The sequence below is a fragment of the Erpetoichthys calabaricus genome, chromosome 3, assembly GCF_900747795.2.
Source record: "Erpetoichthys calabaricus chromosome 3, fErpCal1.3, whole genome shotgun sequence".
Taxonomy (NCBI): Eukaryota; Metazoa; Chordata; class Cladistia; order Polypteriformes; family Polypteridae; genus Erpetoichthys; species Erpetoichthys calabaricus.
The window spans coordinates 143,914,292-143,986,380 of record NC_041396.2 but is presented as its reverse complement, the minus strand read 5'-3'; the positions used below and the strand labels follow the sequence as shown (position 1 = coordinate 143,986,380).

General features: G+C 39.7%; 1 protein-coding gene across 1 annotated transcript; it reads right to left on the bottom strand.

Moving 5' to 3' along the window:
• Window positions 1-48,795: 48,795 nt before the first annotated feature.
• Window positions 48,796-51,561, bottom strand: LOC114649711 (uncharacterized). The gene is made up of 5 exons (XM_028799159.2): window positions 51,319-51,561; window positions 50,699-50,797; window positions 50,447-50,605; window positions 49,727-49,819; window positions 48,796-49,585 (listed from the first exon to the last, which is right to left on the bottom strand). The coding sequence occupies exons 2-5, from the start codon at window positions 50,759-50,761 to the stop codon at window positions 49,271-49,273; spliced, it is 630 nt and encodes a 209-aa protein (XP_028654992.1). The 5' UTR covers window positions 50,762-50,797; window positions 51,319-51,561; the 3' UTR covers window positions 48,796-49,270.
• Window positions 51,562-72,089: the final 20,528 nt, after the last annotated feature.

Here is a 72,089-nt window from a genome sequence, read left to right as displayed (position 1 = left end):
CCCCTGAAGGTGCTTGCAGGACCCAACAGGGCTGCATCCAACTCCAAGCCCCGTGGAGCCCTGCGGGAGCCCGAGGCACCTCTCCAACCCAGGCTCTTCATTACCAACAGCAATACACTTGTATAATGTCTCACTGGCACTGGGACTGAGAAGTCAGAAGTTTTTTTTTCTTTTTAAAATTTTCTTCCTTTTTAGTCATTCTGGTGTGTTCAGACCATACTATACTATATATATATATATATATAGAGAGAGAGAGAGAGAGAGAGAGAGAGAGAGAGAGAGATAGTGGGATACAGCCTGGACTTGGACAGGTAGACATGATTTTAAAGCACCATACACGTTTATTTAAAATATTTACACAAATAAAGTGAACACGCACACCCCAGTGCCGCAGCACCAATCACCCTAAAGTCCAGGCCTCACAATGCCTCTCTCTCTCTCTTCAGGTCTGCCTTCTCTCCTCTCCTCCCAGCTCCGTCCTCTTCCACCCAACTCCAGCCATTGAATGGAAGGAGGTAAACCCTTTTATCCCCACCCGGTTGTGCTCCATGTGCCTCCCGATGAGCTTCCGCCGGTCCTTCCTGGTGTGGCGGAAGTACCGACTGCGCACCCAGCAGCACTCCGGGTGTCCCTGGTCTTCATCCCCCCAGCACTTCCGGGTGTGGTGAAACCAGGGCCAGGGCTCTTCAGGCATCCAGGCGCCCCCTGGTGGTTGACCACGGGCTCCTACAGGGTTAAGCTCTGTTCCCGTGGTCCCCATACCATCCAGGGCGACTGCCCTCTCGTGGTCTGGAGAAGGCGTAAAAGTAAAAAAGTAAAAAGCCGAATATCCTGCTGAGAAAAAAATAAAGATCTATCTATCTATCTATCTATCTATCTATCTATCTATCTATCTATCTATCTATCTATCTATCTATCTATCTATCTATCTATCTATCTATCTATCTATCTATCTATCTATCTATCTATTTTCAATGATGCCATGGTAGCACAATATTTAACTCCCATCCTCAAAGGTCTGGGGCTAGGGTCAGTTATCAAACTTGTGTAAAGTTTATATATTTTATTCTCTTCCCACACAACAAAATCATTTTTGCCATGGTAACTCTAATTTGGCACAATATGAGAGAAACAGAGAAAGAGAAAGTTCATATATGTGTGTGTGTGCCATGGGATGAAGTGTAAATCTCTGCGTCTGAACTCTGGAAAAGGTGGGCTCAGAAATTGGATAGATGAATTATTTTAGTTTGCACTTTTGTCTTTGTACTGAAGTACAGTTTAAATTTCATAAATAAACATCAATCTGTTCTTTTATCTGCTTATAAGAACTGAGGGTCACCAACAGGTCGGAATCAACTCTGAATGGGGCAGCAGTACCTCATGGGGCACACACACCCAGACAAATTTAGAATTACTCACTTATCCAAGTCGCATGTATTTGGTGTGTCTGAGAAAAACTGAATGACAAATGAAACAGCCATCTGGAAGCAGGAAGCACAAACATGAGTTGGGAGCTGTGAGGAGACAATGCTAATCATTGTGTTACTCATTTTTTATGCTGTGATCAACAAATTAGCCCACAGCATTTACTCTTAAAATATATTGCTTCATAAGGTTCAGCCTAGGGAAATCATTTTAATTGGACTATCTTGTGAAATTTTCAAGTATTTTATATTTATTTTTGTTTTTGACAGTCACTTTAGATAAAGATGTTCTCTAAACAGTATTCAGACACATCCCTGACTATGGATCTTGAGAATTAAGATTAGCCAGGAATCTTGGTTCTAAATATAAACGAATGCCTATAACATACTGTGTGTCAACTATTTAGCTTTAAATTGAGAGGATTACCTTTCCTCTGACAAGAAACCATGACTATGGGTATAGTCAGACATTTTTAGAAAAATATTCCTGTTGTCATGTGTTCCCCGATGCAGACCTGGACAGTGTAATTACAGTAAAATGAATGAAAGGATAGGCAGATGGAGGCAGACAGAGTCAAGGTCACTTGATTGTCTCCACCTACGGACATTCCTTGTTTGGTTTCTCATTAGCAGTAAGTATGTATCATCAGGTAATCAAACAACAAATTGCCAGACATAGAATAATAAGTGATCATGAGTTTTTTCACTGCTGTATTTTTATTTATTTTATTAATAAAAGTATGTATTTGTATCTGAAAAGAAAAAACATGAAATAATTTCCTCAGAAAACAAATTAAATATCGACATCTCAGCTCTCAGTGGTATAGTTTAGAAGTGATATCAGTAATGAAAGAAATTGAGCAAACTGGTTTATTTACCCAGGGGACCTTTTCTACACAGTAAGCAGTATTTTGAGTACCTTCCATGATAGAAAATTATTTTACTTTCACTTCTATTATGAATGAAGACGACAGTAAAATTTTCATGAATATATTAGAGAGATGCAGATAAAATTACGTATTGTATAAGAAATAAATCACTCAGTCCATTCCGCCTGTGATCCTCCTGAATGCATTCAGCTGTATACTAAGCCTAAAATAGTGTGTGTTGACATGTGATCCTTTCTGACCAATCAGAGTGCTTGATCTAACCATACCATTACCGCATGTAAAAATAAAATAGTGCATTCATTTAATGGTTGACTGACTAAAATGCAAATAAAATAGTTTGAAGAGGAATTTATCATAAGTGGGGCTGCTGTGTAATATAAAATATTCAGTCTAGCCACAGAGAATGTTTTCAATCTTACTTGATATATTTTTTTTCTTTTTTAGAATGCACATTTTTAAACTAATCTTTCTGGAACATTTCCAAAAGCCGAAGTATTTTGCACTTCAGCTGAGAAGCTTCATCCACCACGTATATTTTGCCAAATATGGCACTTTCATTTTAACTAGTTCTCAGTTTCCAGTTGAACCTTTAGATTAAATCTTTTTATTTATTAATTTATATGTGACTTTGTTTTCATTATTTTTAATTCAATGTGAATATTTAATTATAAAGTAATAATTTCATTTTATACCTTTTACCTATTTGCACTCCTATATGACCCTGACTGTGATTAGTATGTTTGAAATGGAATGAACAGATAGCTTATACTGTACATTCATTTCAAATGAACACAAGACAAATTGCCACTTTACTCATGAGTGTTCAGTCAAGACATTCCCACTGGTTCATCTGCCTGCTCCTTAATTTAGATCTAAAACATCACTTTCCCCATTTAAAATAGCAACATTTTGTATTACCAAGTTCAGATCTTCCTTACCATTATAATTATGAGTCAGGTGTGTTAAAGGCAATCTGCTCTGTAGTGTTAAACAAGATTAGAAGAGCGAAAGGAGCAAATAATACAGGCCCCACTGCCGCTTTGGGATCTTCTTCCAAAAGTAACTTGAACTTAGTTAAAAAATAACATGAGTTTACTTCAGTATTAATAGTGGCATCATTTTTCTGACATATTTTATTTGACATCAAAAAGAAGTAGAAAATGGTTTGAACAGGCAACTAAGTTCAGCACATACCATGTCATTGGGTTAATTCTCGGTTCATGTCTCTTCTGTTTATGCGTTCTTCCTGTCTTTATTTGTTTTTTCTCCCTATGCTATACAACCATGCTGAGTGGAAACTTTAGAGTACTATGGTGAGGCAGAATCTGACAGACAATTTTCACATTTTGGTCTAGCTCCTGCTCTGCACACATTCCTGTCTTAAAAATAAAAACAGAAAGAAAAGATTTATTTTATTGATTTTACTGAATGCTTCATTTGTTTCTTTTTCTTTTTACTCCTTTTTCCAAACCAGTGCTTTCTGAGCATGTACTGGAATTTTCTTCCAACTAATTTCACAATCAGTGGAACACATGACTTTTGTCAGTTATTCTTACTTTTATTCTTATATTCTAAGAAATTCTGAAAAATCCCAAACTAAATTTTACATGATTACGTTTCCTATAGATAGATAGATAGATAGATAGATAGATAGATAGATAGATAGATAGATAGATAGATAGATAGATAGATAGATAGATAGATAGATAGATAGATAGATAGATCTTTATTTTTTTCTCAACAGGATATTCGGCTTTTTACTTTTTTACTTTTACGCCTTCTCCAGACCATGAGAGGGCAGTCGCCCTGGATGGTATGGGGACCACGGGAACAGAGCTTAACCCTATAGGAGCCTGTGGTCACCACCAGGGGGCGCCTGGATGCCTGAAGAGCCCTGGCCCTGGTTACACCACACCCAGACGTGCTGGGGGGATGAAGACCAGGGACACCTATGATCTGCTCCTCACAAACTGAGGGCACCGTGGCGGATGTTAGCAGATTGCTGGCCAACCACAAGCGTTACCTGGTAGGTAACCACCCATACAATCAGATTGTGACACAGACTACGAATGCCGTGAATGTAATTACCCCGATCTACATGCTGTCAAATAAACTAACCACACGCCGTGGCGCAACGTTAGGGGCATCGCCTCTGGCGCTGACGCCCGAGGTTCGATTCCCGAGAGGGAGTGCAGTGGAGTGTGTACACCTGATGAGCCCAGAATGAGGGCGAAACACGTGTCGTGTACTCTTTGCATTTATTTGACAGTAAACTATTTCAACCATTCTATGATCTGCTCCTCACAAACTGAGGGCACCATAGCGGATGTTAGCAGATTGCTGGCCAACCACAAGCGTTACCTGGTAGGTAACCACCCATACAATCAGATTGTGACACAGACTACGAATGCCGTGAATATATATATATATATATTGTGACAGATTATGGTCTCCGTGACCCCTTGAACCCTCAGACTAGACGTCAGACACCAGGTAAAAGTCCAAATATAATATTTATTTGGACAATACAGTGCACAAAGCACCCTCCTCTCCACAATACTCAATAATAAAGAAACAATCACTAATCAATCCTCCACACTCCCAGACACTTTGCCACCCTTCCTCCCAGCTCAGCTCAGTGTACTGGGCTTCCCAGAGTCCTTTTATACACCCTGACCCGGAGGTGTTCCCGTTCAACAGTCCACAGTTCCTTTTCCCTTCCGGGTCAGGGTAAACAGTCCTTTTCTTCAACCCGGGAGCACGTCGTTTCTTCCTGTCACGTGACCGTGACATACTCCCGGGTTATAGGGCACATGCGAGCCTACGAGCCCCCCTACAGCGACGCCTGGTGGCCCCCAAGGTATCCAGCAGGGCTGTGTATAAAAAACTACATAGTCCATGAGGCCCTGCTGGAACTCGGGGGCATGTCCACGCTGCTGGGAGAGCTCCTCCTGGCGGCCTGGGGGTGAGGGGCCGGAGAAAGAAGCCGGCAATCCACCACAATATATATATATATATATATATATATATATATATATATATATATATATATATATATATATATATATATATATATATATATATATATATATATATATATATATATATATATATATAGGGCGGCACGGTGGCGCAGTGGTAGCGCTGCTGCCTCGCAGTTAGGAGACCCGGGTTCGCTTCCCGGGTCCACCCTGCGTGGAGTTTGCATGTTCTCCCCGTGTCTGCGTGGGTTTCCTCCGGGCGCTCCGGTTTCCTCCCACAGTCCAAAGACATGCAGGTTAGGTGGATTGGTGATTCTAAATTGGCCCTAGTGTGTGCTTGGTGTGTGGGTGTGTTTGTGTGTGTCCTGCGGTGGGTTGGCACCCTGCCCAGGATTGGTTCCCTGCCTTGTGCCCTGTGTTGGCTGGGATTGGCTCCAGCAGACCCCCGTGACCCTGTGTTCGGATTCAGCGGGTTGGTAAATGGATGGATGGATATATATATATATATATATATATATATATATATATATATATATATATATATATATATGTAGTATAGTATGGTCTGAACACACACCAGTATGACTAAAAAAGAAGAGAATTCTAAAAAGAAAAAAAACTTGTGTATTGCTGTTGGTGTTTCCTGACACACTTCTGCTGAATGACTTGTTGGCTGAATGTCCTCAGTGTTAGTGTGTCAGAGAGAGAGAATAAATTCTCTCCTTCACTACTACCTCAATGGCATCCAGAGTGCATCCTATAACCTATATATATAATATATATATATATACAGTATATATATATATATATATATATATATATATATATATATATATATATATATATATATATATATAAGATCATTCCTCCCCCAAACTATGCGACTCTTCAATTCCACCAGAGGGGGTAAACATTGAACATTATTCAAGTTATTGTCTGTTTTTTACCTGCATTTTTTATTACTCTTTAATTTAATATTTTTTGCTGCTGGAGTATGTGAATTTCCCCCTGGGATTAATAAAGTATCTATCTATCTATCTATCTATCTATCTATCTATCTATCTATCTATCTATCTATCTATCTATCTATCTATCTATCTATCTATATATATATATATATATATATATATATCCTATAGTTGCTATTTTAATTTTTAATTAATTCAGTGGGACTCTCTTGAAATGATGTTACAGTTTTCTGTAGAGTTTGCTCCCTTATTTGGGTCCAAATATTGACAACACTGAACATTAAAGGGGAACATTTACTTCAGTGCCATATTCACTTGTCTGCTCATTTGTACAAAATGTTTCTTAATGAATGACATTCAATGCTGTTTGTATCTTCACTCTTAACAATAAAGGTGCAAGAGTGGCTCTTCAGAATGATCCCATAGAGGAACCATTTTTGTTTCCCAAAAGACCCAGCCATCTGAAGGTTCCTGAAAGAACTGCATTTATTGAGATCCATATCCGGCTTCATGCAGTAAATAATCATGAGTAGATGGTAAAAAAATTAGTGAAATACTAATGGCTCATGATTTTCCAAAGACTCTTGCTGCATACAATAAAAAAGCTAAGTCCAGATTTTCTTAATCTGTTAGTGTCCTGTTAGGTAGCTGTACATTAAAGATTTCAGGTTTCTTCTACATGTCAGGAAGTTTTTCAAAGTACAAAGAATCAACTTCATATGTGAAGAACCCTTCACAGAATGAAATGGTGCTTTGTCAAACAAAGCTTCTATGTGAAAGCATACCACCCAGTAAAGAACCATAACAAGCCATTAAAGGACCATTACTTTTAAGAGTGTGTGTCTGCATGGCTCATTGCTAATCATCAACATTTGTATACAATACAGGGACTGAACTTTACAGAGAAGTGTAAATTAAGAAAGAAAATGGATAAAACATAAATCTTTAAAGCTATGACAAAGCATGAAAATATTTAAGAAAAAGAATAATCAGCCAGATAAGTACACAATGAGATCAATTAAAAGTAAACATGACACACTGATTGTGAAATCGGTTTGAATAAAAACCTGCAGCCAGGAATGAACTAGAAGCCCAGAGTTTCAAACAATACAATTCATTAGCACGATTTAGGAGTATTTGTTAATTTTTTGAAGAGTGTGGCCCTTTTGTAATGAGTGTTTCATACAGGGATGAAAATAAGGAAAACACAAGATGGAGTGTTTCTGACAGCCTGGAAGTTGCTGATATTAAGGAAAAACGGGTTTCTTCAGCCTGACTCCACCCACTAATACATCCTGAACAACCTGGGGGTAGACTGATGACTTGGTAGGCTCATCACAAGAAGTGCTCCAATGAATTACACTGAGGTTTTCCAGTATTGCAATCTCAAAACCTAATCGTGTTCACTGTTTTTTTTTTTGCACTGTATAAATTACCTAAACATATATATTGCAGGGTGGCATGGTGGCGCAGTGGTAGTGCTGCTGCCTCACAGTAAGGAAACCTGCGTTCGCTTCCCGGGTGATCCCTGCATGGAGTTTGCATGTTCTCCCCGTGTGTGCATAGGTTTCCTCCAGGTGCTCCAGTTTCCTCCCAGTCCAAAGACATGCAGGTTAGGTGCACTGGTGATCCTAATTTGTCCCTAGTGTGTGCTTGGTGTGTGGGTGTGTGTGTGCGTGTGCCCTGTGGTGGGCTGGCCCCCTGCCCGGGATTTGTTCCTGCCTTGCGCCCTGTGTTGGCCGGGACTGGCTCCAGCAGACCCCCGTGACCCTGTGTTAGGATATAGCGGGTTGGATAATGACTGACTGACTGACTATAGATTGCAAACAACTTGGTTAAATAAGCAGATGGTGCTAAATTAAACACATTAGTGGGCACAAGTGGAAACTGCTAAGTTATCTCTGCCATAACCCTACACAATTCAGATGTAGGCAGATCTGTACATTAAGTGCTAAAAACAGACATTACAAAAGGCACTACACACTAGGCTGAGTGTTCTTCCACTCAGAGTTATCGTAGATAGTTATTGAGTCCAACAGAGGTCCTTTCAAAGGGCAACAAAGGGGGAATAGCAGAGAACAGATTATAAGCAGAGTCAGACAGGATTCACAGATCTTATTCCGTTTTGGCAACTTTGGAGCCATAGCCTAAAGGAAGCAAATATGTCAATTTTCTTCCATCCTCTAAAACTCTTTCCTGTGATTGACTTACTGTAGTTTAGTCCCACTAGGCATGTGTGCCAATAATCACACCCCTGGCAGTCGCCAGATTATCATGACAGCATCAGCACCAAACAAACTCATACATGGTGCCAATACATCTCATAGCACACTCACACACAGTTGGTGCAGCTTAGATGTTTTTGGCATATAGAAAGAATTCTTAATACCTGGATTAAAAAAAAAAGTGAAAACTTTGCATGGGCAGTGACCGGGGCCTCATTTATAAAACTTGAATGAATATGAGCATGCCAAAAACAGGAAAATGCGTATGGCGACCACAGAAGGCATGATGAAGTGAAGCTTGGCTGAGATATTCTTGACTTAATGGCCAGTTCATTGAGAAAGTGACAACAGCTAGCCAATACATACTGTACCTGCAAAAAATTTTTAAAAAGTTCTGCAGTATGTAACATCGGTCCCATGCATCATATTTGTCATTTTTGAGGTGTACTAATGTATAATGTATCTGTCACGACAACACACATAATAATAATGGCTTGGTGATATGATTTATTGTGCATGTGAATTGTCATTTAGTTGGTTTGCCCGCATTTCCTTACTTGATCATGGGTGCTGTCATTTCCCAGTTTCTCCAAAATGTTGCATATGCATGGATCAGACTTGCCATAACTATCCCAATGTTTGCATAGAAAGTTATGTATGCATATTAAGATCCTCTTTTTGTGCGTACACAAGCTTTATAAATGAAGCCCCAGGGCAGGAAGAGAATCCCTGGAGGTTTTTGGCAACTGTAATATTAACTGTGTCTTCTAAAAATTTGTTTCTGTGTGTCTTTGTTAGTGTTATATTATTGTCACTGTCCTGAGAAGACATGCAAGTAAGAATTTCATTGTAGTATGTCATGTGATAATACATTTGAATGTAAAAAAGAAGAAAATATTAAATATAACTGTAACACTTGAAGTCTACTGGAGGAAAGTGTGACTGTAGAATATGAACTATGATAAAGGATCCAAGGATGTTAATCTTTTCAGTTTTGGCAAAAAGAGATTAAGAGGAGATAGGACTATTCAAAATAATCAACAGAGCTAGTAAAAATAAGGTTATATGATTTCTGGATTTTCATTTTTTAGAAAGTTTTTCAGTGAGAATTCTGAGCACACATAGAAAATGGTTAAGGTGAATATATGCTGTGAAAGACAGCCCAGTGGACAAAATCAATGCATGCAGGTAGAGGTGGCACAGAGACAGGGCAAGGCCCAGGAGACAAAGGAACATTACCAGTTTTAATCAGCTAGTGAATATTTAATGTAGATTTTCACAGTGAACTCTATGACAAAGCTCTTTATATAAAGAACAAAACATAGTTACAATAGACTCACACTTTCATAAATTCAGCAGAATTTAAAAGTACATTGGTTAATACTGAACATGCTTAATATAAGTTTAGGGTCTTGATTAGGCAACAATTCTAATCACATTGCCACCATGCCACCCAATTATTTAATGGGCATTTATTAACAAGTAAGTTATATAGTTGTGAAATGTGAAGGTGTCGTTGTTTCATCCACCCATTTTCTGAACCTTCTGTTTCCAGAACCAGCTAACAGGGAGCCAGAGCCAACACCGTAATAACTGGTGTCAGACACAATGCAACTCCATCACTGGACACACTGATACAAAAACCCAAATTTACCTAAACCCGGCCAACTTACATTCAATAAAAAGTATCATGTATATTTATGGGCTGGATGAGAACATTAGAGTCCCAAGATGACTGCTCTTAAATATCAGAACATGAAAATTCCACACAAAAGAATCTTCAGATGGCACTGGATCCATAAAGAGGGGGAAAGTTAGGATGTTTGCAAGCTCAGAAATATTGGAACCTAGTTGTATAAGTTTTTTTTATCAGATGTCCCCCCTCTCTCTCTTAGCCAAAATGGTTCAGCACAAACTTGAACAATAGAGTTTGCTTTGCTTGCATTGAAACGTCAAAGCCAAAGTCTAGGTTCTGGAAAAGGAAAGAACGGCAAGATAAACTTGAAAGAGAGAAGACAGGGTGACATTTGCTCTCCCAGTTTTTCAGTAAGAAAGGTCAGTTTGTTAATATTAGTCCATTCCCCATGCATACCCCAAACAAACCAGTTTACTGGATTCTTCAATATAACCCAACAGCCAAAAGATCAAAAAATTTAATTTGAAGCCAGTTGAAAGAAGCCATGCAAGCATATGCTTATTATTAATTAATGGGAATGGGCTGCATCGTAGTATATAGAAAATTACATGCAGTATTTATCTTTCTGATTTTTTAATGCTAGACATCTTTTTTTTTATAAGAGTATTTGTGAGCTAACGTTGTTCATGCACCTCAGTAAATCAGTTGTGCCCTAGTGTCAGCACAGAAGCAGCTTCAACAACCTTTTCGTCACCCCCAGCTGTTATACTGACAGTTATTTTTACTTACTTAGTTTAACACAGAGCTAACCCTGGCACTGGAGCTAATGACATGAATTTCAGCTTTTAGTATAAAAGTTTCAACTCACTTTATTCAAAGATTAATATTTTATTTTGATGCCAAAAGTATCTATTATAAATTATATTGTACAGGGTTGGTTTGGTTTCAGTGGGGAGCCCAATATGGTATCTTTTCATGCAACACAAAATCTCTAGTGACACCCCTATCTAGTGCCAGCAACTTAACACTGTCAGATGATGAATCTTCAAGGTGGGGAGCCCTGTTGTTTATAACATTTTCTAATTTTATTTTTTAACATCCATCCATCCATCCATTATCCAACCCGCTATATCCTAACACAGGGTCATGGGGGTCTGCTGGAGCCAATCCCAGCCAGCACAGGGTGCAAGGCAGGAACAAATTACGGGCAGGGCGCCAGCCCACCACACGGCACACACACACACACACACACACACACACCAAGCACACACTAGGGACATGCTCTTTTCAACTGTATATGACAAATGTTTTATAACAAAACATAACATTCTCAAATATACTTAATGGAATCCGGGACTGGAACCTATACTGGCAGTACTCAGTCCAATGTAAAAAAGCACCCTAAATAAGGTGTAGGTCCATCACAGTGTCCACTTATGTAAACACACACATACACACATATTCACACGGAGGCCTACATGGAATCACCAGTTAGTCTAACCAGCACATCAATGGGGATGTAGGAAGATAACTGAAACATACAACATTAAACTTATGTAGACAAATGGAAAATCTGCATACTCCACACTCCACACAGGCAGCAATTGTGCTGCCCCTGTTTTTTTTAGCTTCATATTAATTTTACTTTAGAGTAATTAGTCTGTAATTTACTTTTATCTGTCTTCTTAAAGCACTACAGCACCACTAAGTGCTGGTGATGCACTGAACACAAGTAAGGAACCAACCCCGGATGTGAAACCGCCATAGAGCATTCTCACACACTTAATCTGCACTCACTCTTACGTGGGCAAAACAGAATTACCAAATTCATCCATCCATCCATTTTCCAACCTGCTGAATCCGAACACAGGGGTCTGCTGGAGCCAATCCCAGCCAACGAACCAATCCTGGGCAGGGTGCCAACCCACCACAGGACACACACAAACACCAAGCACACACTAGGGCCAATTTAGAATTGCCAGTCCACCTAACCAGCATATCTTTGGACTGTGGGAGGAAACCGGAGCGCCTGGAGGAAACCCACGCAGACACGGGGAGAACATGCAAACTCCACGCAGGGAGGACCCGGGAAGCGAACCCAGGTCCCCAGATCTCCCAACTGCGAGGCAGCAGCGCTACCCACTGCGCCACCGTGCCGCCCCCAATTAATCATCTCTGGCATAATATCCCATAAAGACAGAATGAGTTTAATTTACAATATAACTTGATAATATTGAATATGACTTCATTTTAATATCTGTAGTTTTTCCACATTTTACCAAGGAAATATAATAAATACCATATATTTTCGAATCTAATCCGCATTCAGTTTTTGACAATTACTTAAATGAAAAAAAGTTAGTTTGCGGTTCTAATCTGCACCTTTCCTTCAACCGCCCCTTGCCAGCTGGTGACACAATCTTTCAGCGTTAGTTGTTGAAACATGGGAGGTGCTTGTTCCAATTTGTTGTGTATCAAAGTTATGGAAGAGATATGCCAGAAATCTTAAAGACTCTTGTATACGGCAAAGTTCAAACTTGAAGTTATTCGATGCGCAGAGGAGAAGGGAAACAGCAAAGCCACTGCGATTTTTGGAGTTGATGAAAGCAACATTCAACTGTGGTGGAAACACTTTGGACGGATCCGAAGATGACATTCTGTGGGAGAACGATGGTGAAGATAAAGGTGATAGTGACTGGAAGGAGAGCACGGACAACGATTCAGTTTTGAATGACGACGGTGAATTTAATAAATAATAAAGATTGATGCTTTTTCCCTTTTATTTTATTTTTAATTCCTTACCTTTCAGCCAAAAGACCTACCCCAAGAGGTGTAATAGTTAATATAAATATATTGCTCTTACAGCACGTACAGTTTTCCACCACAAATCTAACCCACATGCGATTCTAATCCGCATCTGTTTTTTAGCCTTCTGAAACTGTAAGGGTACGGATTAGATTAAAAAATACACTGTATTAACAAGGATACACACATTTATGTTTTTATAATTGGAATTTCTTCTGTGAGTGCCTTTAAACTTGACTTTACAAGTATAAATCATTTCATTGTTTACAAATGCCCTCCTTGTAATCTGATATGCAAACAAACACCACACCTCACAAACTGTAAACCCCGAAATGACTCTCTGAATGCACTCTTCTATCTATTGTTCACTGCTATTTACTACCAGTTTACGCTTAATTTTGTCCTGCATTTGAATTTTAAAGACACCTTAAGTGCATTCATAACTGAAAAGGCCTAAAAAGCTAGCAGCTGGCACATTGCATTCATAATACATGCAGTCGACCCTTGATATATGACCGGCCTGACATGTGAACAACTTGGTTTACGACCAAAATTTTTGTTTTGAATTACGACCAACGTCTTGCGTTACGACCCAAATGCGGTCACTTGTATCCGCTTGTGCGATTGTAAACAAACAGCCGAGAGCGTTTGTAAGCGTCAGTCGGAGCCCAGATACATGTGTTTGTGGACGTGATTTCGGTCAGTGCAGTGATTTATATAATTTATTTTGATAATTGCTAAGGAAGGAAGAGAAGGTAACGAAGGTAAAGAAAGCGATCACAATCAAAACGAAGAAGAAAATTGTGTGGAAATATGAGAGTGGCGTTCGTGTGACCGATCTTGCTAATATGTACAGCATGTCGAAATCCACCATCTTGACAATTTTACAAAGAAAAGATTTGTATAAGGAAGCTCCTTCCAAACAATAACCACATTCCATTTCATTCTTCTCCTCCTTCCTTCCGGCAAGCCAAAGATTTCAACTTAAATGGTGAGTACAGTATGAAATTGTTGTTTCTGGTATGCTAGGCACTTTTTATAACTTTTTGGTTAGTACATTAGAAAAATTATTGGTGTTTTTGGTAAATTATGCACATTATACAACCCTTTTTTATTAAAAACTAGGGGGCTTTGCCCCCTGCTCGTTTTGCTCGCCAACCCCCGTATTTGGTTTTCCGGATACACACTTTTAAGATTTTTTTTTCTTTGAATTGTTGCTATTTCATTAGTTTCACTTTTATTTCAGAACTTCTGTAAAAACAATATTTGTAATCTTGCGAGTCCCAATATGCTGAATCTTTTTAATGAGGTCAGGATAGGTTTCTCTGTTTGGAATTTCAGCACAGACAAAACGATCTACATCATCAGCGTTTAATTTTTTTTTTTACAAAGTAACAAAGTAAGTCGAGTTCTGCATTGGACTCCTGTCTGTAAAGTCATGCTATTTTCCTCTCACAGTTCCAAAAGTTCATGGGTTTGCCAAGGTGATACCCCAGCTTTTGTCTAGGTTTTTGTACAAGGGCTAGACAGAACGTCTTTGACTCCTGGGGTAAATTTAGGTTTTTAAATAAGCAGACAGATAAATATATATACATTAACAAAGTAACCAATAAATGCATGTGCGGTAAGCTCCGTTTTTGAAATTCTCAAGATTCTTTATTTGTCACATGCATAGTTATACAGGACAACATGCAGTGAAATGCATCCTGATCCGCTTATCAAAAACTGTGCAAAGTTAGAAGAATATCAGTTAGATTAACAAAATGTCATAGATCGAAAGATAACAGTATAGTAGAACATAATAAATAAGTAAAATTATGTGAATAAAGTAGAATTAAGTGTTAAGGTGCAATAGTGTAGTAATTATTGTGCAAAACCAAAGTTAGACTGGTGCATAGTTAAATGAGGCAGTTTGTTTGTTTGCACTACTGCGATCTTTACTTTTTTATATTTTCTAATTTTCCTACTTTCATATCCTTTAACTTTCTCCACATGTGTATAGCGCCAAGGTTTTATTTTTATTTTTTTTTTGAGCCTTTCTAATTTCACTGGTTTCATAGTCTCTAACCTGCTCTGCATGTGTTTAGCGCCAACGTCTGTAAACATCTCTATGAAGTTCTACTTTGTCATTTTACTCACTGTCATTTATTTAAGAGCCGGATTGGACGTGCTTTTTTTTCAATTCCTCTTGTTCCGGGCTGTTAATTACTTTCCTTATTTTCTGAATTTGCACCTCGATTATTCTTTTTTGCTCTTTTTTCTGTCCAACGCATTTGAGTCTCTTTTCTCACCGCTTTTCTTTCTTCTTTGTTTAATTGTCGACGTTTCATTTCTACCCTATTCATTTCATTTCTACCGTATTGACCTTATACACTTTATATGCACTGAGCCCTGGAGCTGTGTGTGCTGCATGACTGCCTTTACACTACTGATTTGTTTTTTTTTTTGATATTGCTTGTAAGTAGGGTGTGTCTTGCAAGACTCTCGTTCTATGTTCCCGTGAGACGCACCGTGGCAGGTCTCTTTCGTCTCACGGGTCTTTAAATTATCTTCCGAGAAAAATCACGTATCGTAGACTATCAGGACAGGGGACAGGATTTCTTTTTACAATAGAGAGAAAGTTAAGTAAGTGTTGCTGTGGGAAGTTCGGAACACATTAAGGGCATTTCCATTATTTCTTATGGGAAAAATAGTCTTGACTTACAACCAACTTGAGTTACAACCAGCCCTCGCAAACGAATTGAGTTCGTAAGTTAAGGGTCCACTGTATATTAAAAAGTGGAAGGCAACAGACATACCGTTGAAAAGAAAACAAAGAGTCTCGACTGATGCAGTTGTACTCTTACTTGTATAAAGTTCAAAATAAAGACTTGGTAAGGCATTTGGGCAACACTCTCAAGTGGATTTTATTACCTTTGAAACATTGGATGAAAAGATTCTGCCATCAGATTGGATGTCCCAGCACAGATGCTATACAGAATGCTCAGGAGGGTGTGAGTGTATTGTTGGCTGAGGTCTCCTGAACTGTGACTGTGTCTGACTTTGTCTTTGTCTTTCTCACTTACAATTGACTGGGGAACCCAGAGTTTTATTTTCTCCAGGGATACTGCTGAATGGGATTTTTATTTTTCTCTTTTCTGCTGTCAACTGGCCAACAATTAATCAATGTACAGATATTGTTGGGATACAGTTTTTGTTAATCAATTTCAAGTTACTTTGTTTTCTTGCCTTTTTAAATAAATCTGTGTCTTTAAGTGTGCTAATTCTGAATTTAATAATTTTTCAAATGTATACTTGCATTTTACCTGAGAACTCTTAAAGTGCTCTGTGCCTGCACTCAATGAAGAGCTCCATACAAAAATAAATTGAATTGAATAAATTGACATAATTAAACAGTATTTGCCTATCTTCAATTGTGTTAGTGGGTTTATAGGCTCGATGGCTGTGTCACCTGTCTAAGATGGGTTGAAATCTAAGTAATCAACATAAATCTCAGCATTAACATTTACAGTCCACCATGCAATGCATATGTCTCTGTTATATGTCATTTGGTGTGAGGTTTATAAAAGCAGAGTAAATGTGTGTGATGCACCATCTGTTGGAATTAAAAATGCAGTGCATTTTATTACTTAAATCTTAAATATTTTTAAATGACAGAGACATAACAACTCTGCGGTGGGTTGGCACCCTGCCCGGAATTGGTTCCTGCCTTGTGCCCTGTGTTGGCTGGGATTGGCTCCAGCAGACCCCCGTGACCCTGTGTTCAGATTCAGCGGGTTGGAAAATGGATGGATGGATGGATGGACATAACAACGGGATACACTCACAGATAGACACACTTAATAAGGTGGATTGTTGTCACATCTACAGACTCCAGTGAACCACATGCAACACATCACCACTCCCCAGCACCATGATCAGTGAGTATAAATTTCTTATGTCAAAACCTTTGCCTTGCATACCTGAAAAAACTAAGAACACAGTTTTCAATGTACATGTGCATGCTTAATAACTTATCTCATTTAAGATCAATATTTTATCTCTGCAGATGTACAGTACCTGCAGAAAGTATTCGGACCCCTTCATTTTTTGAAGTATTATTCTAAAACCATTCAAATGAACTTTTCCCTCTTCAAACAACTCCCAAAACCCCAGAATACCAAAGCAAAAACAGGATTTTAGAAATTTCTACAAATGTATTAAGAATAAAACATTGAAATATCACATTAATGCAAGTATTCAGATCTAATACTGTTACAATTGAAATCTCTCAACAGTATGTCATTCTATTGATCATTGTTGAGATGTTTCTACACATTGTTTGGAGTCCACCTGTTATCAATTCAGATGATTGAATATGATTAAGAAAGGCACTCACCTGTCTATGTAATGTCCCAGAGCAAATACCAATCCATGAAGTCAAAGGAATTGCCTACAGAGCTTAGACACAAGATTGTTTTTGAGGCACAGATCTGGCAAAAGCTATAAAAAAATACTGCAGCACTGACAGTCCCTAAGCGCACAGTGGCCTCCGTAACTCTTAAATGGAATTAGTATGGAATTACTAAAACTCTTTCCAGAGATGACTGCCCTGCTAAACTGAGCAATCGAAGAAGGGCCTTGATAAGAGAGGTGACCATGAACCTAATGGTCACTGTGGCCGAGCTTCAGAGAACCTTTGTAGAGATGGGAGAAACGTCCAGATGGACAACCATCACTGCAACACTTCACTAGTTTGGGCTTTGTGGGAGGGTGGAAAGATGAAAACTGAAAACCTGCTTGCAAAAAGGCACCTAAAGGATTCTCAGATTATGAGAAACAGGATTCTGTGGTCTGATGATACCAAGATTGAAATGTTTGGCCTGAATTCTCAGCATCGTATCTAGAGGAATCCAAGTACTGCTACTGGTGGCAGCATCATGCTGTGGGGTTGGTTTTCAGCAGCAGGGACAAGTCAGGGTTGAAGGAAAGTTGAATGGACCAAAGTACAGAGATATCCATAATGATTCAGAGTGCTCCGGACCTCAGACTGGGCAATGACCGTAAACACACAGACAACACAGTAGAGATTTAGGGATATCTCGGGGAATGTTCTTAAGTGGTCCTGGCTTGAGCATAATTGAACATCTCTGGAGAGGTCTGAAAATAGCTGGCCACTGATGGTCTCTATCCAACCTGATAGACCCTGAGTGGATCTGCATAGAGGAATCGTAGAAAATAACCAAATCCAGGTGTGTGAAACTTATAAATTACACCCAAGAAAATTCCAGGCTGTAACTGCTGCCAGAATTGCTTAAACAAAGTACTAAATATAGGGTCTGAACAGTTGTATCAATGTGTTATTTCACTTTTTTTATTTTTAGTTAAATTCTAAAATTTTCTAAAATCTGCTAACCCTTTTAGCAGAATTACAATAAAGAATATATTGTGGGCTTTTGAAGGTCAGTTTACATTTATAAATACTATAGGCTATTATCATTATGTTTTGACTGTAACTCAAAATAAATATTACATTCTCAACCTAACAAAGTGGACTTGAATATGATGGGTGGCTATACTTGTAAGTGATCGTGGATGTACTCTTGAATGTTCACTTGCAATGGGCTGGTATCCAATCCATTGTTGGTCCTGCCATGAAATTTGCTGTTAGGTTGTGCAGTCCTTCCCTGGATGCCACACCAGTCATTTGTAGAGAACACACACTCTTAATCATACAGAACCAATTTAGAAATGTCAATTAATCTTACACTGCCATTTCGAGATATGAGAGTGTACACGTTAAAAAAAATTCACATGTGGAAAATATAGTCAGACACATTGGGTCTGGAATCTGAACTAGATCTCTGGGGCGGCAAACTAACTACTATGCAACCACGGAGATTCACACTGTGCAGCACAAATTGCTTTAGGCAATTTGATTTTTCAGCTGGATCACAAAATATATTGTTGACATCCTGCAGTATGTTTAGATCAGCAAGATCAGGATTTTCCTCAGCCTTGCTATGGTAATATTTTTATTAGCATACTTTGTGTAGTAAACCATTTGTTAACACAGATCAATAAGGAACAGCCTGTTCTGGATCATTAGATTTTTCCAATTAACCAAACACTGCTTATTTGTCTTAGTATACATGTGTTTCAGCATTTACTTCATGCTCTGCTGTCCAGCAGTCCACATCCGATCATCTACATCCCAGGAGCTGCATTAACAAGAAGAAAGCAAACTTCCCCTCTCCTTACTCGACCCCTGGCTTGTCATAAAGGACCCTGTGAAGAGTCAAGGTAAACCATCTTACTCAGCTGCACCATAACATCCAGTAGTTCAGTTATTTTTTAATGCAGAGATGAAGAAAGGATGCAGATTTTAAGGTTAATAAACTGTAATTGCTGTATTTTGATTTTAAACAAATATAAACCAGATTAATGGCCTTAATGGATGTGGTAGAGAGCTGAAAGAAGGACACAGCAGGCAAAGAAACTATAATAACATTAGATTGGAAAGGAAATAAAAAAAGGATTGTTAGATAGGTCAAAGTAATGAACAGTTCTTTCACTAAATAGTGTGTAAATTGATTGTGCAACAGATGCTGAGAGAATTCATGTGCAATACCTGATCTGCTTGGTGCCCACTGGCTTCTGCATACATGCTTATGCATAGTACATGTCCTCATGTCAGTCAAGCAGCTCAAGCTTACACATGTCAAACCTACCATGGAACAAATTTAGATAGTGCCCTGGAGGCCGTCTGGAGCCTCATCAAGTGCTAGGCTTTCCTGCATGCTTGATCTCAAGGTCAAGTCTATTATATCTCTAAATGCTTCCACATTTCCTGAGTCCCATAAAGGCTTATAAGACTGTATTTCACAGATTAACCACATCGGGCAAATTGCATATTTTAAATTTTGATTTAAAAGTGAAGTATAAAAATTATCTTTGTTGAAGTCATATTGTTAAAGTCTGTTTCTGGGTTAATTTTGCCTGTACTTTTAGAAAATGACATGGCTGCTTAGGAATCTTTAGTCTGCATTTGGCTAAAAGAAGCAAAATAATACAGGCTCTGGGCCATCTAAACAGTCAAAAATGTTTATTTTTAATTTTAATTATTAGTAATACAGAACCTGAGCTTGATTACCTGCCTGGTTACTGTTTCTTTAGAGTCTCACTAAGTGGACTAAAGTCCATGACATATTACACAAAGTTTCCAGTCTTTTTCAGTCATAGAATTCATTTACAAAGCCTTAGCTAGTCACTTGAGTCGTGTAGTGTGACATACCCAGTCTACAACTTGATTTTGCTTAATTTGTAGGGGAACTCTCTGTGTGAATTAGAGCTGACAACTAATGAGCACTCACCTAGAAGTAAAATGCATAAAACGCATCTATAAGAAATGAGGAGAAAACAGGTTTTGTGGACCACAAACAGAAGAAAGGCTTGTCTATCTGATGTCTCATGTTTTATGTACCACTATAAAATGAGAAAAAGAAAAAAGGGGCCAAGATTGCAACTGATCTTGCTGTACAGGTTGATCTTGCTCTGTTTGTAAACTCTTTGGCAAAGGAACTAGATTCATAATAATAATAATAATTCATTACATTTATATAGTGCTTTTCTCAGTACTCAAAGCGCTATCCACACAGGGAGGAACCGGGAAGCGAACCCACAATCTTCCACAGTCTCCTGCAGCAGCACTACCACTGCGCCACCTGTGAGGACAGGCAGTACATAAGTGACTATCAAAAAAGAAACAAGCTCATCATTCTTGTGAAACAGTGTTGGAAAGTCATCATGCAATCATGTAATTTGACATCCCCCGCAATTTGTAGTTTTGCAAATTGACTTGCACACGTGACAAAATCAGCAACGTGTCAAGTTTGACATCCCCTTCAACTAAAAGTCATATAATGGTAGATAGATAGATAGATAGATAGATAGATAGATAGATAGATAGATAGATAGATAGATAGTTAGATAGATAGATAGATAGAAAGATAGATAGATAGATAGATAGATAGATGGATAGATAGATAGATAGATAGATAGATGTGTCACACACATGCACTTGGGAGAGGTTGATAGGCTCAAATAATGTTGTTTCTGAGCCGGACCAAGGGTTGGTGCTGTCACCTAACCATCTCTACGTTAGTTCCTCTGCAGACTAGCAGAAGAAACAACCAAAAACAATGACTTCACAACAAACCCACCCTCTAATGATGTAATTTCTGGACTTTCCTGATGACAACTTTCCTTTCAGAACCCACCTACCAAAGACATCCCCTTCCTGTCTCCACCATATAAATGCCTATGTTTTATCTTCTGTACTCAGTTCTGTTTTGAACTTGGTTCTAACTATGTGTTTTTTTGCTGCATTTTTCAGTATACGGGGTGGCCATCCCCAAACCTTTTTGAGTCTCCTGCTCTCTTTATTTACAAATGATATAAAGAGAGACATCCCCAAAACTGACCTTGCATTTGTACCTCAGTGCCAAGCTGTCCCAAGCTTTTCCAAAACCTGACTCTACCAGACAGCACAGCTAGAAAGTGTCAAGAGTCTGTTGCCTGTTTTCTGTTTGAGATCGCCATTACACACCTGCTACTTTTTTTTTTTGTTGTTGTATATTAAACAGGGTTTTCCTGGTTGGTACCCAACTATTTTGGGATTTACTCTATCTTCTCACTTGCCCCTACCATTGGCGTAGTCAGCAGGATTAACAGGGCAAAATGAGTGACTTAACAGACCACAGCTGGCCAAATAAGTCAACTAATTGAGGCTACAATTGGTCATCCAGCAGATGGAAGCACGCCATGAAGTGTCAGAGGCATCTCTTTTTGGAAGGGTCCAGGGCCCAGTTCAGTTACTAGTCCCAATGAAGCCACGAGACGACATAGAACTGTTTATGTGGATATTTGAGCACTCTGCTACACTACAGCATTGGCTACAGTGTGAATGGGCTTATTTGATTGTGCCTTTTTTTGTTGGGGGAAGCAGAGAGCGCTTATTACAACATGAAGAACTGCACTACATTGAAAAGAGAGATATTAGGCCACTTCAGGTTCATGCACATGGGACAGGCCAAATTGAAAGTTTGACCCGGAACACCCAGCCCAAGCCTACAGGGCAAGTTAGCAGGGAGTGGCAGAGCGAGACGTAGAAACAGTGGCCACTAGTTTTTCAGTCCACACCATGTCTCATTCGCCCTGTTTGAAGACAATTCATGATATCAACGGGGTAATGGAAATAACAGAATGTCATTGTACCACTTTACAGGTGGAGAAGCCCAAGGACTGGAAGCACACCAAGATGATCTGCCTCCAGAAACTAGAATCCAGTCCAAGGGAATCAAACCCTGTGTCCCAAAGAAAGGATAGCTTCCCAGGCACACTGCGCTGTTATCTGTGTGGTGCCTTAACTTCATCTATGGCATGGCCCAGGAATATCCCACTGCAGTATGTTGCCTATACACCCGGGGAGATCTATGTGGACTGTGAGGGGTGGTCACTGTGACTTGTGACATACTCTGCCTTTTCACTTGCTCCCTACTATATATATAATATAATACTCCGATCTACACCCTGTCAAGCAACCAGACACAGTGACGCAACACCTCAGGCACTGACATCCAAGATTCGATCCTGGCAAACAGGAAGCAAAGATGCGTACACCTGATGTCATGTACTCTTTGTATTATCTGACAGGTACTCTATAATAATATAATACTGTATGTGTGTGTACATATTGTGACAGATAGAGGGCGCTATCGTCCTCTTGAACCCTCCGACTTGACTCCAGACACCAGGTAAAAGTCCAAAAATTCATTTTATTTGAACTATAACATGCACAAAGCACCCTCCTCTCCACAATACTCATATAAATCACAATAACCAATCAATAAACAATCCTACACTCTCCCAGACACTTAGCCACCCTACCACCCAGCTCAGCTCGACGTCTGGAATTTCCCATAGTCCTTTTATAGTCCTTGACCCGGAAGTGTTTCGCCCTCTCTGTCCATGTGACTAGGAACACTTCCGGGTCATATAAAAACTCTTCTTCTTCACCACGGAAGCACGTCATTCTTCCTGTCGCTATGACTACGACGTACTTCCGGGTTATAGGGCACATAATAGTCTCTGGACCTTCCTGCAGCGTCCCCTGGAGGTTCCCCTGGTATCCAGCAGGGCTGTGATGAAAAACTCCACTGTCCATGATGCCCTGTTGGAACTCGGGGCATCTCTATGTTGCATGAAGGGCTCCACCTGGCGACCTGGGGGTATTGGCCAGGATAAAAGGCCGGCCATGTCCCACAATATGCATGCATATATTGACATGCATGCGTATCTGAGGATCTCCTTGTTGGCTCCTTCGAGGTAGGTGATAACCCACTGGGACAAGAGGGGGTGCTGTCGCTAACTGTGTCGTCTCCTTTTCTCCCCACACTCCAAGAAACTACCCAGTGAGGGAAATTAGCTCTGCCCCATCCAGTCTTCCAATTATAAAAAGTCTGACTGCCTCCACTAAGCTGTCTTTTTTGGGACCAACTCCCGAAAAGACAGAGCTCTACGAGAGACCTCTCTTTTGTTGTAACGGCTAAACCTGAGCCTTTATTTTTTTTGTGTGTGTTTTTCCCTGCGGGGTTATGTTAGTTGTTGCCAGTTGGCACTTGTTTCCGTTTGAAGAAGTAAAGCAGGGAATTAAATGGGGCAACCCGGCTGATGTCTGAAATATTCTTCATTGGTGCCAGTTCTGTTCTGACCTGTGCTTGGTCAGCTCACAATATATATATATATTTATTTACAGTGGATGTTTTTCAAATGTTGACGAGCAATAAGCAAAAGTTATCACTGAAAACTGCCGAAAACAAAAACAGCAAAAAACAGTACAAGCAAAGTCCGAAGAAAGAAATTTTTTTTTACAATGTTTCTGTTCCGGGGAGCGTTGTGCACAACTGAGGTGCGACCACAGGACTAACTGCTCTGTGGATGATTCATTCAGGCATTTCAAGGTCCTTTGGGCACTTCATCGTAATGAAAGTACAGTGATCCCTCGCTATATCGCGCTTCGCCTTTCGCGGCTGCACTCTAGCGCGGATTTTATATGTAAGCATATTTAAATATATATCGCGGAATTTTTGCTGGTTCGCGGATTTCTGAGGACAATGGGTCTTTTAATTTCTGGTACATGCTTCCTCAGTTGGTTTGCCCAGTTGATTTCATACAAGGGACGCTATTGGCAGAATGCTGAGAAGCTACCCAGCTTACTTTTCTCTTTCTCTCTCTTGCGCTTTCTCTGATCCTGACGTAGGGGGTGTGAGCAGGGGGGCTGTTCGCATACCTAGACGATACGGACGCTCGTCTAAAAATGCTGAAAGATTATCTTCACGTTGCTACCTTCTGTGCAGCTGCTTAGTGAAGCGACATGCTGCACAGTGCTTCGCATACTTAAAAGCTCGAAGGGCACGTATTGATTTTTGCATGTTTGTTTTTCTCTGTCTCTCTCTATCTCTCTCTCTCTCTCTCTCTCTCCCTGCTCCTGACGGAGGGGGTGTGAGCTGCCGCCTTCAACAACTTTGTGCCGCGGTGCTTCGCATACTTAAAAGCCAAACAGTCCTATTGATTTGTTTGCTAGAGATTGTTTTCTCTATCTATTTGACATCTGTGCTCCTGACACGCACTCCTTTGAAGAGGAAGATATGTTTGCATTCTTTTAATTGTGAGACAGAACTGTCATCTCTGTCTTGTCATGGAGCACAGTTTAAACTTTTGAAAAAGAGACAAATGTTTGTTTGCAGTGTTTGAATAACGTTCCTGTCTCTCTACAACCTCCTGTGTTTCTGCGCAAATCTGTGACCCAAGCATGACAATATAAAAATAACCATATAAACATATGGTTTCTACTTCGCGGATTTTCTTATTTCGCGGGTGGCTCTGGAACGCAACCCCCGCGATGGAGGAGGGATTACTGTATCTGCTGAGTGTACTTCGTAGTAAGGAGATTTCTATAGAGTTGTGTCATATGGGGAAACTGTCTGGACCATAAAAAATACTTCGTTGTAATGAAAATTTTGTTGTAAAGATATTAATTATAACGGAATTTTACCTGTATATATATATATATATACTATATATATATATATATCCATCCATCCATCCATTTTCCAACCCGCTGAATCCGAACACAGGGTCACGGGGGTCTGCTGGAGCCCATCCCAGCCAACACAGGGCACAAGGCAGGGTGCCAACCCACCGCAGGACACACACAAACACACCCACACACCAAGCACACACTAGGGCCAATTTAGAATCGCCAATCCACCTAACCTGCATGTCTTTGGACTGTGGGAGGAAACCGGAGCGCCCGGAGGAAACCCACACAGACACGGGGAGAACATGCAAACTCCACGCAGGGTGGACCCGGGAAGCGAACCCGGGTCTCCTAACTGCGAGGCAGCAGCGCTACCACTGCGCCACCGTGCCGCTCTACTATATATATATCCATCCATCCATTTTCCAACCCGCTGAATCCGAACACAGGGTCACGGGGGTCTGCTGGAGCCAATCCCAGCCAACACAGGGCACAAGGCAGGAAACAATCCTGGGCAGGGTGCCAACCCACCGCAGGACACACACAAACACACCCACACACCAAGCACACACTAGGGCCAATTTAGAAACGCCAATCCACCTAACCTGCATGTCTTTGGACTGTGGGAGGAAACCGGAGCGCCCGGAGGAAACCCACGCAGACACGGGGAGAACATGCAAACTCCACGCAGGGTGGACCCGGGAAGCGAACCCGGGTCTCCTAACTGCGAGGCAGCAGCGCTACCACTGCGCCACCGTGCCGCCCTACTATATATATACTACAGTCTAAATACACACATAGTTAAACTAAGATGAAAGAAGAGTTCTGACTTGGCAGTCATTGTGAGGCATTATGTAGGTGTATTGCTGTTTGTTTAAGCAGTAGCATTTCTTGACCTAGTTCTGCTAATTGATTCATTGGGTGAAAGAACACAGTGTTAGTGTGTCAGAGAAGTGATTTGCAGCATTGTTCATAATGACACTCAGTTTTGTTTTAATTCTCTCCTTTGCTATTGCCTCCTGGGGGTCAAGAGTGTGTTCCATAACTGATCCTGCCCTTTTAATTAGCTTGTTGATTCGGTGGACCTCTCCTGGAGTGATGTTACCAGCCCATCACACAGCATAGAAAATCACACTGACCATCGCAGAGTTGTAGAAAATGTGTAGGATATCACTTCCCGCGTTAAAGGAATGCAGACTCCTAAGGAAAAAGAGCTCAGACCTTTCTTATATTGCTCCTCTGTGTTCAGAGACCAGTCCAACGTGTCATTAATGTGAACCCACAAGTACTTGTAGAAGTGGACCACCTCTATATCTACTCCCTGAATAGTGATGGGACATAGAGGCTCTTTAGCATCGTGAAAATCATTAACCAGTTTCTTAGCTTTCCTGATGTTAAATTTCAAACAACAACTATGGATGCAAGTCTCAGATTAGACTATCCAAAATGGTTAATTGTCAGCCAGGCAGGAAGAGATGGGTCCAGGTAGACAGATTTGATTTCAAAGGTGGTAAGGTTGCCAAGATGGTTATCGTTGTCTGTAGAGGGTGGAAGAGAAGAGGCGTTAGAATACAGCATCACCCTGTGGATTGGCAAGTAATTACCAACACCAGAGCCTTTACATAGTCCCCAAGGTGCACAGTCCAGTGGGAGTAGTCATCAGTACACCCATCAATTTAGTTTTGGTCCCTAATTTGAACCCAGTGGTAGCAGAGTTCATGTGTCTGGGTATTGGAGAAAAACGGTGCAGAAGAATGGATGGATGGTTTTTATATTTGGTGGTTAAGTGTTTTTAGTTGTTTAGCAGTCCTGAGTTTATATGGGTTTTTCATATTCTTGTGATTTTTTTCCTGGTACTCCAGTTTCACACCATGCAGGTTTGGTAGCTGGTGAATAAAAGCTAGTCTGGTAGGTTTGTGTGTTGTGTGTAAGTGTGTCCTGTCATGGACGAACATCCAGTCCAGGGTTGTTTCTCCTTCTGCACCAGAAGCAAAGATAGACGCAACTTATTATGGGACTGTATTGAAAAAAGGAAACTAAGAAAAATGGATGGATGGATGATTTTTTTACTCTTAAGATCATTTTCACAGTAATTTTTCTATCCAAAATATGTTCTTCAGATCAGGTAACACTTTTTTGTAATTAGAATCCTCTTCAGACTTCACTCCGGCTATCAGCCTCTAAAAGGCATTCACTTTCAAAGTTGCCTTAATGCTATTGCTTTTATGTGCTGTAATTATGCAGTCCATACACTGAAATGTGAAAAAGAGTCGGGATCACCAGAAGTCACCTATTCCCAATAAGCCTCAATGGAATATGCAAGCAGTTACTATAAATAATGGCTCTTTTTTGATTTAATGAATGTGTGTAACTTAGGAAGAATAGAATAATAAAAAAGAAAAGATTTCAGTATTAAAGAAGCAAGCGCTCATTTATTATTGTCATAAGCTAAAGAATTTCTGGTAGCTGCTGAAGCTAACAAGCTTTGTGCTCAGAAAGTCTTCCAATACAACTGGAACTTGATAAGAAGATATTTATTTTATCTACATTTTCTAGGCCCATTGCACTCAGAATATGTCAGGAGGACCAAATTCTACTGTCAACTTGCAGATCTTTTCAGTTCATTGGTAAAGGTGACAAATGCTGTGGCAAAGTTCTCCCTTGGCAGCTATGGCACACCTTTACGAATGCACAGCAAGTCAGAAGAATGGCACAAGGCAATCACTTTATCATTATATGCCTGTGGTCCATCCACACCTAAAGGAAATTTAAAAATCACGTGAAAAAAACAAAGGGCAGCTTCCTCTTACAAGCTAACTAACAAATCCAGTAGAAGCTCCTCTTTGTATTAAGGGGGCTGACTGACTGTAAGGACTGTCATATGACTAAGATTCAGTTGAATGTCCAGCATAGTAGTTTGTGATGCACAGCCCAATGCTTGCCTTCACACCAGGAGGCAGAACTCCTGTGTGATCAATTCTTTATCTCAAATCTTTTGTCCACAGTTTAGTGGCTGTAATTTCAAGCCTGTCTAAGGGCACTTAGAGGGATTTTTTAAAATCTGGCTAGATCTGGAACCTTTGCTTCTCAAATTGGGTTCGGCACTCATTTCTACACCTGGGTAGCATATACCCTTAGTTTCTGAATCTGAATATATCTTAAAGGAATACTCCACCCAAAGATATATATATATATTTTATATGATACTTACTGTACCTCATGTGATTTGTAGTGATGGCAGAGATACATTTTTAATCTCATGTTTTCATGGAGAATAGAACAGAATAGAATAAAATAGAATAGAATAGAGTAGAATAGAATAGGAGGAGGAATAGAACAGAATAGAATAGAATAGAAAGCTTTTATTGTCATTATAAAAAATTACAACAAAATTACGAGCATTACTCCAGATACAGGTGCAAAAAAGCAAACAGCACTTCTTCTTCTTCTTCTTCTTCTTTTGGCTGCTCCCGTTAGGTATTGCCACACTACTTTTGTGAAAAAAAATATAACACATAATATACACAAGAAGAACAACATAAAAATAATAAAATATAAAAAAAATGTTATTGTACGAAAGAATATTGTGCATTTATTCCAGTTTAGAGATAACAGTATATTACATATAAAATATATACTTAAAAAGAAATGAGACCAAAAATGAAACCAGTAGTAATACAATATATAATAAATAATAAATAATAATAAATACATCACAGATAAACTACAAAGAAGGAAAAAAAACAGCAGGCAGTTACAAAGGAGAAAAAGAACTAAAAGACAAAATCTAACAAACCAGAATTCAACCCTCATCTGAGAGAAAGACAGAATGGGCAAAAATATTTAGGAATGAAAAGGGAAAATGTCCTTTTCTCCCGATATACTGTATATGCTTATTCTAAAATTGTATTGATTAAATCTTGCCTTATTATAAAAAAAAGTTTTTCCAGTTTCAAATAGCATAGAACATCAGTTACCCACTGGCTTATGACAAGTGGGCTGGGATTCTTTCAGTTGAGTAAGATAAGTCTATGTTCAAGTAGTGTGGTGTAACCGATTACAATTTGTCCTTCACTACTATGAAGCCCATCTGGATTTGCATTTTGTTTTTTGTTGCTCCAATTTATTAGGAGTTCCTGTAGCCCATTTGCATTTACTCTTTTTTTTTTCTAGTGATGCTCCATAGGAATGCACAAGGGGATATCGATATTGTGAGTGCCATGGAGGACAGACAGGCATCCCAGCTGGATGATGGCATGTCCTGCTACCAAGATGGAAGGTACCAGTGGGTAGACAAGCAGAAACCAGAGGCCAGGAGCAGTTCTATCTTCCATACATAAGTTGGCAGTGGTCCACTGGAGGCGTCCCAGCTAGGGCATCCACAGGTGTTCATGGGAAGTGATATTACTTTTGTAGGGCATGTGAACATAAATAAAATATATTCTAGGGGTGTGGAGCATAGAAATTGGTTGGGAAGCACTGAATTAGATAACACAGAATATTAAAATTTAGACAATCATTTAATCACAGTCTCCATTTCTGTTAGGTATATTTTAATATTAATACTTAATATTTGCAGAAATATTAAAATTCTTCAGTCCACACTTATAGCAAGTCTCCACTCATCATCACTGCACCCAAGTCTTCAGCTGCTGCAGCCAACTCCATGCCTCTTGGGTTTGCTGTCACCTCTTTTGAGCCACCTCCTCCAGTGTGTGTTGTTGGTGCAACAGAATCTTCTACACCACGGTATGCTACATTCTGTGTTAAGCCACCTAGACCTATATGTCCTGTTATGTGTATTGAGTCTCCCATTCCTTATCAGTGTCTTTTTCTTCTCAACTTTTCATCTGAAGTACCTGTTTTGCTAGCAACGACCTAATACTCAAATTCTTGCAACCAAATGTTTTGATCCTCCTATTCCCAACCTGGCTATAGTTTCAGTTGAAAATACATTACCAATCTTTTTGGTTTTTTTTTTTGCTATATTGACTGAACCACCAGTTCCTGCCTTCTCTGCCTAAACCGGATCTCCAGGTATTGTATTTGTTGTCCAGCCTGAGTTTATCGCACCCCCTTACCCCAGAAGGGGAAGCTACTCTCTTTGGTCATGCCCCAAAGAGAGGGCTCTATCGCCTCTTTCAATGTGTCTCTAGGATGAGGCGCTATTGTCTCGTCACCAAGATGCCCTCGTTGCAAGAGTGTGCAGAGATGCATTGGGTGCAAGGCTGGAAACAACTTTGAATAGGGCAGAAGTTCATCACAAGGCTCACTAAATTATAAATCGGTCAAGCAGGCCTGATTTGGAATCGGCAATCAATCTAACTATGCATTTTGTGGGAGAGGAAAACCACAGTGCCCAGTCAAAACTCCCCATACATAATGACTAGGCACATGATTCAGACCTAGATCTGGGAGGCCAAAGTGCTATCCACTGTACCACCATGCCACCCCAATAAGAATATTTTTTAAAATCAGAAGTTATATAAGATACTGCTATGATTGGGAGTAAGGAAAATGGAAGAAAACCATGTTAAAGACTATCTTTTTGAAACCAATAAGAAAAAAACAGAACACATCTCCTTGCTGTGCACACATCAGTATGAAAGCTGGAAACTTGCCTGCAGATAAGACATGCCTGCTGTCTGAGGAAGACTGACTCCTGCTTAGACAAACACAATAAAGACTGTCAGAGCTTTTCACTGGGACTCTGATGCTGTTTTCAGCCCACTTCCATTTCCATTTATTTGCTTAGTGGATGACTTTATCCAAAGCAATCTACAAAAGAGGTCAATATAATTGAGTAACATCAGTGTGGGGACTGTTTGGGAACAAGTGTTACAGGACAAGGGCGCAAAATTGATTTCTGCAAGTGAAACGCTCAAAACAAAATGTAAGCTAGTTAGAATACCCAGATTTACAAAACATAACTGCTAATATCACTTAAAAATTCACTAAGCAAGTGAATCATCAAAGACTTCTTGAAAACATTGAGGGAGTCAGAGGTTTGAATAGAGGTGGGCAGCTCATTCTGCCAGCTCTGGACTGAGATTTGATATCACTCAGAGGTGGCATTACCAGACGCTGTTCATCAGCAGATCTGAGTGGTCGAGAAGGAGCACAGGACCTCATAAGTGTTTCTATTTGTATAGGTGAACCCATTGACTACTCTGTAGGTAACCATCATGGATCTGAACTTAATAAATGCTGCTACAGGAAACCAGTGGAGTTTCCTCTGCTGTGTGTATTTGTTTTTGTATGCCGTCATTAAACAAATAAGTTAAAATGCACACTTTTTTCTGTAGTACTATATTTTTCTCCTTAAGCCTGGGGATATGTTGGAAAGGTATTGGCTTCAGCAAGCCTACAGTTGTTAAAATAGGCAGGATACAAGTTAGTTAGATGAATATGGGTTTTTCCATATTGACATCATATTATTATGATCCAACAATGGCTAAAAGGCAGTGTTTTTTACCAAATAACTAAACTCCTTGCATTCATTAATTGATTCATTCATTTTTTTAACCACACAGAAAGCTAATACCCGGAAGCCTAAGGTTCAAGGCAGGAATCAACTCTCAACAGGGCCTCCTTCCATCACAGGGCACAATCACGGCCACTCTCACAGTCACCCATCTTTAAGATGTGGGAAGAAAACCAACACAGGCACTGGAAGAAACAGCAAAAACTCACCTAGGTTGGTATACAAATTTAGAACTCCATAGGTGTGAGGCATTGCCACCCTATACTATAATATAGTACCATCCTGACCCAAATACCTGACGAGAAAAGAGCAGGTATTTGGGATTTGTTGAGTCCTTAACAGAATTTTTATAGTGGTTTGCAGGGTGGTACGGTAGTTCAATAAGCAACATTTCTGTCTCACAACTGCAGATTTCTTGATGCAAATCCTGGCCCAGTTTCTGTCAGTTTTCCCTTGGCAGTCTGTGTTTCTCTCACACCCCCAAAGACCTGATTTTCATCTCATCTAATTTTAGTCCCTGTGCTGTGCCCAGTTAGGCACTATAGATTCCATTGCCCTGTAACAATGCAGTGGAATAAAAAGATTTGGAAAAGGGATGGCTGGACTATAGTTTATTTTACAACACAGTTCTAAATTACAGACATAATTACCAGATTGACTGGTGCTTCTAAATTGAGCCAGTGTGAGTGTGGGTGAAGATGCCCTGTAAATGAAATAGCACCATGGTTATTGGCATTACTGCATGTTGCTGGGATAAGAGCTGCTTCTCTGGAACCATGCATTTGGTTAAGTGGGTTCAGGAAATGGGCTGAAAAAAGAAATGTCATTTATATATAACAACACACATAAAAAGTGAATCAAACTCTTTGTTTACTTCTTGAGCCTCTCTCACACAATACATAGGCCTTTTTTGTTTGAACATAACCAGAGGTGCCTGACATCACTAACAGATTGCATTACACATATAACATATATTTAGTTTCAAATAATATTATCTTGATTTTCAGAAAGTTTCCCACATAAGAATTAAGGGATCAAACTAAAACAAGTGGGAGTTGAAAATAGTGTAGAAATGAGTGCAAAATTGGCTTAAATGTCAGGAACAAAGGCTTATTGGTGTGAGAAACATTTTCAGAATCAGATGATGTTCAAAGCAGTGTCCCTGAGATATTAGTGCTGGTGTTACAATTCAGTCATATAAATTCGTTCCTGCGTTGAATACATTTTATTTTAGTTTCTTTTGGACTGTTTTAGTCATCAGGGATTCTCCCTGTTTAATTAGTTTTGTCATTGTCTCTGATCAAATGTTATTCATTTTTATGTTTATGTTTTCATTCTACTGCAACACCACTTTCTTTGTACATAAGTGCAGCCATTTTGCAGTCTCCTTGTCACAAAGTGAAATTTAGTTTTTTGGACGCGTAGTTGCCACCAACACATATTCCTCATCAGTCATGTTTATGGAAAAACTCAAGTACTTTAATTGTGATTTAGGTGTACAGTTAGAGCGGATAGAGATGCAAGTACCTGTGGTAAGCACAAAGGAGGAGGACTCGCTCTCTATGTTAATACACGGTGGTGTCACTCTGGACATGTTAACGTCAAAATCTCCACTTGCTGCAGGGATATCGAACTGTTGGCCGTAAGTTTACGTCCCTACTATTTGCCCAGAGAGTTTGGACATGTCATTGTTGTTATTGTATACATTCCTCCTCGGGCAGACGTGGAGTCAGCGAGTGACATCATCCATTCCGCTGTTGCTAAGTTACAAACGCAGCACCCTGAGGCGCTTGTGCTAATCGCTGGAGACTTTAACCATGTGACGCTGGACAAAACATTGCCTGCATTCTCCCAGTATGTGGACTGTAACACCCGGGGAAATAAGACTATTGATTTACTGTATGCAAACGTTAAAGACGCATACAGCGCCACCCCCGCTGCCTGCGCTTGGGAAAGGAGATCATAACCTGGTTCAGCTTCAGCCTCACTATAAACCAAAAGTTAGAGTCCTACCTGTAACCACACGATCATTCAGGAAGTGGACCCCGGAGGCTGAGAATACTCTGAGAGAACTTTTTGGAACTACAGACTGGGATATCCTGCAGGGATCTCATAATGAGAACATTGAGGAAGTTGTTGACTGCACTACTGACTACATCAACTTCTGTATGGACATTGTAGTTCCAGTAAGAACAGTACGCTGCTATGCTAACAACAAGCCATGGATTACAAGTGACATCAAGGGCCTTTTGAATCAGAAGAAAAGGGCTTTTAAAGACGGTGATCAGCATGAGCTCAAGCGCGTGCAGAAGGAACTCCGAGTCCAACTCAGGGCGGCGAAGGAGCAGTACAGGAGAAAGCTGGAGCAGAAGTTGCAGAATAACAGCATGAAGGAAGTGTGGGATGGGATGAAGATCATCACTGGCTGCAGCTCGAAGCGGGGTACCACCATTGAGAGAGACGTGAAGAGAGCAAACCAAATGAACAACTTTTTTAACAGGTTTGACCACCCTAACCCACTCTCACTCTCACCTCGGAGTACTGCACCCTCCACACATCCTTCTGCTGATACCAGCATAGGAAAGACATCCCCACCCATAATAACAACAGCGCAAGTGAGCAGAGAGCTGAGGAGACTTCGTGCCAGCAAAGCAGCGGGTCCAGATGGAGTATCGCCACGACTGCTGAAGGTCTGTGCATCGGAGCTGGGGGGTCCTCTACAGCGCATCTTCAACCTGAGCCTGGAACAGGGGAGAGTCCCGAGGCTTTGGAAAACATCTTGTATCACCCCAGTCCCAAAGGTATCACGTCCTAGTGAGCTGAATGACTTTCGGCCTGTTGCTCTGACATCACATGTGATGAAGACCATGGAGAGGCTGCTGCTTCACCACCTTAGGCCACAGGTTCAACACGCCCTTGACCCTCTGCAGTTTGCATATCAGGAGAAGGTGGGAGCGGAAGATGCCATCATCTATATGCTACACCGATCCCTCTCTCACTTGGACAGAGGCAGTGGTGCTGTAAGAATTATGTTTCTAGACTTCTCTAGCGCCTTCAACACAATCCAACCTCTGCTCCTTAGGGACAAGCTGACAGAGATGGGATTAGATTCATACCTAGTGGCATGGATCGTGGACTAACTTAAAGACAGACCTCAGTATGTGCGTCTTGGGAACTGCACGTCTGACATTGTGGTCAGCAACACAGGAGCGCCACAAGGGACTGTACTTTCTCCGGTCCTGTTCAGCCTATATACATCGGACTTCCAATACAACTCGGAGTCCTGCCATGTGCAAAAGTTCGCTGATGACACTGCTATCGTGGGCTGTATCAGGAATGGGCTGGAGGAGGAGTATAGGGACCTAATCAATGACTTTGTTAAATGGTCCGACTCAAACCACCTACACCTGAACACCAGCAAAACCAAGGAGCTGGTGGTGGATTTTAGGAGGCCCAGACCCCTCATAGACCCAGTGATCATCAAAGGTGACTGTGTGCAGATGGTGCAGACCTATAAATATCTGGGAGTGCAGCTGGATGATAAATTAGACTGGACTGCCAATACTGATGCGCTGTGCAAGAAAGGACAAAGCCGGTTATACTTCCTTAGAAGGCTGTCTTCCTTCAACATCTGCAATAAGATGCTGCAGATGTTCTATCAAACAGTTGTGGCGAGCGCCCTCTTCTACGCAGTGGTGTGCTGGGGAGGCAGCATTAAGAGGAAAGACGCCTCACGCCTGGACAAACTGGTGAGGAAGGCAGGCTCTATTGTTGGCATGGAGCTGGACAGTTTAACATCTGTGGCAGAGCGAAGGGCGCTCAGCAGGCTCCTATCAATTATGGAGAATCCACTGCATCCACTAAATAATGTCATCTCCAGACAGAAGAGCAGCTTCAGCGACAGACTGCTGTCACTGTCCTGCTCCACAGACAGATTGAGGAGATCGTTCCTCCCCCAAACTATGCGACTCTTTAATTCCACCAGGGGGGGTAAACGTTAATATTTAACATTATACATAGTTATTGTCTGTTTTTTTCACCTGTATTATTATCATTCTTTAATTTAATATTATTTATTGTATCAGTATGCTGCTGCTGAAGAATGTGAATTTCCCATTGGGATTAATAAAGTATCTATCTATCTATCTATCTATCTATCTATCTATCTATCTATCTATCTTTAGGATAAAAAAAACTTTAGCAGCTCTATTTGAGTCTTACTTTTGGTTAACATTTTTGGTTTTGTGTACGATCTACAAGTTTTTCCTGGTTTCTAATTTTACAGTTGATTTTCTGGTCTGTTTGATCTCTTTGGGCTGCACAGTTCCCTTAAAGGTGGTACATCTGGCACCACTACTGTTTTTAATACATATACTGTAAATGATTTGAATAACAATATATAATAGTCAGGTTAAGTTGGTTAGGTGGAATATCAGATAATTCGGAATTTTCCATATCATTATAATAAGACCTGGACAGCATATAGGCTTGAGCAGGTGAAATTTAACTTAAGTATGTAATGGTTGTCATGCGTATGTGGGGGATGTCATTGGCAGTTTGTACCTTTCCCTAGTCCTGATAATGGTGGAATCGCAGAATGCGTAATGCCGGCCAATGGTTCATGGGGAAGGGAGCACCTGGCTCAGAGGGCCAAATAAACTGTAAGGGGAAGAGCCGACCATACTTAAAGCCATGGCGGAAGAAAGATGATGAAGAAGGGAAGAGAGCACCAAATTACGAAGAAAAGTCGGACTCCAAAAAGCAAGAGGGAAAGATACACTACCCACTGAAAGAAGTCAGGTGAACCTTGGTTCATTTTAGGAAGAATCGTTTTCATTGTCTTCTGGGTTTGGTGAAATTATTTGCGACAGGACCTGATGGGCTAGCGTAAGTGACTGTGTATTATTACATTTCTCAAGACATGTGGTACAGCTCAGCACATCCTTCACAATAATAGATTGTAAATGATCATGCATAACTGTGGATATTTAAAGGACGCTTGTTTTCATTAATTCTTTTCTCATAATTGTTATTTGTCTATTACTGGTGTATTTTGTTGTTTGTTTTGTTTTGTGATTCATGTGGGAGGGGAAGCACTGCAACACAGTACTATGTAAACTGGGGATTTGTTTGTTTCATACATTTTCTTATTTACTGTATAATAACAATTCTTGTCTAAGTCAACATTTGCTTTCCCTGGTGTGCTTCTGTAGTTATGGAGGTTGCGCCATGGATTATTTATTTATTTATTTGTTCTCTTTATTGCCGCTCTAGGTTGGCAAGGTATATGATAATCGTGCCGACTCAGGGAGTAGTACAAGTAAACATAAAGTATTACACCCAGGAAGTACAAATGTTAGAATCAAATATACAATGGGAGGTCTTAAACATGAAAGTACCCCTTATGAGAAGGACATAAGAGTCCTAATGGACTCATCACTATCGACATCGGGTTAGTTTACAGAGTCATTAACAAGGCTAATAGGATGTTAGGTTATATACAGTATATCACTATGTGTGGAGCACAAGTCAAATGATGTTATGTCTAAGTTATTTAACACACTAGTTAGGTCTTATCTGGCATGCTGTGTGGAGGTTTGACCTCCATAATATAAAAAAGACATAGCAGCAGTAGAGAAAGTCAATAAAAGAGCAATCAAGCTGATTCAGGACAGTGAAATATTAGCCATCAGAACAAATTGAAGAAGCTGAACCTTTTCCATTTAAGTAAATAAAGATTAGGAAGTCACATGACTGAAGTGTTTAAAGTTATGAAAAGAATTAGAACAGTAGATCTCAGTTGTTCTTTTAAAATGAAGACTTCAACAAAAATATGTGGACACAGATGGAAACTAGTCAAGGGTAGATTTCACACTATGATTGATGGGATTGGTTCCAGCTTATCTATCTATCTATCTATCTATCTATCTATCTATCTATCTATCTATCTATCTATCTAGAGGTGGCCCCTCAGCAATGATGTTGCACAAGGTTCAAAACCATAAAAGAAATATACACAATACTTACAAGCTAAATAAAGAATGTGATATCAAAGAAACACATTATTTGACATGAAGTCAAAACAAAATCTACAGCATAATTAATAACAGAAGAAGACAGCTTAAAATCAGTAAATATGTTAAACTATCCATCCATCCATCCATTTTCCAACCCGCTGAATCCGAACACAGGGTCACGGGGGTCTGCTGGAGCCAATCCCAGCCAACACAGGGCACAAGGCAGGGAACCAATCCTGGGCAGGGTGCCAACCCACCGCAGGACACACACAAACACACCCACACACCAGGGCCAATTTAGAATCGCCAATCCACCTAACCTGCATGTCTTTGGACTGTGGGAGGAAACCGGAGCGCCCGGAGGAAACCCACGCAGACACGGGGAGAACATGCAAACTCCACGCAGGGAGGACCCGGGAATCGAACCCAGGTCCCCAGGTGTCCCAACTGCGAGGCAGCAGCGCTACCCACTGCGCCACCGTGCCGCCCTATGTTAAACTAAATGATATTAAATATTAAATAAGTAAGAAATAAACCCTTAATAACCTGAACCACAATACACATGTAGGTGAAATAAGTGACCATGTAGGGTGGGAGACAATAACCTAAAAATGGTTAGCTGATAAAAAAATGACTACTGTTTACAGCTTAATTATAATTGATATATGATTTTAAAAAGCATCTATATATCTGTCCCAAGTAGATAAGTATCTTGAGACCTTGTTCATGATTACAGACAGAGGTGATCAAAAGTTTGGCTTACAGACCAGTCCAGCAGCAACAGTCCTGAGGTGAAGCTGTACCAGCCAACTTACAGTACCAGTTAGTCTACATCAATCCTGCTCTGCAGTCTGGTTATAGAACCAATGAATGAGATCACAAGATCAATCAGATGACATGAGGTCCCTGTACAGTGCTTCTTCCTGGATTGGGCATGTTGTTTAGATGTGTATTCCACAGAAGTATGCCAGGCAATAACTACTAGGGGAACGCCCAGCAAACAACGTAGGACATGCTGGATGAATCAAATCCTGGGACTGCTGCTAGAGGAGTTGCTGTTGCCGAGGATTAGGCAGAGTGGTCTGCCCAGCAAGGCTGGTTGTCACCTGTGAAGGAAGTAACCAATTAAGAGATCACATTCAAGAAAATAAACCACTATGAAACATAATGAAAGGTAGTGCATGCAATGATTTGTGTAATCCAAGATTAATTGTGCAGTAAGTGTCTTTTTATATTTCTAGTGGTCTAAATCTACATGTGGGCTTTAACCCTTGTAACCCAAAGGTGGGCCAGTAATTTTAATGATAAATAAAGGGATAGATTTGAAAAATGAGAGATAAATAAACCTGCACTGCTGGTCATTTCTGAACCTACAGGCTGTGAGGTAAAATATTTATCTTATTAACTGAAATGTTCTCTTAACAATAAGAACAGCTTTCTGATTATTAAAGTGGTGTGATTGAAAACTTGCAGCCACTGTGGCTCTCAAGGGGTTGAGTTTGAAACCTTTGGTGCTTTTATTTTATGCACACAGTGTCTTAAAAAGCTGCTGATTGTTTTTCTTTCTTTCTTGCCTTTTTCCCGTTCCTGCCACTGCCTCTCCTGCTGCTTTATTTTACAACAGGGTTATGCATGGTATTCTATTTCTATTTCCAGTCTATGCACCCAGGGATTGTGATTGCTTTTGTCTTGGGGCAAAGCCAAATAACAGAAAGAATTAGTAGGAAGAAATGCATATACAGAATGAATATATATATATATATATATATATATATATATATATATATATATATATATATATATATATATATATATATATGGTATATAGTATAAACATACACACACACACACGCACACACACACACACACACACACACACACACACATATATATATATATATATATAAGGTAAGTAAAAAGGAATGAAATCTGAATAAAGAATAATAAAATAAACCGCCTCCACTGATATTCTTCTTCGGTAGCATGAATAAAGGAGGCATGCCAGGGAATGTCATATCCTTATTCAAACCAACTACCTTTTACATTATTCATTCCTTAAATGGTGACCTGATTGTGACTGGCACTACTGCCTAAAATAAATGAAGAAAGGACTGCCAGAAGGAAGTAGACTAACGACCATTTTTCTCAGTGGCAGGGCTTTACTGCAAAATGAGCCTATGGTGTCTTCACTCTGGAAGCTGGTTTTATAAACTCTACTTGGTATTATGCTTTTCTGTCACCAGGCCTAAACCCCCTATTGTGTCAGAGTAGTGTAGCCTAGTAATTTATAGCTGCTGATACTAGGACTATGCCCTCCGAGAGGCCTCCTTCATCATCTCCTGCCGATATCCCTGATATAAACATGGCAGGTTCCAAGCTGTTTCCTGAAAATTACAGCCCTTATGGGCCAATGCCTTAATTTTTTTCATGTGTAAGCACTTTTAATGTATGGCACATTTGTTCTAAAATTACACCTGCTTGTTTTCCATGTGAAGTACCATAATTAGTCAAGAGTTTGCTTTTTAACTCCAGCTTTCCATTACCAGACCTGCTTTTGGGGTACTCTGTCACTGAATAAACAAGTTTTCCCATCTTGGCAATCGTAGCACAAGCTATCAAATGTTACCTATCGCTGAGCCAAGAGCACCGTTAAATTCCTATACGATATGCTGAAGCAGAATGAGTGCCGACAGAACGGAACATTATCCTCATTTACCGTGCTTCCATGAAAATCTTTTTATTTTTAAAAGAGGCCTTTTATCCTGGAAGTAGTCCACCCCACCTTTGCATACCCAGAGGATCAAATTAGAGAGAAAAACTGTGTGCTCTGAGGGTCTGCCAAACGATTCTGGACCTTTTTTAAAAGCACATATCCGTCATTATTCTGCTTTCCTCTGTGCCTTGACTTTTGTAATCTGCAGTATGAATCGTGCAGCACAGCACAGAGTTCCTCAGCCTGTTGAGTGTCAGTACTAAACAGGTAAAAATTATTTTTGTACATGTTCACTTACCAAATGTTTAATACCAAAGTATATCAATCTGTGTTGGACTCAGAGCAATTCAAAGTAGACGTTTGTAGTGAGAGTTTAATGAACGAAAATCCATGCATTCTTTGGTTCTTTTTTGACAATGAAAGCAGCTATTTATGGGATGCCAGTCCACTGCACAGCACACTCATGCATACACCTATACTCAAGTATACCAGGCCAATTAGAATTGTCACTCAACCTTTGAGAAAATGGAGGATAAAGAAGTACATGGAGAAAGCTCGTCTAAGCCCCACATTGAGAGTGACATGGCTGAGAACTGAGCCCAAGTTTCTAAAGATGTGAAACTGCGCTATCCAGCAAGCAAGCAAATTGCATTGTTTTATTACAGTGCATTTCAGTAGTGAATATTATTTTAAGTACAGATGCATAGTACAATTGTTTACATAATTTTTTTACAGCTGAATATATGAGAAAGAATGACTGAACTGAAACCTTTGTGGTTTACAGGTCTCCGTCATAGACACTAGGCCACAGTATAGTTATGAATATTATCATAACATATGAATAAATAAAGCTAAGGTATTTTTTAACATATTGTACCCTTCACAGACCCTTGAAAACATTTATACATATACAGTACAGTACAGTTTATGCTCAATATATATACATTAATCAATTATTTGTCCAACATGGTGCTGTTACCCCAGAAGAAACGGGGGAATGACAGGAGCCAGCGTTAGAATGGGTGATGTTCCACCTTAAGAAGCTGCTATACTCACTCAGAGAGGGCAAATTTATTGTCACTAATTAATGTATAATATACATCTTTGGATTACACGAGGCAAATCAGAGCCTTAGCCAGGATGTACAGTACTTATATAGTATATACATACAGGGCTGATTTAACGTATGGGCACAATGGTCACTAGCTGAGGGCTTCAGGAGCATAGGCGCCCATCAATGTTTCTGATGCCTATGTATGTTTCTGTTTTGCTATCAAAACAGCGGCCCAGCACACTACTTTGCCTGGGGGCCTGTTTATATATGAAAAATGGTTAAAGGTTATTTCCGTGCTAAATGGAAAAGAACTCTAAAGACACGATGTTTTGGCTGTATAGCCTTCATCAGGTCTGCAACTGAAAAAGAGCAGATGAAAAGAGAAAAGGTGAGCAAAGGCAAGAAAAAGCTGCCACTAGGGAAGTTGAAGAGAAAGATGATGAAGTTAGTTGGTCATTAAGACCTGAAAGAAATATGTGATCCCAGGCTGAGGTTAGATTCTTTAGTTTTTCTTTGAAAATAATCTTGTGAAAGAAATCCTGTGAAAGAACACAAATAGAAAGATCAACGTGGCTATGAACAAGAGATATGAAAAGTTGTCCGATAAGCTTTGTAAAGTCTTTGCTCTTAACAGCTCAAACATGCTCCCTGAAATAGCCTGCTAGGCATTTCCCTGTTTCACCTATGTAGATGACTGAATACTGCCTACAAGAAATGTAACTAAGATTTTTTGACTGGCAACAGGTCCGTTGTTTAATATTGAGTTTACGAGAAAGGCCAGATACAAGGGTACTGTTGGTGATATATTTCCAAGTAACACATCAGCTCTGAAGTGAGTTGTGCACAAGAAGTTTTCATTGGATAGGTGGTCAATGGAAGGAGATGAAGAGAGGGCTAGGAAAAGAGTCTCCTGTGGAAAGATCAGCCTACAAAATTATGAAATTTTGTTTGATGACCTGTGGGAGAGAGAGTGTTAGGGTTTAATAGGGGGGTTTCATTTCATTGTTTGAGTTCCTCTTATAGTGCACATTACAAGGTCTAATCCTAGATTGTTTGATGGTCCTGTCCACAGTATGAGAAGGGTATCATAGATTAATGAAGAAAATCCTCATTCTGAGTGCTTCATTACAGAAGCCATCCTCATCTCTCCAGAGACGGTGGAATCTAAAGAACTGTGAAAGAGATAGAGAGTTTTTAGTATGCCATAGACGAAGAGAAGAAGATGTAAAGAAGAAAAGTGTATGAATCAGTTGGCTTGCAATAGACAGTGATTTTAAATATGACCCATGGGTTGACAGGGAAAAACTTGGGTGTTGGTAGCAGAATTGTCAATCCAGCCACCATAAAAAACCTCACACTGGCTCCATTCCATCTGAATTAGTGTGGTGCTGAGGTGTCACCCATTGCATGGCTGCACTCGGGTCCTAATCTGGGATCCTGAGTTGGTTCGTCATGTGGTGGGTGTGGCAATGTGCTGTATCAGTGCATGCTCCTAACCTCATTCTCTCTCTGTCTCTCATGGGTTGGCACTGTGTCCTAATGGCTCTCTCTCTTCATCCCTCTGCAGACATCACTTCTGATGTCTTTCCACCAGGACCCACCTCTGCCTGAGAGAAGGGCCCAAAACTGGATGCTCTTCCATCTTGGAATAGTTCAGACTTGAACTTGCGTCTGTAGAGACAACTATGCTGCTTCCAGATATGCCAGTTGTCTGGTTTTGTCCCCCACAAACTCTTTATCATTGTCCTCTCTTTCTGTTACAATATATAAAAGCTGAAGTTTATGTGCAGATGTGTGGTATGTGTTGATGGCCTGCTCATATCCAAAAGAAAGGAGGAGAGTAAAGCAACCTATAGACCTGCTTGTGAATCCTTGAAAAATGTCTTTATACTTGATTGATCAACTTTTGGAAAAAGAGTTGTCCCAACTAAATAAAATAAGCTGTTACATCTGGTGAAATTTGGGAATGACGTATGGTTAGGCAAGATATGTGTCCCACCATTCTCAGGACAATGTCATCTGCTGCCCTGAAAATGACACAGGCAAATGTCAGGAAACTCCACTATGGCATTGTGCTGTTCTGCTGTTTGTCTTCTTCATTTTATACAAGTTGCAACGAAATTCAAGGAACCATAAAAATATTACATTATAATTGAAATTTTGTTATAATGAATATGGGGAAAATGCGTAAACTACTTTGACCAAGGGTGTACTGCCGGGACATTGGAGCCCTACTTTGTCAGGCTTCTGCCTCACCCGGAAGTGCTTCTGGACCATGCTAACAGGCCATCAAAAGTTCTCCCTGGTGGAGGATAAAAAGAGCATGCTGTTACTACTCGAGGATCCAGAGTAGGAAGGGAGAGGGCGACATTTGCTGGAGAAGAAATTGAAGCATACTGAGATAGAAATAGAGAAAAGAACAGGAGAAGAAAGTAATTTATTGTGAATATTGTACTTTGTAACTGTGCTGAGAAGGTGGGAAATGAGGGAAGCATTTTACAAAGCCAAAATAAAAAAAATTATTGTACCGCACTTGTGTCCCACGTCTGTTTGTGTTGGGTTTGGGGAGCTGGTGTGCCCCCCGCAGGCCACACTGTACAAAAAAAACACAGATTCTTAAATTGCAAAAAATATTTTATTGCTTTGCACCCTCCTCCGTCATAACCTATCGTCTATGGGTGAGGAGCAAAAGCTTTAGATTCATCAAAAATTTCTATTTCCAGTTTTCAACAGATGTCAATGTTTTAGGGTCCCCTGATATTGAAAACATTAATATCTCAATGAAGGGTGTGTCTGACTGTGTGTGTGTCTGTGTGTGTGTCTGTGTCTGTGTGTCACAGTTTCTTGAGGATGGTCTAGAGCTAAAATGGGTGAACAGGAAAATAGCAAACTCGAAACTTAAACCTGTTATGGGGTGACGATGTGCTAATTAGTTTTTGAGCCTAATCATGCAAGAGAAAGAGGCACTCTAGAGGAACACTCTAATGCAGTAATTCTTCAATTAATTATGACATCTTCTCATCAATTGCTATCGTAATGATCTATTTTATGAAGTTCAGCATCAGAGCAGTAAATAATTACTGAAATGTTATAGAATAGTTTGGGTAACTTGGTTCTTGGGACACCAAGTCTATTGACGCTCACATCTGAATTTTTTGAAAATGAGACATTGGATGTGACTTTTTTTTTTATAAAAATACAGATATGAATATAGAACAGTAAGTATCTGCAAATCACAAAACTACCTACGCGGATATTCAGTGAAGCACTGACTCAGAATTTGACTATGTGTATGATGTTGAGTCTACACTCTCACCTAGACTGCCCAACTTACTGTCACTTTCTTTTGGTCTAACAAGAAAAAGACAGTCTGTTGCAGGGTTCCCACGATTCAGCAAAAAGTGTATGCACTGCATTAAGTATTTTTTGTATCTGTTATGTTCGGTGGCCATTTTTGCTCGAAAAAACATTTGTTATACTGAAATTTATATTTTGTTAAAATTAAATCTGTCAAACATGATGTTGTATGAACATTTTTCCAGGTCCACAATAATAATTCTTTTTTCTGAAAATTTCTTTACTTTGATATTTGCTGTAATGGGATTTGGCCTGTATTTGGATGTATAAAATTGCATTAAAGAAGAAGTTTTCCTATTTATCTTCAGTTCCCCTCCATTCTTCCAAGTTCCTCTCCACTTCCTCTTTTCTGGTGCTACACAGCACATTGTCATCAGCAAAAAGTATAAACTTGGGGACTGGTCTTTTATCAAGATATCCACAACCAGAGCAATGAGGTAAGGACTTAAAGAAGATCCCTGGTGTAGACCTACTATAACTTAGATCTACTGTAATCTGTTACCCTTACACTGCTTTTAACCCAAGTCCTTACTACCTCACACATATCCTGGACAATCTTTGCATACTTCTCTGGTATTCCTACCCCTCTAATGCACCCCAAAACCTTTTAAATGTAGCCACCTTTGGGGGGGTAAACCAGCCCAACTTGGTGCCAGTTCCAAATCTGATAAATTCAGAGGGTTAGTGTCAGGAATTGCATCCAGCTGTAAAACCTAGCCAAAACACAATGTTGTAGTTAATCCAATGAGTTTCAGAACACTGACGATACACTATAACTAGTAAAATAACTATGTGAGAATGCAGACCTCTACTGAAAATTGTAATAATATATAGCACTTTCATTTAGGATTGTGAAGCACAGTGTGCCCATTAGGCAGTTGGGACATTTCCCAATAAGCTATACCCTTCCTCATATAGTGATGTTTCACCCAAAACTACACTAAGCACAGACCATATTCAGGACACCTCCCCTCTCCTTTACTGTCCTGGAATTAATAATGAGGTCTTTATTCTCAGACGAGGAATTAGAGACAGAATACCTGTGTTTCTATTCAATGTAATGTGAGCGTAATACCCTAAGTGAATCAAAGTCTGAAATACTATATGAACTATACAACATGGGCTATTGTAGCTGCAGCAGTTTTAAGATGATCTTCATTCTCTGTCCAGTTGAGACATTTCTTAGTTATAAAGATCCTCACCAGAGACAAACACACAGCAGCTTATGTCATTCTCAGAAGGAAAAGAAGACTCTCTCTAGGTTATTGTCTTTTTCATATCTCCTCTCTATTAGGCACACCCATTGTATGAGTGCTGATTCATGCCTCTTTGTTAGCCTTATTTTAAAGAAAATCATCCAGTAAATAATTAATATACAAATTCACCATTTAAATGATCAAATATTTTATCAAATAGAAAAGCAAACAAGCACTTGTTAAACCTTAACCATATCAAACAAGAATGTTAAAACTAAATTCCATTGTTAAAATCATGACCAAGTTAAACAATTCTAGTAATGTCAGCTGAGTATTTCAGTCTAAATAATAAAGTCCATGTAATGCCCCCTGTGGGCATGCCTCCATTATCAGAATGTCACAGAAGAAAATTAAACAAAATGCAGTTTCAAAATATGGAAATTTTTATCCATATATCAAGAATGTTATGTTCAACAGTACATTATGTTATATTACCTTACACTATGTTAGTTTTAATCAGAATGGCTGCACACTTGACAGCTCTAGGTCTGAAAAACAGGTCAGTGACACATTTAATTAAGGAAACTGTAAAAAAAAATAAACATTTTTTTTTTCTGACTGAAAGATATAGCTAACTATCATCTGCATATGAGTGAAAGCAGATATTATATTATTACATTTTCTAACTATTTTCCCAGCAGAAACACAAGAAGTGAAAACAGAAGAGGTCTGAGTACTGACCCTGATAACAATAATAATAATTCTTTACATTTATATGGTGTTTTTTTTAATATTCAAAGCGCTTTGCATAGAGAGTGGAGAGATACTTCAACCACCATTAATGTGTACCATCCATCTGGACAATATGATGGCAGACATTTTACATCAGTATGCTCATCACACATTAGCTGTTAAGTGATGAAGGGGTGAGAGATAGTTAGCCAGTTAGAAACAAGGGATATGTAGGGCAATTTAGCCTAGACATTAGGATACACCCTGATTTTCACAAAGGATGCCCAGGTATCTTTATTGACCACAGAGATTGAGGACCTCAGTTTTACATCACATGATCCCTGTTACTTCACAGGAGCATTGAGACCCTCTCACAGACCACATGATAAGTGCCCCCCATTGGCCTCTCCAACACCTCTTCCCATAGCAATCCAAGTTTTTCCTAGATGGTCTCCCATCCAAGTACTGGATAGGCCTGAACATGCTTAGCTTCAGCTGTTTTGGAATGCAAGTGCCCATCACTGCACTGGGATATTGGCATCCACAATAACACCACAGGTTAAGTGCCCTCTACTGGCTTCATCAACACCTCTTCCAGCAGCAACCCACACTTTTCCTTGATGGTCTCCCATCCAAGTACTGGATGGGCCTGAACAAGCTTAGCTTCTGCTGTTTTGGAGTGCATGTGTTATGGCTATTGGCTTTAAAGTGGTCCTTACAGAGGTCAATGGTGTCAAAGACTGCACTTTAATTCAATAGTTCAAAAACTGCAATATTTCCTTCATCAGTAGACTTTACATTTTCATCAGCAACACAAGTTAATACCATTTATGTAATATGATTGATGAAAAAAGTCAGACTCAAGCTGTATTGAGTAATGTGAGACTAAAGCTATGCAGTAACTACTGTACTGTTTTAGAAAAAAAAATATGTCTATGATTATTAAGTATATTTCAGAGTATCTCTTATGTTTTTATTAAGGGTCTGACACTTTCAGTGCATTAGGAACTCTGTTAGTCAATGAAGATCTAATGATAATTTTAAGAACGGTTGCTGCTGGAATAGTGACAGGGTTTTTCACCAGATTTGTTGGGATTTTGATAGTAGGTTTCAATCATTTCACAGCTTTAGGGCCTGGTAGCTAAAAACTCAACTTCCCACTGCCATTTTGTTCATTTTTGGAATCTTTAGTAGCCATGCATCTTAAGATCTTAAGGTGCACTTTGGTTTGTAGGTAATAAATTCAGATAAGTAAACAGGGTATTAGCCATTTAAGGCTTTATATGTAAGAAGGGAAACTTTGAAATCAGTCCTACGTTTAACTGGGAGCCAGACTTAACAACTGGAGTTATGTGGTTGCACTTTCTAGTTCTTTTAATGATTCTTGCATAATGTAAAATATAGTATATAGTGAAAATATTAGAAATATGCTTAGAAATGCTATCAGTTTTAACACCTTAATCTTTCAACCCACACAATCATTCTCTTTTATATGTTTTTTGGTATTGGCACATAATTCACTACAAATCATAACTAAGATTAATAACCAAAAATTTAAGGAGTTAATGTAGTGACATACATTAGGATTTGTGGCTTTGAGCAGTTTTTTAATAAATAAGTAAAGTGCTCAGTCAGAGGTGTGAGCGGTAGCATAGCAGAACAGTTCTGGGGTATTACTAAGTAACTGGCCAGTCTAGCATTCATGTGCAAACGTGTGTGGCAGCCAATTGCCTACTTAGCACTCTTGAGTTTGTGACCATAGCACTTGCACCTTAAGGAAGAATAAAACCAGCCTGGACAGGAAAAAAAAAGATTAAAAGGTTTAACAAAAAACAAAAGTAAAGAATGGCGGTTAAATGGAAAGAAACAAAGTAAGAAAGAGACAGGATAGAGACAAAGCTGCACTGTAAAAAATCAATGCTACTCCCAATTAAAAAATATTAAGTAACTGATTACAATGTGCTTTTTGAGTTTGCTCAACATTACGTTGACAAATCCTGCCAATTACAAAATTTGAGTTCACTGGATACAAGCTACACTATGCCAAACTAAGAAAATTAAATTAGCTCAAGTAGAAATAACTAATATGTAAAAACAGCACTAAGCCCATCTAACATAAATTTTAGGGCTTTGTCAATGTCATCTCTAATTGGCGCAACTAAAAAACCTATGCTGAATAAATGTAAGTAAATTTAGGCAAACTTCAAGGTAGTAATTCAAGAAATGAATATATTTATTTTTTGCAAACTCAAAAAGCACATTGTAATCAGTTACTTAAGAACTCTGACTTTATTGAGCAACATATTCTATTTTAACAAAAAAGAAAAAACAGCTTTTTTGAAAATAATGCAGCTTTATTTTCTTAGACATGGCATTACATTATTATTACAATGTGAAATATGAAAATCACTTATACAAATGTATTTATATTCAGTACGTTCAAATTTTGTCTTAATAACATTGTTATCATTACTAATAACCACAAGCCATGCCATCTCTGATGTTGTGGAATCTTAATTTGAAAAGTGTTACATCAATAATTCCAAAATTTTTGAACAGAACCTGCACAGGGTAAAGAGATTCTGTCATAACATTAACACTAAGGTGCAACTGAGAAAGAATTTCACACAAAGAAAAGTAGCTATCGCAATGTTAATCTAAAATCAAAAGACAAGCACATCCCATTCTGCAGATCTGAGACATATTTGCCTAACATTTATACAGCATATTTTTGAGTGACAATACTCTATGTGAGTATAAGTCTCCAATATTTAGAAACACCTTCTGTACTGTTTCAAAAGTATATTTAAGTTCTTTTGGGTACTGAATGTTTCGAGCATACAGAAGACCAACAAGTATGACAAATGCAGTTGTGAAGTCGACAAGCTCTTCAATTACTACTCGACCTTCTATTACCACAGCCACATTCATTGCCGCAGCTCCAGGATTGGTCTCATGGTGCCTCACAACCTCTAATATTCCTATCTTCATTTCATTTGTATATATTTGAAGGGAGTCTGTATCCTAAAAATATAGAACAATATAGTTAAAGTGTGAAAAAATAAACCATAGTTGACTCTTTTCCAAAGCCAAGTGAAAGGTTGTCTACCAACTTAACTTTCTAGTTTGTTAATCATTTAGTTTTACATTTCCAACAGAACTTACATGACATGTTGTTGATAACTTCTTGTATTCTCTTAAGTACAGAGGTAGTCCTTGTAGAACCGTTGCCCTCTTGTGTGTGGTAACATCCATAGTCTGAAAAGTACAGTAACAAGAATGATAGTCATAGAGGTAGAATATACAAAGAAATAATATTTGAACCGAATGACAATTTAAGAAAACTTTAAACAAAACAACTAAATATATTTGACATATTTTCTTTCTCATTACTGTACATATACAAAAATCCATCTTTGTTAAATGATCCAAATAATGAAAGGATTTTGCACTTCTGCAAATTATTTAAAATGTATGCACAGATCCAGACACACACAAAAAAAAATGCTATTAACCTGGGTAATTTAAATTGTCAATTTATAATAAACAGAATAGCTCAGGAATTTACTTTTATTTCTGGTAAAATATTGTTTGTGTAAATCTCACCATCAAATAAAACTGTAAATTAATACATTATGAATTTGTAGTCCATGACATTGGAGGGAATATGTGCAGTGCCAATGACTCAGATATAAACATATACAGTATAATTCACCTTGTTCTATAAAATCATTTTGCATACATTTGATAAGTATATGGGTTTGCCACATGCACCTTCATAAGCAAACAGTTTAACAGCCTTAATTACAACACTGCCCTGCACATACTACTTTAAGTTCATGCTTATGAATATAAAACAATTCTTTCCTGATCCTTATTACGTACCTGTTCATCTAGTAATTCTAAAAGTGATTTCAATTCATGTGCCGTCTTGCCTCCTTTTGCTCTGTACATTTTGATCAGAGCTGTCGAATACTTGTCCAAGGATGTCAGCGATGTTTCTTTCAATTGCACCTGGGTAATGCAATAATATTCTGTATATACCTGTAACAAAATTCAGGAATTAATAATGTACTTATTTTCAAGATACTAGCATCGCTACTCGACAATTAATTTATAAGATTAGATAAAACTCACCTGTTGCTCTATGAGAAGGCCTGGCCATCTCTGTTGGACTACAGAGACCAGCGGTTCATCCATGACAATCTCCTTTATTCTCAGGGAAAAAGTGAGGTCCTGAAAAAATATCATTTAACCCTTCAAGTATTTGCTGGGTAGCACTTTTTGACATGTGAAGAACAGTTTGCATACAAAAAAAGAGAGAAGCAAATTTGTGCTCAAATGCATCTCCTAAATCCTCATTGTAAGCAACACATCCACTACCTACATGATCATCCTCACCATCAATAAGAGGTCCACTATTGTCTGCAGCTGTGCTACTATCAGGACTGTCTTCTTGGCCTGCATGATTACTACTTAAAATGGATAGCCTGAAATCATGAAAAGACTGACCCTTATGCTTCCTAATTTTATGTACATTAAATGTGGTATATACATTGGTCTGAAAGTCACAGTTTACAAAAGGACATTTCACATATTCATAGTTTTTAGATGTTTTCTTATATGGCTGTAAAAGGTCTTCCCATCACAGATATCTTGAAATTTACAAAGTTCACAGCTCAAACAAGCCAAATCCTTGCTAACTTTTGAAAGGGTAGCATTGGGATGTATTCTGTTGAGATGTGTCCTTAACTCACCTGCAGTCCGGAATGAACAAATGCAGTCACTGTGAATGCAAGGAAACGATGAATATGGTCCACGCCAGTGCTTCAATCTATAATGTCTGAGAAGTGTGTCCTGAGCTGTAGTACAAAATGTACAGAGCTTGCAATGCATGAAGACCCTAAAAATCACAATAAAGAAATAAGAGCTGATTTGGATGGCCTTCAAAAGAGTTTGTATACCATAACACTGCATTAAATAGAATTAAAGTAGGTTCAGTAATTATATGAAATCATATCTTAATAATTCTATCACAAATGTCTAAGGTGGTACAGTATCTGAAAATGAACACAGTAAACTACACATCACGTTTACACCTGAGCAGTCGTGTGGTGCGACTTATATTTATTAACATATGTTTGTGAGGGTATATATTTTTTTCCTTGAAGGAGCTAAGAATTGTTGTTGAGGTCTGCTCAGTGTGTTAATTTTAGGTCCTTCCCCCTTTACCACTCGCTTTCTCCCTCTATGACGCACACCCCAATTTTCCTCTATAAAAGAAACAGCATAAATTGAATGTACACAAGAAAGAAAGGAGTACTCCAACCAGTAATCGTGCGTCTGCCTTTACAAGCTGTTATGCATATGCACCCCAGTGCCCGTAATAATTTACTAGAACATTCAGTTGAAAAAAAAGCGCCGTCACCACAGAAGCGTGCACGCCATCTTTTACTTTTTTTCGACTGTATGCAATTTTACGAAAAAAACGGTACTGAACAGAATATTGATGTCATTTTATTAATTTACCGTTTAAAAAACAAAATTATCTGACCGTTGTCGTACTCTCGTATTGCCCAATCCACTTGAATAAAGTGTAATCATCTGCGTTCAGTCTCTACTCTAAACTTTAGTATGGTGCCTCAAAAGCTCGAGTCGGTCACCGCAGCTACTACAGGAATTCAGACCTATAACTTTATGTGAAAAAAGTGTCCTGATGTCGGGTTTTGAGGTATAAAAACACAAGTTGTTATAGTGAAAAAAGGAAAGAGGGAAATATCGCAATTGCGTGGCTTTTGATAAAAACTTATAGCCACCACAGTAAGCACAACTGACCTTTCATTTTATAATTATTCATTTTTCAGATTCTGTTATAGTCACTAAAATCTTCCGTAATTAACGGACCCGCCGTCATTACAAGTTGCAAATAACACAAGCGAACATTAAACACATAAAAAACTTTTTTACGTTCGGCAGTTGGTTATAATCGATGGTCGTCGAAGTTAGTAAGGTTACTCGCGTGGTAACTGTTAATACTTCGTACCCCGATTTTTTATGGTTTTCAACAAAGGAAAGTCCTACTCTTGTAAATGTATGTACTTACCTTAAGTCGGGGCTCTCAAACGTTAGTAATTACAGATTGTGGAGTCGTGGATTCATGCACGTGTCCAAATCTCATAAATCGAGAATATTCTCGCAGGACATGCGCATTTCGCACAAGAAAAACTCGCACAAACAACAGATTATTAATTCTCACAATGATGATTTTTACATTTGAACCCAAAAGAAAAATAGAACTCACATCTGCGCCACACAATGAAGAAACGATTGTAAAGCCAAACATTTAACACAGAAATGCTGGAACAACAAACATTTTTACCCTGGGTCGACTATCACTTAGTTACATTTTTTACAGTGTGGTGCTACAGGATGAATAAAGGCAGTTGAGTTTAGCCTCAACAGGAGCGCATCGCTGACATTCAAGGGGTTGGGTCACTCCTGCTGAGCGAACAGGGAGTAGGAGTGGCCCACCGGTCCAAATGGGCTCCCACCTTAAGGCAGTGTGATAGTGATGCATGGGAGATGAAGCAGAGCTTGTGGAGTCCCTGCATGCTCTAGGATAAGATAGTTAGGGACATTAGTCAGGCTTAGGACACCCTAGCAATGAATGAATGAGGTGGCTGTGGTCCAAGCCCATTAGATTGTGGACTGCGCCTGTCGGTGAACGTCTCCTCGGGCTCAGGAGACTTTGTAGTGAGCTGAGGAGACATCAGGATGAGAGAGCACGGAGACAAGCTGGGATTTTACAGAAAGACAGATTCTGAGTGTTTTAAACTCATTTTTAGGGATTGTTTATGAATTATTTATTTATTGACATTTTAACCTCCTCTGAATCACTTTCTATTCAGGAATGTTTTTTGACTATATGATGAATAGAGCACCGCACTATTTGCACACTGTTTTGCTTTGATAAAATAAAGCACAATGCATTCTTTGCACCTACCTTACTTGTTTGTGTCCTCATTTGCTTGGTTCATCCCAATCATGTTATCAACAGTTCTGGGCTCAAGAACCTTATGGCAGCTGAACGTCACAGTTAACAACATAAATAGAACAACTTAGAAGAAACATCAAAAATTATTACAAAAAATTAGTTGTCACTGCAGAATCGATCCTCTACTAGGAAAGGGAAAAGCCATATGCTACTCCACTTATTGTTATGTGGGTGATTAGCTGCTTAGTTGGCTGTTTTTCTGATTTGTTGTGTGACTGGAATCCAAACCTAAGATACGTGAGTTGTAGATTTATTCTGAGATGGAGAAAAATGGGTACTTTCCTGCAGTTTTCCACTGATTTAATAGACGTAAGCCCTCATCAGGGGATTTTACAATGACTGTTAAGCCATGATACATGATGATGAGCTTAGTAGGAAAACTCCTTTTATAGCTGATTTTCTGTTCTTGAAGTACTTTACCTTTGTGATCAGTTTGATTTGCTTCCTTTGCTGGGCTGTTAGGTAAAAAGCCAGCATATAGTTTAATATGTTCAAATGGATATGGACGTGCTCCTTTCTTTCAAGTAACTTCTAGTAGCTTTTCCTTATTATGTATGTCTATATGTATGGTGTTTCTAGAAATGTTATTAGGGAGATTTTTTTTTAGCTGAGAAAGCCTGTGTGCTCTAATTGAAAGCAATTTGTTAGGTGTTACTTCAGGGAGTGCTGTTTGCATAAGCTGTTGCAGAAATGTGAGAGGGACTGACTCTGGAAAGCCTCTAAATTTCAGGTTGTTTCTCATCGGCCTATTTCTAGGTCTACTATTTTTTCTTTAAGCCACTTTAACTCCTCTTTGACTGTGTCATGTGTGTCACCCAGTTCATTGTGAGTTTGTGGAAAGTGCCCCATCTTATTTTCTATATGATCAATATGTTTGCCCTTTGTTCATCCACTGTAGACTGCAAGAAGGAAATTGCTGCATTTATATGTTTTTGTAGAGAGTAACATTTTGTTAATAGTGCCTCTGAGACCGTTGCGTTCTAAGCTGGAAATAACTGTAATGCATCTGCTACAACAACATCATCAACCTGCTGTGTCTCTTTCCCATGTGATGTATGGTGTGTTTTACTCACCAGGCCTATTTCTGAAGGCTTCTTCTGGAAGCATCTTTTGTTGGGTTCCACTGTCTGCAAGGTTAGTTCAGGCTGGCAAGATACATTTTTTCCTTTCTTGCAAGGTTTTCAGAAACCTAGGAGCAAACTGGGTGCTGCATGAGTCCACTGTCTTCCTGTGCTTCTGAGTAGCAGGGAGTGGTGAAGAACTCTTTTAACTTCCAGCTGTCCTCCTTTCTTTGGTTTCTTACAAGTCATGAAATCATTCACATATTTGGAAAGCAGTCTCTCAGAGTGAAAGATAAGAAGCAGCAAAACTCAGCAGAGGCAATAGTGCAGTAACTTACTTAACATGCAGCCATCTTCAACAGCGGATAAGCCATGCCTCCTAAAAGGTTTCTTTATAGATAGTCTTGACCAATCCCTTCTTGCCCTTTACTGAAAGACATTTATTCAAAAACTGCACAAATGGATGAATAAAGGTAACGAGGTAAGACAGGCTTCCTTACCCAACACTGAATGTTTGGTTGCCCATCCTGTGTTTTGACTTCAGGTCATGGTACAGTATATGGGGATACAGAAAAATCAGCAGAAGGAACATTTTATCTGAATTATGGAGGGGTCAGTTGCTAGAGGAATTTGGATAGCGGTAATTTTTTCACATTGCTGACGTATGCAGGTCAGGAAAGTCTGCTTCTTAATCACAGCTGAAAATGTCGGCAGATGGCATGAAAAGGCAAATGCTCAAGTGGAAAGCACATACATCACAAATTCATCTCACATTCTTATTGTTCAAGTTCTGTGCAGTGTTCAAGATTTTAACTTTGCCATTTAATGTCAAAGTCCTCCAAATTCAAAGGTTTGATCTCAGATGCTGGAATGAAATTTCACACAGCAGTGTCAGAGAAAAAGAATGATATCTAAATGAAATCCAATATTAGTTTTCCATTTGAGTGGGTTTAATTGGCCAACATTATCTGCTTTAATGATTTTTACATTGCAAATCAAATAAAGAAAAAGACTTGTCCTTATGAAATACTGCATTAGCAAAGTAAAAATCTAGCAAAACGTAACAATTCTGCAGTAAACACACATATTCTTTTAGAGTTCTTGAGACTTTTCAATCACTAAGTTCATTTTTGTATTGGCTCATCAAAATTCCACAAAACTTTAAAAATAAATAATGTTTAGGCACTTAAAAGAAAGCTAATTTACAACTTTAGAATAGCAGTACCGTTACAAAGTGGAGAAATCATCAGATAAAATCATATTAAAATACTTTCAGTTTTCAATAACACTAAAAAAGATTTTCATTTAAAGTCACTGGAGCAAAGTTTCTTCATAAGGCTACATCAAATAGATTAGGATATTAGATAATTTATTATTGCAATGTTTAGTGCTGCTTTTACACAGCCTGAGATCAAACCCCAGCTATCCATTTTCTTTTTTTTTATGCAAGCCCCACAGAAGAAAATAGATGTTGCACAAAATGAAACAAATCCAAAGAATTAATATTGATTAAAAATGGCGAGTAAAGCAGCAATGCCTACATGACAACACAAGCTGAAACCAGACGGTGGCTGCAACATCACTATGGCTCATTCAAAGCATTCCCAAATCTGCACAAATTTGATATACCAAGCAGAACTCAGCTTGAGAAATTTAACGTTTGCTTCCAGGAACTGTGAGAGAATAATAGAATGGAAGCAAAGCAGGAACCAGGCTTAGCCTTGTTCAACCTAGTTCCTGGTGCTTCTGCAAAAGCAGCATTAGAATCCCTGTCTTTACTGTTTTAGTATTTTCAATATATGGATTTTTAAGCTTGTTTTCAATATATGGAATTTTAAGCTTAACTCGTGGACCTCTGGCCATCAAATAAAGGAGGCTCATAAAAAGCAAGCTGAAATTTTCTTTTCTAGCAACAAAGTGTCTTGTTTTCACAAAGAGAAAATACATCTTCACAGATGTTGCTGCTCTTCTTTTTCCTTCTTTCAATTATGAAGTTCTTGGTCATGGTCGAAGAGTTTCCAGATCATACCAGTTCATAAACTTTTTATTACAATTGTGGCTAAGGTTCTACCCCAGTAGCTCACAAGTACTAGCAGGTTGCCATACCATATGTGCTTGATGCTCAGTGGATTCCACATCTGTCAGTCTTCTTCTTCATATCGTGTAAACAGCTTCTGCAATTTGCTTCACACTCAGCAGATGTAGCCACTGTTCTTGTTCTTTCTTCCATGTCACCTTCTCCATCAGTTTGCTGTAAGAAACATAAGGACCCAGCTCACTTTGCTGAGCTTGGTGCTACCTCAACTTTGTTGACTCACCAGTGTGTATCAGATTATCAATTAAGAATAAGATCAAGGTTCTAGTGCTAGTAGTTTTTGAGTAATTAGCACATCATGTGGGCAGACCTTAGTATCGTATATATATATAGATACAGTAATCCCTCGCTATATCGCGCTTCGCCTTTCGCGGCTTCACTCCATCCCAGATTTTATATGTAAGCATATTTAAATATATATCGCGGATTTTTCGCTGCTTCACGGGTTTCTGCGGACAATGGGTCTTTTAATTTCTGGTACATGCTTCCTCAGTTGGTTTGCCCAGTTGATTTCATACAAGGGACGCTATTGGCAGATGGCTGAGAAGCTACCCAGCTTACTTTTCTCTTTCTCTTGCGCTGACTTTCTGTGATCCTGACGTAAGGGGATTGAGCAGGGGGGCTGTTCGCACACCTAGACGATACGGACGCTCGTCTAAAAATGCTGAAAGATTACCTTCACGTTGCTATCTTTTGTGCAGCTGCACGGTGCTTCACCTACTTAAAAGCTCGAAGGGCACATATTGATTTTTGCTTGAAAAACAAACTCTGTCTCTCTCTCTCTCTATCTCTCTCTCTCTCTTTGTCTGCTCCTGACGGAGGGGGTGTGAGCTGCCGCCTTCAACAGCTTTGTGCCGTGGTGCTTCGCATACTTAAGCCAAACAGCCCTATTGATTTGTTTGCCAGAGATTGTTTTCTCTATCCAAGTGACATTCTGTGCTCCTGACACGCAGTCCTTTGAAAAGGAAGATATGTTTGCATTCTTTTAATTGTGAGACGGAACTGTCATCTCTGTCTTGTCATGGAGCACAGTTTAAACTTTTGAAAAAGAGACAAATGTTTGTTTGCAGTGTTTGAATAACGTTCCTGTCTCTCTACAACCTCCTGTGTTTCTGCGCAAATCTGTGACCCAAGCATGACAATATAAAAATAACCATATAAACATATGGTTTCTGCTTCGCGGATTTTCTTATTTCGCGGGTGGCTCTGGAACGCAACCCCCGCGATGGAGGAGGGATTACTGTACATTTTCTTTGGATTTTGTTCTTGTGCCTTATTGAGTCCATTTTTGTGATCAAGTGAGGAACTTACAAATATTGAAGAATATGAAGTTAGAACTATATCAAAGAAGACATTTAAGGTAGTGTGGACACACACTTATAACACCTTCTGGATTCCTCTTGTAGGGCTTCTATCAGGCACAACCCACTGAGAAATGACCTATATACAACTCTAAGAGATTTTGCAATTACTGGGATTATACCTCCTAGCTGGCTTGTAGCATTTGGAAATTCCATGTGGAATACTTGAAGGCTATATTTGAGTTCAAAGTAACGAGGTCTGAACATTACCCCAGTAATCCTCACTGAAGAAATCAGGTGTTACATTAAAAGAAAGTGAAAATTTACTGATTACCTGTGTTTTAACCATCATTTGAACCATTTTTGTTTTACTGATCACTAATTGTCCATCTCTCTTTCATTGTCTCCAGTAGCTCACCAGGGTCTCAGAGACCCTGTTTCCCATTGTATCACTTTTCATGGCACTCCTCATGGGTGCCATTTTATGATAGTACAATACAGTATATGACCACACAAAGTTGCCATATTCTTGGAAAGCATATGCAATGTAATAACCTTCTCAATACAGCGTGTGAAGAACATTTTGAGATTCTAAGTCTACTCTGCTCTACAACATTCATGGTGTCATGATTAGACTTATGATTGAAATATTTTCCAAGTGTTTCTTGGCCTTTATTATAAATAATTTAAGTATAGTTCCTGGGGTTTTGAAGGTCAAGGAATCAACAGTATTTCTAATATTTTTCCATGTGTTTTTAACAGTGCTAAATACAATTTACATTTTCTGGTTATCAAAGAATGAGTTCATAATAATAATAACAATAATTATGTGTTTATATAGTGCTTTTCTCACTACTCAAACCACTTTTCATAGTGAGTGGGGAGCCACTTCAATCACCACTAATGTGTAGCATCAACTTGGATGATGGGACGGCAGCCATTTTTGTGCCAGTTTGCTCTCCACATATTAGCTGTTAGATGGTGAAGTGGTGAGAAGGATAGCCAGTTAGAGACAGGGGGTGATTAGGGGGCCAGAATAATTAGGCCATGGTGGGCAATTCAGCCTGGTCATCAGGATACACTCTACTCTTTAACAATGAAGGGATCTTTCATGACCACAGAGTGTAAGGACCTCAGTTTTACATCTCATCCAAAGGACGGCGACATTTTTACAGAACAATGTGCCCATCTCTGCACTGGGATGTTGGAATCCACAATAAGACCACAGATTAAGTGCCCTCCACTATATGGTTACCAGATTAGAAAATTAGAAATATGGGACACTCTTAAAATCTCTCTCTATATTACTATATATATAAATTTATACATGCCCCCTACACACCCAGACCAATATATTATATTAAAGTACAGACATAAATTAAAAACATAAAGCAAGGATTTTAATGGGTTATGAGGAAAACAAAAGTAAAATCATTTGAAAATTATTTAATACAAGCTGAAAAAAAATTCTGTAAAAGTGAAATCATTTGAAAATATTTATTTAATTCAGACAACAGAGAAATATTATTATTATTTAATACAGGAAGTTAGAAAAAAGTGGGCCATGGCAAGTAGTAACAACACACTTTGTTGACACTGTATGTTGCAATGCTGATACAGAACTGCACAGCAGTACAGCTGGAGAGCAAAACAGTAACAGTGTCACTGTCCTCAGCCAACCATAGCAACTGAACAAGTTGCAAACAGGCAGAAAACACTAGTTTCCTCATTACGTTTGGGTTATTTTCATCAAGAGAATCTGAGAAAAGAAAGTATAATTACTTATAAAGTTACAACTAAGTACCATAAGAAGGTAGTAAAAATACATTTTTATTACAAAATTTGAAAATGAACTAAATACGGGACATTTGGGTGTACCTGAACGGTCAGTATGGGACAGGGGACAAAATTATCAAATATGGGACATGTCCCAGCAATCCTACTCCACTTGTCTCACCAACACCTCTTCCAGCAGCAACCCACGCTTTTCCTTGATGATCTCCCATCCAAGTACTGGCTGGGCCAGAACATGCTTACCTTCAGGTGGATGACCTGTTCTGAAGTGCCTATGGTATGGCTTCGTTTTTCATGAACAAAAAAAAAACAAAACTTTAGTTTCTGAGTAATTGGTTACAACAATGTTTTCAGTCTTCATACTACAAATTAGGTATTGGGGTTTTTGGCTCTGGTTATGTTTACCCTTTATGGCATACAACTTGACTATGATTCTCGTTTCACAATCTGATCTTTATTTGTTTAATACTAGCTGTGTGTTAGCTTTGTGTAAGAAAATGGGCATCAGTTATAGTGCCATTGGTTAGGCGAGTGTATCAGAAGTACTATGTCACTGACTGAGTACTTAATACAATATTTGTGTTTTTTTTTCTTTTACAAGGACTCATATTTCTGGTAGGCAGTGTGCTTTAGTGGTTTAAGGCTTTGTACTTTAAATCTTGTCACTGACAATGTGTGACCATGAGCAAGTCACTCAACTGCCTTGTGTTCCAATAGGAAAAACAAATGAAAGTAACTAATTATATCTCTCAAATGGTTAAGTTGCCTTCCATAAATGTATCAATCAAATAATAAGTAATATTAATATTATTATGTCAATGGAGCTGCTTACTCTTGTACATGCTGTACGTAATTGCCATTTCTAATTCGTTTAATCCAGACCAGAGTTACAGGGGGCTGCTGGAGCCTATCACAGGTTGCATAGGATAGTACAAAGCAGGAATAGTTCATCACAGGGCAAAACACAGACATACACACACACCACAAATGATTTAGAGTCACCAGTTCACCTAACATACATGTCTTTGGAGAGTTGAAGAAATCCACGCAGATACAGGGAGAACATGCAAACTCCATGTAGAGAGGATCTGAAACACAAACCCTGGTCTCTTTACTGGGAGGTAACAGTTTTAGCACTGCACCATCCTTTATATACCTGTAGTTTTCCATGATTAAAGCATTGTTTCATTAGATTAGTTCCTGTTTTTTTCTACTTTTTCTAGTGACTTTTGTTGATCGTCATTGCAAAATACAATATTACAGGAATGTGTAATTCCTGCACCATGATCGAAATGGAATTCAGTTTTCAGCACAGCGACCAGGTGCTGGAGGTCAACGGAGTGGATCGGATAACCAAGATGAAAGCTGGTATGCATCTAAGAGTGTGGGCAGTCAACAGCAAAAATACAGCACTTGCTAACCATTGAGCTTTGCATCTTTTTTGAGCCTTAACAAGCTTTCTTTTCCCATTTCACAATGTGATCATGTCTCTTTTTTTTGTCCAGGACACCGCACCATTTTCAGTTGTCCATCTACTCTGTTGGTTAGTGGTACTGCTTGCATGGCCTATCAATCACTTCTGCTGCATTTTTCAATTACATAAAGACACACTCTCAGCACAGCGCAGATCATTTACATTAGCATAGCATTAATAAATATCAACAAATAAGAAATTCATTAAGAAATAAAAATAATGAATCAGTTAATTTTCTTTTTTCTATAACACCACCAAATTTAAATCAAATCCATCAAGGCATTTTTGAGATTTTGGGGTACCGTATTACTCACAAATAAGTCAGGTCTTGAAACCCGAAAAATCGATCATAAAAACAGACCCCGACTTATAAGCCCGTTCAAAAATGCGAGTTAAATTTTTTTTTTACATCTTCTTGCCTCCCCCAATTTCGCATCAGTTTCTCAGATGCATCAAATTTTGTTGCATCAGCGCAGTTGCTGATTTCTTTCACTACCTTAACAACATTTAATTTAAAAGTAGCTTCATATTTTCTTCTGATTGAACACTCCATTGTAGATAAGGGATGCTCTTACGATAAAGGTGTATGAGGGTGTGAGATACAAAAAACATAAGTCAGTGCAAACGTTGCTTCGGAATAGTTTGGGTATTACTGTGTGGTCACGTAGGCACAATAGAGACAGAGAGGTTAGGAGCACGCGCTGATACAGCACATTGCCACACCCACATAGAAAAAAAGCACAGTGTGCCCCGTGGTTACTCTCCCAGGTGGACGTTAGCATATCATAACCTCTTGGACCAATAGTGTGAGTTTTCCGCATTTGACTTATATGACTGACATTATAAAACACCATATATGGTGAAATTAAGTCCTGACTTATCTGTGGGAGAACTTATCCGCAAGTATATACGGTATTTACTTTTTCTAATGGGGGTGCGGTTAACCCTAACTATTTATATATCGAAATGTCTTTTCTTAATGGACGCCTACTGCTCACATATCAAAGTAGTTGATCTGTCCTACTGGCCATCTGACTTCATCATCTTAAGAGACTTACAATGTGATATTGTATATAAGGACACTGCTTTCCTACTAATTATATATCTATGTTTTATAAGAGCTCATGGATTTATTAATTTAATCTTTAGTGCCTAGTCATTGTTATTCTTGCCTTATCTTATTTGATTTTTCTTTTCTAGTAACTTTCTCTTTGACATCTTCTAAAGCACTTTAAATTACATTCTTTGTATGAAAATGTGCTCTATAAATAAATGCTATTGTTTACCGTCAAAGTAAAAACCAAACTCTGCAAAGTGGTTTAAATTAACTTCAAACATAAAACACAAAATAATTAATTGCATAAGTATTTAACCTTTGGAAAAAAGAAAAAGATTGGAAATACTGCATGCATCAATTCTTGCCCAAATGCTTCACTAGTCTCAATTCTGTGGGACAGTGGCAATGAGAAAGCCACTGTTACAAAAACACACACAAACATGACATCTCAGCTAGAGTTCTCCAGCAAGCACCTGGGAGACAGTGAAGTCAGCTGGAAGAAGGTTCTGTGATCTGATGGTTTGAACACTGCACATTATGAAAAACCATCAAGCATGGTGGTGGTGGTAGTATTGGCATCATGCTAGGGTGGATGCTTCTCTGCAGCAGGTCCTGAAAGACTGTTGAAGATAAAACAAATGCAGTAAAATACAGGTAATTCCTGGAGGAAAAACTCATGCACTCCACAAGAAACATGTGCTTTGAGATAAGATTTGTATCTCAAGCAAAAAGCCAAAGGTACATAGTGATGGCTTAAACACAACAATTTTAATTCTTAAAAATGACTATTATTCCTATATAGCTCATACAATATTTCTGGTAAACCCCTTAAACTAAAGCTGAAAGTGTACACTTCAATCGCATAATGACTGCTTTATTTCAAATCCGTTGTGGTGGTGTACAGAGCCAAAATTATCATCATGTAACATTTCAATGCCAAAAAAAAATAAGATTTCATTAAAAATAAAAAAATCATAATTTCATTTCAATAGTGACAACACAGCAAAAAATACACAAAAATAATAAGGAAACAAAAAATAAGATGATGAGAAAAGTCACAAAGTTTAATTGATGAAATCAAGTAAACTTGAGTTGTTGAAATTCAGTAAAAGATTATGAAGTGTTAAGAGTAAAAAGAGGTGCAGTTGTTACATTAAATCAATCACCAGCAATTAGTTGCTGACTCAGATATAATAATGGAACAGAGATATAACAGAAATTTTAAAAATACAGAAAGATTAGAAGGGAATTTAAGGTTAGTCCTTTCAATAAGTTCCAGGCGCTAAAGAACACTAGGAAGAAACTGACTGAAATGCAATATACATAGGTGTATATAACACTGTGGCCAGGAAGTACATCAAACAAATATTTGGGGCTCCAACTGAATCAACACAGTTTACTCAAAACAGAAAAGACAGCCTTTAGAGCCCAAAGATACAGAAAAAAAAGGAAATGGCTTTGTTCAGCTTTAACAGGAAGGCTGGAGCTCTGTCCTCTCTGAATATGACCCCACCTTCCTGGAGCAGCTTCTTTTAATATTGTCTTGTCAGTAAGGGGCAGGATCTTCTCAGAGTCTGTGGGCGTGATTTTCTGTCCTCCTTGAGAGATTGTTTGATGCTGCAGAGAAAGGAGAAGACACTGTATGCATCAGCACCTCTTCTCATCCTAGGTTTTACTGCTTACATCTACAGAATCTGGGTGATGCATTTTTGTGAATATATATATATATCTATACTAATAAAAGGCAAAGCCCTCACTGACTGACTGACTGACACATCACTAATTCTCCAACTTCCCGTGTAGGTAGAAGGCTGAAATTTGGCAGGCTCATTCCTTACAGCTTACTTACAAAAGTTAGGCAGGTTTCATTTCAAAATTCTACGCGTAATGGTCATAACTGGAACCTCTTTTTTGTCCATATACTGTAATGGAAGGCAGCAAGATGGCCGTAGGAGACGGAGTTGCGTGTCGCATCATCACGCCTCCCACGTAATCACGTGAACGGACTGTGAACTTAGTACGTAGAAAAGAAGGAGGAGCCCCAAAGAGCGCTGAAGAAAACACCCCAAAGAGCGCTGAAGAAAACATTCATTACACAATTGACAAGGCAGAGAAACAATAAGAAGCGAGTGAGTGACGCATACAAGCATCTTCATAAGACACGAGGTATAAAAAAGCACGGTGTAAACCGTAAGTTTAAATTAACTTTATAGAAACTCTCCCGCTGCTGTTTGCAATACCATATTCGCAAGACACAAGTTTAATGAGAAGACACGAGGTATAAAAAAGCACGGTGTAAACCGTAACCTTAAATTAACTTTATAGAAACGCTCCCGCTGCCATTTGCAATGCCATATTCACAAGATACAAGTTTAATGAGAAGACACGAGGTATAAACAAGAGTTTGCATCACTTTGTAGCAGAGTTAAAATTGCTGTAGCGAGAAACTTTTAACTGCCGGGTCTTAGCTAACATTAAATAAACCCATGGACATTGCAACATCACACAAGAGAGCGGCTCACGTGAAGTGACTGAACGCAGCAGGAGTGATCACTTTGATGAATCAAACCTGTTCAAAAAACACATTACACAATTGATAAGGTAGGAAAAGAATATGAAACAAAGCACGGTATAAACCGTAACTTTAAATTAAGTTTATAGAAACGCTGCCGTTTGCAATATCATATTCACCCCTGCGAAGCGCGGGGATTTTGCTATATATATTAAACTATTTCAACCATTCTATGATCTGCTTCTCGCAACTGAAAGAGGGCACCGTGGCAGAAGTTAGCCGACTTGCTCACCAACCACAAGCGTTATCTGGTAGGTAACCACCCATACAATCAGATTGTGAATCAGACTACGAATGCCTGCAATGTAATTACCCCGATCTACATGCTGTCAAATGAACGAACCACACGCCGTGGCACAACATTAGGGGCTTCGCCTCTAGCGCTGACGTCCGAGGATCGATTCCCGTAAGGGAGTGCAGTGAGTGTGTACGCCTGATGAGCCCACAATTACGGCGAAACATGTGTCGCGTATTATGCATCTTCAAAGCACGGTGTAAACCGTAAGTTTAAATTGATTTTATAGAAATGCTCCCGCTGCCATTTGCAATACCATATTAGATGACTTTGTAACAGAGTTAAAATTGCTGGAGCGATAAATTTTTAACTGCCGGGTCATGTCGCGTGTTCTCGGGTAGGTACACCAAAAAATGTATACATTTATGCATGTAATGAGCAAACAAAAAATGTACTATACCCGAAAGCACTACAGTAGTACTCAATGTATCTTTACTTCTTAAATGTTAATGTTTTACTGTTTAATAATTTATACGCTTCTTATATGTTGTTCAAATTCTTTTATCAAAATACCAGTAACAGCGCACTGCACGATAATGTGGAGTGAATACACTTGACATGAGCATTCATGTTATTTATCCTCTTTCTCTGTACATTTACCATTCGTTTGCTCAGAGGTTGATGCGCTTGCTGCTTAATGAGCAGCTCTTCACCCTAGCGTCCCGCTGCTTCTCTTCTTTCGTCGGCATCTTTTCCTGTTAAAACTGATTTTTTTTAAAACTTAGTATGTTTTCTTTAATTTTTCAGTTAAGCTGGCACTTAAGTCTTCAATCTGCCTCAAGAATGATTAGCGAAGGTGGTAGGGAATGAAAACGGCAGCCGTACGCATCCGCCACGGACGCACTGGTGCGCGCAGCTGTGAGTTGATTCTACAATAAAATAAAATAAAGATAAAAAGAGTAATAACTTGCAGCACCGCTATTCAATTACACTTGCCTAATACCTCTCCTAAGGGGAAATACTGTGGGATCTGGGCATCTGTCAAAGCACCAATCACAGGCCCGATTAGAAAGCGGGAAGCTGTGATTTGTCGTCTCCCTCCCATGTAACAATCACAGCCCGTGTTGCAACGCACTATGTATGTATGTGTATATATGTGTATGTGTGTGTATATGTATGTGTATATATATATGTTGATATGTGTGGGAAAGCGAATAGTAGACGTGACGTAGTATATGTGTACCAAATTTCAAGTCAATAGGTGAAACGGTTTGCGAGCTACAGCTGATTTAAAATCCTGGACAGACAAACGAATAGCCACGGTAGTGTATTATAGAAGAACATTTTACTGTTTAATAATTTATATTTATATGCAATGTGCTTCTTATATATTACTTCATATTCTCATATGATAATGATGTTAATGTTGTTTATATTGATTTCTATGTTATTGTAAGTGCTCTTTATTTGTGGAAAAATAAATTTGGCAATTAACAAACTTATTTTATACATACTACATTTTATTTTTTTCTCTTGCACTCAGTGAGCGAATCCACTGGGTAATCAGCTATATATATGTAGATATGTATATATATATATATATGTGTATATATATGTAGATATGTATATATATATGTGTATATATATGTAGATATGTAGATATATATGTATATACAGTAATCCCTCCTCCATCGCGGGGGTTGCGTTCCAGAGCCACCCGCGAAATAAGAAAATCCGCAAAGTAGAAACCATATGTTTATATGGTTATTTTTATATTGTCATGCTTGGGTCACAGATTTGCACAGAAACACAGGAGGTTGTAGAGAGACAGGAACGTTATTCAAACACTGCAAACAAACATTTGTCTCTTTTTCAAAAGTTTAAACTGTGCTCCATGACAAGACAGAGATGACAGTTCTGTCTCACAATTAAAAGAATGCAAACATATCTTCCTCTTCAAAGGAGTGTGTGTCAGGAGCAGAGACTGTCATAAAGACATAAAAAGCACACAAATCAATAGGGCTGTTTAGCTTTTAAGTATGCGAAGCACCGCGGCACAAAGCTGTTGAAGGCGGCAGCTAACACCCCCTCCGTCAGGAGCAGGGAGAGAGAGAGAGAGAGAGAGACAGAGAAAAACAAACATGCAAAAATCAATACGTGCCCTTCGAGCTCTTAAGTATGCGAAGCACAGTGCAGCATGTCGCTTCACTAAGCAGCTGCACAGAAGGTAGCAACGTGAAGATAATCTTTCAGCATTTTTAGACGAGCGTCCCTATCGTCTAGGTGTGCGAACAGCCCCCCTGCTCAATCTCCCTACGTCAGGATCAGAGAAAGTGCAAGAGAGAGAAAGAGAAAAGTAAGTAGGGTAGCTTCTCAGCCATCTGCCAATAGCGTCCCTTGTATGAAATCAACTGGGCAAACCAACTGAGGAAGCATGTACCAGAATTTAAAAGACCCATTGTCCTCAGAAATCCGCGAACCAGCAAAAAATCCACGATATATATTTAAATATGCTTACATATAAAATCCGCGATAGAGTGAAGCCGCGAAAGGCGAAGCGCGATATAGCGAGGGATCACTGTATATATGTGTCTGTGTATATATATGTGTGTATGTATGTATATGTATGTGTATATGTATATATGTATATGTGTGTGTGTATGTATGTGTGTATATGTATGTGTATATATATGTTGATGTGTATATATATATGTATATATATGTGGATGGGTATATGTATATATATATATATATATATATATATATATATGTATATATGTAGATATGTGTATATGTAGATATGTATATATATGTATATATGTATATGTATATATATGTTTGTGTGTGTGTGTGTGTATGTATATATATATATATATATATATATATATATACTAGCAAAATACCGGCGCTTCGCAGCGGAGAAGTAGTGTGTTAAAGAGGTTATGAAAAAAAAAAGGAAACATTTTAAAAATAATGTAACATGATTGTCAATGTAATTGTGTTGTCATTGTTATGAGTGTTGCTATACACACACACACACACACACACACATAAACATATATATACATATATACATATCTACATATACACATATCTACATATATATATATACATATACACATCCACATATATATATATATATATCAACATATATATATATACACACATACATACACACATATGTACATATACACATACATAGATACATATACATATATACATATACACATAGATAGATACAGATACACACACATACATATATATACAAACATACATACATAGATACACACACACACATATATATATATATACACACAGACACATATATATACATATATATTTACATATCTACATATATACACATATCTACATATATATATACACATCTACATATATATACACATATATATACATATCTACATATATATCTAGACATACATAGAAAAATACATTGACAGATATATATATATACATATCTACATATATATATTTGTAATTGTGTTGTCACTGTTATGAGTGTTGCTGTCATATATATATATATATATATATATATAATATACACCCCGTCCTTTAACCGCCACCTTATCGTGGTGGAGGGGTTTGCGTGTCCCAATGATCCTAGGAGCTCTGTTGTCCGGGGCTTTATGCCCCTGGTAGGGTCACCCAAGGCAAACTGGTCCTAGGTGAGGGATGAGACAAAGAGCGGTTAAACAAAACCTCCTATGATGGAAAACAATTTTGGACGGCATTTTCCCTTGCCCGGACGCGGGTCACCGGGGCCCCACTCTGGAGCCAGGCCTGGAGGTGGGGCTCGATGGCGAGCGCCTGGTGGCCAGGCCTGCACCCATGGGGCTCGGCCGGGCACAGCCCGAAGAGGCAACGTGGGTCCCCCTTCCCATGGGCTCACCACCTATGGGAGGGCCAAGGAGGTCGGGTGCAGTGTGAGTTGGGTGGTGGCCGAAGGCGGGGACCTTGGCGGTCCGATCCTCGGCTACAGAAGCTGGCTCTTGGGACGTGGAATGTCACCTCTCTGAAGGGGAAGGAGCCTGAGCTAGTGCGCGAAGTTGAGAGGTTCCGGCTAGATATAGTCGGACTCACCTCGACGCACAGCTTGGGACTCTGGAACCAATCTCCTTGAGAGGGGCTGGACTCTGTACCACTCTGGAGTTGCCCCCGGTGAGAGGCGCAGAGCGGGTGTAGGTATACTTATTGCCCCCCGACTTGGAGCCTGTACATTGGGGTTTACCCCGGTGGACGAGAGGGTAGCCTCCCTTCGCCTTCGGGTGGGGGGACGGGTCCTAACTGTTGTTTGTGCGTATGCACCGAACAGCAGTTCAGAGTACCCACCCTTTTTGGAGTCCCTGGATGGGGTGCTAGAGGGCATACCTTCTGGGGACTCCCTCATTCTGCTGGGAGACTTCAATGCTCACGTGGGCAATGACAGTGAGACCTGGAAGGGCGTGATTGGGAGGAATGGCCCCCCCGATCTGAACCCGAGCGGTGTTTTGTTATTGGACTTCTGTGCTCGTCACGGATTGTCCATAACGAACACCATGTTCAAGCATAGGACACCCTAGGCCTCAGTTCGATGATCGACTTTGTGGTCGTGTCGTCGGACTTGCGGCCACATGTCTTGGACACTCGGGTGAAGAGAGGGGCGGAGCTGTCAACTGATCACCACCTGGTGGTGAGTTGGCTTCGATGGTGGGGGAGGATGCCGGTCAGGCGTGGTAGGCCCAAACGTGTTGTGAGGGTCTGCTGGGAACGTCTGGCAGAGCCCCCTGTCAGAAGTAGCTTCAACTCCCACCTACGGCAGAACTTCGACCACATCCCGAGGGAGGTGGGGGACATTGAGTCCGAATGGGCCATGTTCCGTGCCTCTATTGTTGAGGCAGCTGACCGGAGCTGTGGCCGTAAGGTGGTCGGTGCCTGTCGTGGCGGCAATCCCCGAACCCGTTGGTGGACACCGGCGGTGAAGGATGCCGTCAAGCTGAAGAAGGAGTCCTACAGGACCCTTTTGTCCTGTGGGACCCTGGAGGCAGCTGATAGGTACCGGCAAGGCCAAGCGGAATGCGGCTTTGGTGGTTGCTGAGGCAAAAACTCGGGCGTGGGAGGAGTTTGGGGAGGCCATGGAGAACGACTTTCGGATGGCTTCGAGGAGATTCTGGTCCACCATCCGGCGTCTCAGGAAGGGGAAGCAGTGCAGTGTCAACACTGTATATGGTGGGGATGGTGCGCTGCTGACCTCGACTCGGGACGTTGTGGGTCGGTGGGGGGAGTACTTCGAAGACCTCCTCAATCCCATTAACATGCCTTCCAATGAGGAAGCAGAGCCTGGGGACTCAGAGGTGGGCTCCCCCATCTCTGGGACTGAGGTCACCGAGGTGGTCAAAAAACTCCTTGGTGGCAGGGCCCCAGGGGTGGATGAGATACGCCCGGAGTTCCTCAAGTCACTGGATGTTGTAGGACTGTCTTGGTTGACACGCCTCTGCAACATCGCATGGACATCAGGGACAGTGCCTCTGGATTGGCAGACCGGGGTGGTAGTCCCCCTCTTTAAGAAGGGGGATCAGAGGGTGTGTTCCAACTACAGAGGGATCACACTCCTCAGCCTCCCTGGAAAAGTCTATTCAGGGGTCCTGGAGAGGAGGGTCCGTCGGATAGTCGAGCCTCGGATTCAGGAGGAACAGTGTGGTTTTCGTCCTGGTCGCGGAACAGTGGACCAGCTCTATACCCTTAGCAGGGTCCTGGAGGGTGCATGGGAGTTTGCCCAACCAGTCTACATGTGTTTTGTGGACTTGGAAAAGGCATTCGACCGTGTCCCTCGGGGAATCCTGTGGGGGGTACTCAGAGAGTATGGGGTACCGGCCCCCCTGATAAGGGCTGTTCGGTCCCCTGTACGATCAGTGCCAGAGCCTGGTCCGCATTGCCGGCAGTAAGTCGAACCCGTTTCCAGTGAGAGTTGGACTCCACCAGGGCTGCCCTTTGTCACCGATTCTGTTCATAACTTTTATGGACAGAATTTCTAGGCGCAGCCAGGGCGTTGAGGGGGGTCCGGTTTGGTGGGCTCAGGATTGGGTCACTGCTTTTTGCAGATGATGTTGTCCTGTTTGCTTCATCAGGCCGTGATCTTCAGCTCTCTCTGGATCAGTTCACAGCCGAGTGTGAAGCGGCTGGGATGAGAATCAGCACCTCCAAATCCGAGACCATGGTCCTCAGCCGGAAAAGGGTGGAGTGCCCTCTCAGGGTGGTAGCGAAATCCTGCCCCAAGTGGAGGAGTTCAAGTATCTCGGGGTCTTGTTCACGAGTGAGGGAAGAATGGAGCGTGAGATCGACAGGCGGATCGGTGCGGCATCCGCAGTAATGCGGGCTCTGCATCGGTCTGTCGTGGTGAAAAAGGAGCTGAGCATAAGGCAAAGCTCTCAATTTACCAGTCGATCTATGTTCCTACCCTCACCTATGGTTATGAACTATGGGTAGTGACCGAAAGAACGAGATCGCGAATACAAGCAGCTGAAATGAGTTTCCTCCGCAGGGTGCCTGGGCTTTCCCTTAAAGATAGGGTGAAAAGCTCAGTCATCCGGGAGGGGCTCAGAGTAGAGCCGCTGCTCCTCCGCATCGAGAGGAGTCAGATGAGGTGGCTCGGGCATCTGATCAGGATGCCTCCTGGATGCCTCCCTGGTGAGGTGTTCCGGGCACGTCTAACCGGGAGGAGGCCCCGGGGAAGACCCAGGACACGTTGGAGGGACTATGTCTCTCGACTGGCCTGGGAACGCCTTGGGATTCTCCCGGAAGAGCTAGAAGAAGTGGCCGGGGAGAGGGAAGTCTGGGCATCTCTGCTCAAGCTGCTGCCCCCGCGACCCGACCTCAGATAAGCGGGAGACA

Bases quoted from the DNA above. Each gene is read 5' to 3' on its own strand.
- LOC114649711 (XM_028799159.2), bottom strand. From the start codon at position 50,761: ATGGATGAACCGCTGGTCTCTGTAGTCCAACAGAGATGGCCAGGCCTT. The intron at 50,606-50,698 runs GTGAGTTTTATC...ATTTTGTTACAG, and splicing joins GCCTTCTCATAGAGCAACAG to GTATATACAGAATATTATTG. The intron at 49,820-50,446 runs GTACGTAATAAG...TGTACTTTTCAG, and splicing joins TAGAATTACTAGATGAACAG to ACTATGGATGTTACCACACA.